This window comes from Labeo rohita, chromosome 10 (genome assembly GCF_022985175.1).
Source record: "Labeo rohita strain BAU-BD-2019 chromosome 10, IGBB_LRoh.1.0, whole genome shotgun sequence".
Classification (NCBI taxonomy): domain Eukaryota; kingdom Metazoa; phylum Chordata; class Actinopteri; order Cypriniformes; family Cyprinidae; genus Labeo; species Labeo rohita.
In genome coordinates this window covers 12,471,525-12,543,613 of record NC_066878.1, presented here as the reverse complement: position 1 = coordinate 12,543,613, position 72,089 = coordinate 12,471,525, and the positions used below count along the sequence as shown (strand labels likewise).

At 36.3% G+C, this 72,089-nt stretch overlaps 2 protein-coding genes across 7 annotated transcripts in view; both read left to right on the top strand.

Annotated features, from left to right (window-relative positions):
* The first annotated feature begins 25,808 nt into the window (after positions 1-25,808).
* On the top strand, positions 25,809-61,934 carry kdm6bb (lysine (K)-specific demethylase 6B, b). Of its 6 annotated transcripts, XM_051121086.1 has the most exons (22): positions 25,809-26,023; positions 26,451-26,628; positions 45,517-45,599; positions 45,703-45,826; positions 45,930-46,010; positions 47,017-47,212; positions 47,299-47,511; positions 48,423-48,557; positions 48,790-49,146; positions 49,718-52,221; positions 54,329-54,455; positions 56,238-56,343; positions 56,418-56,623; positions 56,940-57,046; positions 57,172-57,240; positions 57,379-57,527; positions 59,538-59,652; positions 59,748-59,935; positions 60,022-60,163; positions 60,244-60,370; positions 60,456-60,626; positions 61,798-61,934. In XM_051121086.1, exons 4-22 carry the CDS (start codon positions 45,708-45,710, stop codon positions 61,819-61,821), a joined length of 5,136 nt encoding a protein of 1,711 aa, XP_050977043.1. In that variant the 5' UTR covers positions 25,809-26,023; positions 26,451-26,628; positions 45,517-45,599; positions 45,703-45,707; the 3' UTR covers positions 61,822-61,934. The 6 variants fall into 6 exon arrangements, with proteins under 6 accessions (XP_050977043.1, XP_050977041.1, XP_050977046.1 ...); XM_051121084.1 differs by lacking the exons at positions 25,809-26,023; positions 26,451-26,628 and adding an exon at positions 31,159-31,357; XM_051121088.1 differs by lacking the exons at positions 25,809-26,023; positions 26,451-26,628 and adding an exon at positions 38,123-38,373.
* Positions 61,935-67,253: 5,319 nt separating this feature from the next.
* Positions 67,254-72,089, top strand: part of tmem88a (transmembrane protein 88 a) — a 5,557-nt gene continuing 721 nt past the window's right edge. The window contains exons 1-2 of the mRNA XM_051121095.1: positions 67,254-67,601; positions 69,847-70,256. Coding sequence (XP_050977052.1) covers positions 69,879-70,256 — 378 coding nt within the window. The 5' untranslated portion in view covers positions 67,254-67,601; positions 69,847-69,878. The remainder of the gene's footprint in view (positions 67,602-69,846; positions 70,257-72,089) is intronic.

The following is a 72,089-nucleotide window of genomic DNA, read 5'->3' as shown; positions in this document are numbered from 1 at the left end:
TTATACATTGCTATTTTACATTTGATTATTCTGTCTCTGTACCTGGACACTTACAAACTCAAATGTGAACATTGTTTGATTTGCATCTTTGTTCTATTTATTTATTTGTGCTATTTACACAGTTTCAAACAGGGCCCACGGGTACAACCTTTACCGGGGCCCCACAAACTCCAACTACGGCCCTGTGCAGTAAGCACACTATACTTTTTAGCTTCCACACTCTGCACAGGCACTTCAATAGTGCACATTTTACTAGGTTAACATTAGATTGAGCAGCCATAAAAAGTTGCTACTACTACGGAGAAGGTTAAAATAAATGATTAAAATAAATTACAAAAATAATTTCGCAATGCAATGCACAGTGCTCCTAAAATAGGTTTAATTTACAGAAATGAAAAATATAAATTCTCATATACTTCTTTTGAGGTTAGGGTGGAATATGACTTGGACATGACCCGAGCAGGTGAGAATTACCCATAAAGGACAAATAATAACATATCATACCAAGGAGGATGGTTTTCTTTGCTAGACAGACATCTTGTGTGTTCCTCTCTCCAGTATCCCATTCCTTCGGTCTTGTCTTGAAGCGCAGCAGATGGTTCATTCTTCATGGATATCAGGTCACATGTGCGACATCCCTCCTCCAATAGTCTCTTCTTCCAAAATGACTATTGTAAACCCATTATGACTAAAGAGCCTGCAGTTGGCAGATTAAAGGGGCACCTGCTCGCCCTCCGAGCGCCGCAGCGGGGGGACGCTGAGCCGTGCCCTCTGAGCGCACTGTGCCCGGATGGCGGCGGAGAGACAAGGACTTGACCTTCTGCTGAACAATGAGAGAAATTCGTTAGGAAAAAAAAAGACCTGAGAAATAATTATACCGGCTCTCACGGCCAGCCAAAGTGAAAATTGAAAAGATGGTTGAGTTCGTCTCCTGACAAATCCTGTAGAGCAAAAGGAAAACGAGAGAGAAAATTGGCCAAGTTCACATAATGGAGCAGATCGGAAAAGATATTACAGTAGATTTGTTTCATTTTGGTGTTCTACTTTTCACATTCGCTAATCACCCTGATGTGTCTGCAGTGATTTAAATCAGTCCAGAAAGAAGAAACGAGGGAAATTTTCCAAATATAACCGTCTAATAAACATATTTTCCCTCTCGTCCTCTGTTTACTTCCCCCGTGACAGGCAGTCATCAAGATTACTAATTAAATTGCTACATGACTGAAAGACAATGTTGTCACAGAGAGCCATTATGAGGGTGTTATATATCCATCCCACAGCTGGCTTTTGAACGAAAGAAGGTCGTGAAAACATCCTGCTGTAAATGCATTTGACTAAAGGCGCCAGATCGATATGATCTCTGTAAAGTCCTGTAATTGATGAAGTTACACGTTGTGAGGTTGGGTGGTAGAGATCAGCTGTTTTTAATCAGCTAACCGGCTTGTCGGTCTCAATCAACGGTCTCAGCTGCCTCATGATTACTAAAATCGCTTTCTGTCCTTCCTGCGCAGTCATGGGAGGGCTCTCCAGCAGCACAGTTGTTTTATCGCCTGGTTTGTGACAGTAAAAACACACACAAAGGTACTGTGAAGCGTTAGTCCATAGAGTATTCGTTAGAGCTCCTCAACAGCTGGATAAAAGAGCCTTTGCAGCTGCATTGGAGAGATTTGGGACATTGCAGCTCTATAAACTAAAAAATGTATCAGATAATATGTTCTAGTGAACTTGAAACTTACAAGGTTGCGAAGCCTGACAAGGCAAGGTCATGAAAACCATCTCTGATGTTCTGAATGCATGATTTCTGACTCAACAGCCGACCTCCACTTGATAATTGGATAACATGTCTTGGCAAAAACAGCATGTCCATGTGTGGCGAATTGAGTGAGATTCAGAATTGAATTGGCGTCAATTGGCTGTAATAGATGAGCTAGTGTCATGTGTTATAGGCGGTCCATTTATTTATACGTAGACTTTAGGGACCCAGAAATCTAATATCAAAATTTTCTTAAAATACTTTTTCTCACTGACTTGAGTTTGGGTCTGAAAGCAAACATACAAGCAAACAAACAGTAATCACTGTGGCTCCATGGTGATTTAAAAACATTTTTTCCGTCCAACATGTTTTGGCTCATCCAATAGCGTGAGTTTGGGGAGGGGCTACCTTTTGTGGGGTGGGGCTGTAATAGTATTTGGAAATCTGTTAAATCTGTAAATAATCATTAGTGGCACCGTCCACATGGAGATGCGTTTAGCTTAGGGGTGTAACAATACATGTATTCGTACCGAACCATCACGGTATGGGCATCTCGTTTCGGTGTGTGAGGTTTTACAACGAATACAGGCAATTCACCCTCAATCCAGAAGGGGCGCCGGCAGTAATGCAAATCTGTTTGATAACCGCCGGCAGAAGAACAGCTAATGCCAGAAGTTGCACACTTGAAAACAAAGACCACTAGACAGTGACCATGTGCTGATTCTGAACGCGTCTATGTGCTTGCATATCCTACCTCAACCGCAAAAATCCAAATATTCCATAATATTTCCATATTTGTGATGCATCCAAATGCTAAACTGTTATTTATTTTGCAAATTGTAAACGTTGTACTTCAGTCATGTTCTAATGGTGACACAGTGAGGCGGGCGCGCTGATGTTTGGTTCACTGTGTTTTATTTTGATAAAGTACCAATTGCGCTGTCAAGTTAGCAATGCTAGAAGCCTGGAACTGATATGTTTTGTGTTTGTGTGTGCCGGTGCATTTAACTTTTCTCATACCAGCAAAATTAACTTAAACAAAAAACAAATAGAATGTCACTTTCTGCCATTTGAGTTTCCTTTCTGTCACAAAACGGAACTGAAACTCAGCAAATACAGGCTATGTTATGTGTCGCACAATTTTTTCCCTTGTCTATCAGTTAACTAAATTAAATATATTTCAAGTATTTATTCCTTGTATGTATATATGTACTGCAGATTTTGTAGTCCATATATGACATTAATTTGATATAATATTTAATCTTTTCACATGTAGGTGAAATTTTTTTTTATTATTTGTACTACTGTCTGTTTAAAACAAAAGAAAAGAAACCTAGCATAGTAGATTTTTTTTTTTTTTTTCTGTTGTACCGAAATCGTATCGAACCAAGGTACGTACCGAACCTTGACATTTGTGTACCATTACACCCCTAGTTTAGCTGTATATGTAAAAATGTTCGTATTGGCGTTTCGTCCAAACCACTATTTTTGAAACCGGCCCCAGAGTGGAAAATTCTGAAAACAACATCTTTGTATTTTCGTGTGTACAGCTAATCCATATATTTTGTGAAACTATGATATCATCATCCTACGTCTCGACGGTCAGACACCGCTATGTCACTTAACAGCAGCAACTACATGAACAAACAATGAACGACTGTATTTTTATTATCTAACATTAACACATTTTAATAAATGGTGTAATAAATGTATTGTTCCATGTTTACCTTCTTGTTATTGTGTTGGATTTGTACCCAGATAGCACATGTACGTCTGCAAGATGTCTGTGAAAGATCACCTGATCTGGAAAGCATCTCCTGTGTACAAACATCTGGCAGACGCCTGTAAGATGTTAGTTTTGCATACATTCTAAATCCTAAACGTCTATATGACATCTGATAGGAAACATCTTATAGACGTATTGCAGATGAGCAAACACTCTAAAAAAAATATGTCTTGCAGATGTAAATGCAGACGTCAAATAGACATCTCCAAGATGTACTGTATGTGTGCTATCAGGGCATACAGCGTGCAAGGTTTATGCGCATGCTCCAAGTCTACTTTTCCATTTTTTGTATATCTCTGTGGCAGAATTACAGTGCCATACCCTGGTCTGGCATACTACATCATTTAGAGTCAGTTTCAGTGGTTTCATGTGTATGCAGATATTTTTGAGACGACGCCGTGTTTATGCAAAGCTCTGGCTTCATGTGGATTAGCCCAAAGTGATATCTATGGACCAGACTATCATAGACTAGATGTTTTTTATTGCATATAGTGCATAGTTTTTCCTCATTTTTAGATGTTCTATTTAATAATGTGTAGGTTCAATTTATAAAAAATGCATTTTATTTTTGATTAGTCCTTTTTTATTGTTTTCCATTTTAGTTTTAGCTTAACTCTCTTCAAAGACTATGATATTACATTTTCACAGTTATTAAAATCGTAACTCTAGCAAAGTTTTTTTATGTTTATATGTTATATAATACTATAATACCTGATTATATAGTGTAAAAATAATCCTGTTGCTGAAGTCTTTCTAATAAAACAGCTGAGGGAGTGACAGGAAATTAAACTTCTTTCTCTCTTCTGACTAATTTAATTAATCTCTCTACATTTTTGTAAGATCAGCAAATGGGAGCACAAAAATGATATTGGTTGTAGTTTCCGTTCACCACTATAGAAGCTTACCTAACAATGACTATGGCTTTCATTTCAGAACCCAGAAATTTGAAAAGGGTCCTTAGCTTTAATATTTTACAACTGCTTTAATATTTTACAAGTTACTGTTAAATTAAACTGGTGCAATTATACTAAACTAGTATGATTAAAATAATAATAATAAAAATGATTGAACAATTAAATTTCTCAGCACAATCTAGTGTTATTACCAACTTGATCTCATGATGAAAATGTACCTGTGGGAACTTTTTCGCAAGATGTGAAATACGTACCGCCATTTACGTTTCATGACATATTCAATGTGAAATGTTCACTGAGTGGTGCTAAAAGAGTGTTTTTTTTCCTCTGAAACAGATGAACGTACATATGGGACGTTGTATGTGGCGATGGTTTTGTATGTGTCACCGCAGTTCTGACTTGCAATGTCCGTTAAGTGGCGCTATAACGCTAATGCTCTGTGACTTTTAAAATAACATTCCATCTGCACTTATATGCGAATAATATGAACAAAAGAGAATGTTACGTAAAAACGCAATAGCAAGCATGCCGTTTTAGTTTGTTTTTAAATCTCTCACCTTTTAGCTCTTTCATCGTGAGTCATGTTTTTAACAGGATTCGTACCCAAGATTCCACAACCTAAGTCCAATTCCATGCCGGCTGAGCTACCGAGCAAGTTTGTTATGTCTGGAAAGTGAAACATATGGAACTGTAATCATAACTGTGTATGAAAACAATTACAAGTGCTCGCTGTTTTACCACCTCTAGTGTTCATTTCTGTTGGAAACTGCAGTGATATGTACTTATTGGTAAGTATTTTGGCAAAAACATTCACACAAGTACATTTTTGTCAGGAGATCGGGTTGGCAGAAACTTGCAATGAACTAATTAACAGGTTTTTACTGTAGTGTTTTTACAGTCTTTTATTGTTAAAATCACACTCATTTTTTTCACACTCATTCAGTGTTCTGGCTCAACCAATAGCGTGAGTTTGGGGTGTAGCTGTATTAGTATTTGAAAACCTGAAATAATCATTATTGGTGCATCTGTGGACCAGACTGTCATAGATCAGTTTTTTATGCATATTTTTAGTGCAGCGTTTTCCCTAGGGCGGGGCGATAATTTGATAACAATAATTATTGCGATATAATATTCCTCGATAAAACAATATGAAGAGTTCGATAAATGTTCGATATAATTTCAATGTGCCAAAAGCGGAAGGAAACAGTGCGACTCGTTTGAATCCGCTCGACCAAAGTTCAAACTGCCGTGCTCGCGCAAGCTCACTAGAGAAGATGCATTTATTATCTTGATGCGGAGCGGACGAAAACCGAGCGCGCCGCGAGCACGTTGCTTCCATTATGAGCGCAGCTGCCGCGTACCTGCATTTGAAATAATGAACTTGACGGGATATGTGAACGGTCATGCGAGCATTAAACAGCACTGTGAGATCCAGTGTGAAACACTTTAATTTAGAGATGAACACAAATGACTGAGGTTGCTACAATTTTTACAGATGTTACGGATTGATGAACAAAAATTTACCTCTGCATCCTCAAGCTACTATCAAATGTGCATTTCTAAGAGACAAAAAAAAATGATATTATTATTATTTATTATTATTGTTATCATTATCATTATCATTATCAGACAACCCAAACCTGTTTCTTGATTTGAAACAGTATAACTCATAAGAACATGCAGAAATTATTTTTTCTATTTAGATATTTATTTTGTTAAGGAAAATTAATGGTCTGGTTTCTACAACTTCCACTTTGGATCAAAAAAATCTGACTTTAAACTTGAGATAAATAAAGATTTGACATTTATTGTGATAATTATCAATATCAACTGATATAAAAAAAATATATTGTGATCATTTTTTTTGCCCATATCGCCCAGCCCTAATTTTCCCTCATTTTTAGATGTTCTAATTAATAATGTGTAGGATAAATGTATAAAATATTGTTTTTATTTTTGGTTATTTTAGTTTTAGCTTTATTATGGACTCTTTTCACAGACTATGATGACACATTTCCACAGTTATTAAAATCATATCTCTAGCAAAGCTTTTCATCATTATATTTTTAAATAATACTATACTTTGTGTCATGTTACCTAATTATATTGCAGAAAACTACTTAAAACAGTTAAGGGAGTGGCAGCAATTTTAACATCTTTTTCTATTCGGACTAATGTAATTAATCTGTGTATGTTTTAATCTCTTTTATTTATCTTTTTAATTATTTATTTACTTATACCCCTTTTATAAGGTGAGAAAATAAGAGCAAAAAATACTAACCTAACTAAGCTTCCACTTTTGAGAACCCAGAAATGTGAATTGGGTCCTTCCCTTTAATATTATACAATTGCCACAGTTACTGTTAAACTAAACTTTTACAATTATACTAAACTAGTATAATTAAATAAATAATTGAACAATTTAAGTTCTGAGTGTTATTGCTATCTAGTGATATTTTAGTTTAATGCAGACTGTAAAAGTTTCAAGTTTTAAAATATGCCATGCATTAAAAACTAAAATGAGATGATAATTTTTAATGAAATATTAGTTCTGCAGTCATTATTTATTTTAGATTAGCTTCAGTTTTTTTGCAGTCTTTCTTTTTATTTGAGTTAATAAAATGTTCATTTAGTTGTCATGGGATAGTTCACCCAAAAATGAAAATTCTGTCATGAATTACTCACCCTAATGTCATTCCAAACCCGTAAGGTCTTTGTTCATCCTCGAAAACACAAATTACGATAGGGCCTTGAACATGTCAGTTGTGTATCTGTCTTTGTATGGTCAGAAAGCTCTCGGATTTTATCCAAAATATAATTTCTGTTCCGAAGATGAACAAAAGTCTTACAGGTTTGTAACGAGGTGAGGGTGAGTAATTCATGACAGAATTTTCATTTATCCCTTTAAAGATATCACTGACCCCAGCAGTACGGGGGCAACGTTTGCATTGTCAACACAGTCATACTTTCTTTAGAAAATTGTAAAAGTCTAGTTATTTTGGTGCCGCTGGTGGTGCAAAAATGACTTAAAGAGTGGAGCAGCAGTCTAAATTTTCCAGTACAAATCACACTTCAGCAACTCAACACTTTCTTGATGTTTGGGCTTGGGGTCCTAAGAGACCGTATACTGCTGGAGGACCGCAGGCTGCTCGCACAGCTCCTGTCGTCGGCTCCTCCGAGCTGAGGACACACGTGATGATGGAAGTAAACCGCTTCTTCCTCTCGCAGGCCTCTCAGTTTTGCACAGGAACAACTGTGAGGGTGTGTTGAGAGAGGTGACCCAAATTTTTCTGGTGTGATAGAATTAGCTTGTAAACAAAAATGTTCTCTAATTATGTGTGATTATCTCTGAGTCTAGAGGTAGGAATTTTGATGAGTGCAATTTTTTTGGCATGCGGTTTTTAAAAGAAAACAGTTTATGTGAATGTCTGTCATAACCTATAATTATGTGGTTAGATAAGGATGAACACCGTTTATAAAGTGTTTTCATTTCTTTTCAAGTTCCTTTCTTTATTTGATCATTTCATTATTGCGCTGTCATGCTGTACTAAGCAAAGATTAAATCAACGTTTTCTCTAAATCAAATTTACATTAGTAAAATGGGAAGTAAAAAGCCAATTGTTTGGACCTTCCCGCACTTAATTTGTGCTATAATTTGATGACGGGCGTTGTCTTGCTTTAAACTACAAACTTGTCCTTGTTTTACCATACAGATAAGCCTCACTCGTCTTTCAGATGCCCTACATCTACTATTCTTTTTTTTTTTTTTGTAAGAGTCTGCTATCATTCGTTCTTTTATTTTGTTAAGCAAGACAGATGATGCACCTGTTGACCTTTTTTATCGACCGTTTTATAGACATTGAAGGTCTCTGCTGCTAAATATGTCAGTTTTCTCTTTATTTGTACTTGATACATCATCTCTAGCTATTTCTTTCTCCTCTTCTTTTACTCAGTCATTTTTGATTTCTCCTACACTGTAAGAACATTTGTAGGCATGATCAATGTCTACTTGACCTGACTTTAAAAAAAAAAAAAAAAAAAAAAAAAGTTTTTTTTTGATTGACTTGATATGAGTGGTGAAACTAGCTATTCCGCTATTTACTAATAAACAAAGTAACAGGATTCTTTCTTACGTCATGACAAGTATGAGAGCTAACAATTTCAGATCTTTCCAGAACTTTTGTATATCAGTTTATACTGTGTGAATCAATGAACTGATTCAAAACATTTTCTTCCCAATAATTTCAGTTCAGTAGTTTTAGCATTTAACTTTACTTCTTTTGTATTTTTATTTTATTTTATTTTTTTGCTAGGCAATATTTTATATTATATTATATTATATTATATTATATTATACAATTTAGCTGTCATCATATCGATTGCATATTTTTTAAAATAATAATTAGAAGTTTTTTCCCCTAGTTTATTATATTATCCAAATAGAGGTACAGAGTCATGAAGCTAGCACAGCTCTCTAAAATAGTTTATTTTATTATTTTATATACATTCAAATTACTTAATATTTTATAAAATTTAGCTGACAATATAATGATTGCAGAATGCAACATTTAAAAAAAAAATATTTTTTTTTGTACTATGCAAATAGAGGTACAGGAGTTATGAATGTAGTACAGCTATGTAAATTATATTATATTATATTATATTATATTATATTATATTATATTTTATATTATAAAATGTAGCTGTCATCATAATAATTGATTAATGATTTTTTTGAATTAATAATTAGTTTTTTCTAGTTTATTAATTATCCAAATAGAGGTACATGAGTCATGAAGCTAGCACAGCTCTGTAAAATACTTATTTTATTTTATTTTATTTTATTTTATTTTATTTTATTTATTGTTTTTTTATACATTCATATTATATAATATTTTATTATACAATTTAGCTGACATTATAATGATTATAATGGTAGCAGATTGCAACATTTTTAAAGATTCATTTTAATTTGTTTTCTTTTTTTATATTGTACAGTGGTACAGGAGTTATGAGTATAAGCTAGTACAGCTATGTAAAATATTGTTTGTTTATTTTATTTTATTATGTTATGTTATGTACATTTATATTACATAATATGTTTATACAATTTAGCTGACATTATAATGATTGCAGAATGCCAGAATTTGTTATTTGTTTTCTATTTTTTTAATATTATGCAAATGTACAGGAGTTATGAAGCTAGTATAGCTATGTAAAAATATATTATATTATATTATATTATATTATATTATATTATATTATATTAGACAATTTGGCAGGTATTAAGAGTACTTAAAATCAGAATGTTGCAATTTTCTGAGATGTTAATAATTATAGTTTATATTTTGTTCTGCAAGAATATATAATTTGCTAAGTGAAAGAAGAGTTATATTTGGAATAGTTATGTAAAATATATGATATTATATATAATAATTTAAAGTAATTTAGATGTTACCACATAATGGATGTTTTTAGGTTACTGATCAATTATTTTTTGGAAGTAAACACATTATATTATATTATATTATATTATATTACATAATATATATATATATATATATATATATTACATAATATTTCATTAAAAAATTAGCTGTCATCATAATGATTGCACAGTTTTTTAATTAATAATTTAATAGTTTTTTTTTTTTCTAGTTTATTATATTATCCAAAGAGGTACAGGAGTCATGAAGCTAGCACGGCTCTGTAACATATTTTTTAATTTTATTTAATTTAATTTTATTTTATTTTATTTATACATTCATAATACATAATATTTTTATACAATTTAGCTGACATTATAATAATTGCACAATGCAACGTTTTTTAAATTAATTAATCTTAAAATTAATATATCATACAATTTGGCAGGTATTACAAGTATTTAAAATCAGAATGTTGCAATTTTCCGAAAAGTTAATAATTATAGTTCATATGTTACACATATCAATACGCATCTCAATATTTATAAACTCTATTTTTTTATATTATGCAAATAGAGGTACAGGAATTATAAAGCTAGCACGGCTATGTAAAATATTATATTATTATATTATATTATATAATATTACACAATTTAGCTATTTTAATGAAAGTATTTGAATTCAGAATGTTGCAATTTTTCTGAAATGTTAATAATTATAGTTTTGTTTTATTATGCAAGAAGATATAATGTGCTGTGATACATAAGTCATTAAATAGTTATGTAAAATATATTATATTATTTACAGGAATAATTGATTTAGATGTTACCACATGACAGACATTTTTAGGTTACTGATAAATATTTTTTTGCAGTGAATACTTTTCTTTTTATGTTTCAAAATTTATAAACCCCTCCACATCAAAAAGCTTTCAGTATTTTACAATGTTTATAAAACCTGATCCTAACAGTGTAGGTGATTCCATGTTTTACTATCCCTGTGGGGACATTTGGTCCGCATAATGTAGGCAAAACCTGACCCCCACATACACTAGGACAGATTAGCACAGTCGTTTTTGCCTTTCAAGCAGGGTGGGGTCAACAGGTGCTTCGGCTGCCATATCTAAGCAAACGGGGCGAGCAGCAAATTTCCCCAAGAGATGACAGCTCAAGAAGATCTCAGATGACAAGCCGCAAGAAACCAACCTCAAGTCACGTACTTCAGTATTCAGACTGTACCGTCGTACACTTAGGCACAATTACACGACGTCAAAATGTTCATATCAACGTCTGAAAATAATCGCACGGCGAAACAAGCCCATGTGCTAATCTGACACAGCCGACTGCGGCGAGACACGACAGGATCCTGCAGCTGTTAGGGAGAGAAAGCTTCTGTCTCCACTGAATCCTATATGAAGAGTCTGACTCACGACTGCCTCCGAAATTTCCCAGAGTTCCCTGAGAATTTGATTCTGAGGTGAAAATCAATACTGGTGCCGTCTGTGTGTATAAATCTCCCACCTCCCTCTCTTCATCTCTCAGATTCCTTCGACCGTTTTCTGTTTATCTCTGTGTTTGTTTGCTACATCTCAGCATGTCTGCCTGCGAGATCCTTCGAAGACGACCATCGTCTCAGACAACACTCCTAGTCCCTCTCATCTTCCTCTTTTCAGCGAGAGGGTTTAGATTTGCTGAGCTTTCAATAATACGGATTTGTCAGACTCCTTGAAGACAGCGTTTCAAAGGCAACGGCCACACACACATACGCAGGGATCTATCAGACATTCCCTGTGCGTAACAGGTCTTCTCTGAAATCTTCAGGCCTGTATTTAAGAGGGATTAAATCAGTCAGTCAGATCCAAATGGCTCCTCTCTGTGTGGAATGCAGACAAATGAGCACCTCAAATAGTTGTAGAAAGAACTCGGCGCACAACCGCAGGGACGACTACTGCTCAAACTGCTGAGCCAGACAGCAGCCGGACACACTAAAAGGGCGATGCGGTTTTGGAGGGACAGAGAAATTGGCTGAGGGACCGCGCCGTGCGACATGCTGTGGTTATTTGGCCTCTAATGAGGAGTGATGGTTGACATATCGCTTTCTGCTTCCCTCAAGCGTGTGCTTTAAAAAACACAACTCTCAAGGTTGGAGACTCGGAGTGGCAGGTTGCAGATGACCTGTGTGATGCACCAAGTGTAACGTCTAATCTTCTGCGTATCTGTCAGTGGAATTGCTAGTTATCATCATCGATCTTCGTGATACTGTAGCTGTGGGACCATCATGGGATAATGACAGGTTTATATAAGATCACTAGACCCAGACAGAATCTGTATCTGAAGTTTGTAGCCATTTGGCTTAATAACAAATATGGATCAGAGAAGATGAAAGGCAGAAATCTACTTTAAAATGAAAACTCTAAATGAAAACTCTAGTTTAAAATGTAAGTTATATATATATATAACCTTTCAGTTCAGGTTAGTTTTGTATTTTTGTTTTCACTGTTAAGCCTGATATATAATAAAAACACCTGCAAATTAAGAAAAGAAGAAATTAAGAAATCTTTATCAGTTTGACAACACACATGCTGCAAATGCTCACAATACGACAAAATACAGAAATGCACTGCAAATAGGCCTACTCGCAACACAACCAAATACAGAAACACACTGCAAAAAAAAAAAAAAACAGAATTGCATTGCAGATACTTACAACACAACCAAATACAGAAACGCACTGCAAAAAACAGAAACGCATTGCAAATGCTCACAATGCAACCAAATACCGAAATGAGCTGCAAATACTCACAACACAAACAAATACAGAAACTTGCTGCAAATACTCAAAACACAACCAAATACAGAAATATGTTCCAAATCTTCACAACACAAATACAGAAACGCGCTGCAAATACTCACAACACAAAAAATACAGAAACGCACTGCAAATACTCACAACACAAACACAGAAACGCGCTGCAAATACTCACAACACAACCAAATACAGAAACTCACTGCAAACACTCACAACACTTGCTGCAAATACTCAAAACACAACCAAATACAGAAATATGTTGCAAATCCTCACAACACAAATACATAAACGCGCTGCAATTACTCACAACACAAATACAGAAACTTGCTGCAAATACTCACAACCAAATACAGAAATACATTGCAAATCCTCACAACACAAATACATAAACTCGCTGCAAATACTCACAACACAAACAAATACAGAAATGTGCTGCAAATACTCATGCTGCAAATACTCGCAACACAAGCAAATACAGAAACTCACTGCAAATACTCACAACATGTGCTGCAAATACTCACAACACAACCAAATACAGAAACGTGCTGCAAATACTCAAAACACAACCAAATACAGAAACTCACTGGAAATACTCACAACATGCGCTGCAAATACTCGCAACACAACCAAATACAGAAACACGCTGCAAATACTCGCAACACAACCAAATACAGAAACACGCTGCAAATACACAACTAAATACAGAAACACACTGAAAATACTGACAACTAAATACAGAAACGTGCTGCAAATACTCACAACACAACCAAATACAAAAACACGCTGCAAATACTCACAACACAACCAAATACAGAAACACGCTGCAAATACTCACAACACAACCAAATACAGAAACATGCTGCAAATACACAACCAAATACAGAAACACGCTGCAAATACTCGCAACACAACCAAATACAGAAACACGCTGCAAATACTCAACCAAAAACAGAAACTCACTGCAAATACTCACAACATGCGCTGCAAATACTCACGGTGCAAATACTCACAACACAACCAAATACAGAAACACGCTGCAAATACTCACAACACAACCAAATACAGAAACACGCTGCAAATACTCGCAACACAACCAAATACAGAAACGCGCTGCAAATACTCAACCAAATACAGAAACACGCTGCAAATACTAACAACACAACAAATACAGAAACAAAAACCAAACAGAAACATGCTGCAAATACTCACAACACAACCAAATACAGAAACACGCTGCAAATACAGCAACACAACCAAAACAGAAACCAACAACAAAAAGAAACGCTGCAAAACTCGCAACAAACCAAATACAGAAACACGCTGCAAATACTCACAACACAACCAAATACAGAAACAGCTGCTGCAAATACACAACACAAACAAACACACTGCAAACAACCAAATACAGAAACACGCTGCAAATACTCACAACACAACCAAATACAGAAACACGCTGCAAATACTGCAACACAACCAAAATACAGCTGCAAAACGCTGCAAACACGCAACCAAAACAACACAACCAAAACAGAAACACACTGCAAATACTGACAACTAAATACAGAAACGTGCTGCAAATACTCACAACACAACCAAATACAAAAACACGCTGCAAATACTCACAACACAACCAAATACAAAAACACGCTGCAAATACTCTGCAAAACACACAAATACAGAAAATGCTGCAAATACAAACAAATACAGAAAACACTGCAAATACTCACAACCAAATACAGAAAATACGCTGCAAATACAGAAAAACAAATACTCACAACACAACACAAACACGCTGCAAATACTCACAACACAACCAAATACAGAAACACGCTGCAAATACTCACAACACAACCAAATACAGAAACACGCTGCAAATACTCACAACAACTAAATACAGAAACACGCTGCAAATACTGCACAACCAAATACAGAAACACGCTGCAAATACTCGCAACACAACCAAATACAGAAACACGCTGCAAATACTCACAACACAACCAAATACAGAAACACGCTGCAAATACTCACAACTAAATACAGAAACACGCTACAAATACTCACAACACAACCAAATACAGAAACACGCTGCAAATACTCACAACCAAATACAGAAACACGCTGCAAATACTGCAACACAAACAAATACAAAACATGCTGCAAAAAAAACGCAACAAATACAGAAACACGCTGCAAATACTCACAACACAACCAAATACAGAAACACGCTGCAAATACTCAAACACAACAGAAAACCAAATACAGAAACACGCTGCAAAATACAGAAACACGCTGCAAATACACAACACAACCAAATACAGAAACACGCTGCAAAATACACAACAAAACCAAACTGCTGCAAATACTCACAACAGAACCAAATACAGAAACACGCTGCAAATACTCACAACACAACCAAATACAGAAACACGCTGCAAATACTCACAACACAACCAAATACAGAAACACGCTGCAAATACTTGCAACACAACCAAATACAGAAACATGCTGCAAATACTCACAACAACCAAATACAGAAACACGCTGGAAATACTCACAACAGAACCAAATACAGAAACACGCTGCAAATACTCACAACTAAATACAGAAACACGCTGCAAATACTCACAACACAACCAAATACAGAAATGTGCTGCAAATACAGAAACGGGCTGCAAATACAGAAACAGAAACGCTGCAAATACTCACAACACAACCAAATACAGAAACACGCTGCAAATACTCACAACAACAAATACAAAAACAGCAACAAAACAGAAACACTGCAAATACTCACAACAACTGCAAATACAGAAACACGCTGCAAATACTCACAACACAACCAAATACAAAAACACGCTGCAAATACTCACAACTAAATACAGAAACATCTGCAAATACTCACAACTAAATACAGAAACACGCTGCAAATACTGACAACTAAATACAAAAACACGCTGCAAATACTCACAACAAAACCAAATACAGAAAATACTCACACAAATACAGAAACACGCTGCAAATACTCACAACAAATACAGAAACGCTGCAAAACACAACACAACAAAACAGAAACACGCTGCAAATACTCGCAACACAACCAAATACAGAAACACGCTGCAAATACTCACAACACAACCAAATACAAAAACATGCTGCAAAAACAGAAACGCGCTGCAAATACTCGCAACACAACCAAATACAGAAACACGCTGCAAATACTAGCAACACAACCAAATACAGAAACACGCTGCAAATACTTGCAACACAACCAAATATAAAAACATGCTGCAAAACTCAAAACGCTGCAAATACAGAAACACGCTGCAAATACTCACAACTAAATACAGAAACACGCTGCAAATACTCACAACACAACCAAATACAGAAACACGCTGCAAATACTCACAACACAACCAAATACAGAAACACGCTGCAAAAACACAACAACACAACTACAAAACAGCAAAAACACGCTGCAAATACTCACAACACGCTGCAAATACAGAAACACGCTGCAAATACTCACAAACAACCAAATACACGCTGCAAATACAACACAACAAACACAGAAAAATGCTGCAAAACACAACTAAATACAGAAACACGCTGCAAATACTCACAACACAACCAAATACAGAAACACGCTGCAAATACTCACAACACAACCAAAACAGAAACACGCTGCAAATACTCACAACAACCAAATACAGAAACACGCTGCAAATGCAAATGCAACACAACAACAACCAAATACAAAGAAACACGCTGCAAATACTCACAACACAACCAAATACAGAAACACGCTGCAAATACTCACAACACAACCAAATACAGAAACATGCTGCAAATACTGACAACTAAATACAGAAACACGCTGCAAATACTCACAACACAACCAAATACAGAAACACGCTGCAAAAATACAACACAACCAAATACAGAAACACGCTGCAAATACTTGCAACACAACCAAATACAAAACATGCTGCAAAACTCACAACCAAACACAAAAATACTGCAAAAATGCTGCAAAAACAGAAACGCGCTGCAAATACTGCAACACAACCAAATACAAAAACATGCTGCAAAAACAGAAACGCTGCAAATACTCACAACACAACCAAATACAGAAACACGCTGCAAATACTTGCAACACAACCAAATAAAGAAACACGCTGCAAATACTCACAACAACAACCAAATACAGAAACACGCTGCAAAAAAACAAACCAAAACACAAAACACGCTGCAAAACAGAAACACGCTGCAAATACACAAAACAACTGCAAATACACAACACAACCAAATACAGAAACACGCTGCAAATACACAACACAACCAAATACAGAAACATGCTGCAAATACTCTGCAACAAATACAAATACAACAACACTGCAAATACAGAAACACGCTGCAAATACAACACAACAAATACAGACAACACGCTGCAAATACAACCAAATACAGAAACACGCTGCAAATACTCACAACACAACCAAATACAGAAAACTGCAAATGCAACAACACAAACCAAATACAAAAACACGCTGCAAATACTCACAACACAACCAAATACAGAAACACGCTGCAAATACTCACAACACAACCAAATACAGAAACACGCTGCAAATACTCACAACACAACCAAATACAAAAACACGCTGCAAAAACAAAACGCTGCAAATACTCTGCAAAACACAACCAAATACAGAAACACGCTGCAAATACTGCAACACAACCAAATACAGAAACACACGCTGCAAATACTGCAACACAACCAAATACAAAACATGCTGCAAATACAGAAACTCAACTGCAAATACACAACACAACCAACACTGCAAACATCACAACTGCAAATACAGAAACACAACCAAATACAGAAACGCGCTACAAATACTCACGGTGCAAATACTCGCATCACAACCAAATACAAAAACTGTATTTGGTTGTGTTGTGAGTTTTTGCAACATGTGCTGTAAAACTGATGAAGATGTTTCCTTAATTTGTTGGTGCTTTTTCTATTTTCATGTGTTTTCTTAAGTTGCAGCGCACTGAGCTTTCTCAGCCACCGTACAAAAAGTCACATAGAAACACATAGATATTTATATAGCAGACTACTTACATAAAATGCACATAAATATCAGTCACTTTATTTCTCCCAAAAATATGTCTTAGTAAGATGATATTTAAAACATATAATGGAATGCAATGCAGTGATTGAATGAATTAGGTAGAAGTTTTGATACATTTTGACATGAATTTTCTAACAAAAAAACCCCCAACATAATCAAGAAATATTGAAATACTGCTAACAATATGGCATTTAAAAAGTTATTCTCTTGTTTACTTCAGACCGTTTTAGATTGTGTACAACAGGATTTTCATTAAAGTTTTGATCATGGCGATAATTTAGCGGCCTTAGCAATGAATATGTAAAATATGGTACAGTAGGCTTAATAGGGTTAGCTTAATAGATCTGAAAAAGGACTTTCATGTCATTGACCCATTTTTGTGCAGATTTTGTGGAAAATCTGTGGAATGGATTTAAACATAATGCTTTATATAGCTAAGAGTATGCTCCTATTAGTAGGTCAGAGTTTTGTTAAATTAATTTCAACTATTTAATAATCACATAAAGTAGGAAGCACCAAATGTGCATAATTTTATGATTGACAGGTTCTCAAATTGAGCTTGAAGTAAATCTGTGAGTTCTGTGGGTGCAGATGCGTGTGGGCCTAGCGAGCACTGTCCAATAATGCTGCTGCAGAAACTGCTGGAAACAAGCGATGCAGTATTGCCACATCTTGCCACATATTCCCCTCAAATCACGACCCTCGGATGTCAGTAAGATGTCTCGTTTGGCTCACATCTAGTCAGGCTCAGAAACTTTCTGTCAGCATGTTGCAGAACAAGGAGAGAGTTTGACCTCAGCCAGCTGTGTCCAAAAAGCTGATGTGAGCCATATGACCAGCGGCAGAAAAAAGCGAAGCTGATGTGCTTTCATAACGGCTTCATAATTAACAAACATATGGCGCGCCTGTCAAACATTTAGAAATAGAGCGTGTTCTGTTTTTTCATGTTCTATCATGCGACTCAGGCTCAGATATTTTCAGCCATTCATTGTGACAGGCTTGTTTATTTTTATAGCGGCTAAGTGTGTTTACTGAGATTTTAATTAGGGTAATAAATTACGCTTTTAATAACAAATTGTGACAATGAAGTTAATTAAAAATTAATTAAAAAGTTAAATTCTAAACAATGCACTATATGTTATCACTGTTATATAGCTATTATATGTTATGACGATATGATATGAGATATGTATGTAAAGCTGACGTGAAATTTATAAAAGTCACTATAAATACAATAAAAGTTATGTGTGCGCCGATAGCCTTGTAGGCAGCGCGCAGACATACAGCGCCCTTGCGTTACGCGCGTCCCGTGTTCAAATCCCTACACGAGGACCTTTCCTGGTCCCTCTCCCTATCTCTGTCCCACTTCACCTCCTGTTAGTTCAGATCTGTCCTTTCTAAATAAAAGGCAAAAATGCCAAAAAATTAAATCTAAAAAAAAAAATAATAAACTAAAAATTCTAAAAGCAAAATTATTTAAACAAATGTTATTGTATATTAAAGTAAAATAAAACTGAATATGAATAAAAAATTATAGTAACACCAATATGATATGAAACATCACTATCTCATCACAGTATGGCCTGAATTTGCTTTATGACAACAACTGACTTTCTGTTATTGATATATTTCCTATTTAAATAGGAAGTTGGAGAGAGATGTGTCTCAGGTCCCATTGGCCTTTTTTATTTATTCTTGGTAGCAGGTGATATCTATGGAAGCCCGTTTCCACCACTGAATTAAAAAAATGTTCTCAGAATTGCGAGTTTATATCTCACAATTCTGACTCAATAACTCGCAATTGCGTGTTGCAATTCTGAGGGAAAAAAGGTCACAATTGCGAGATACAAACTCGAAATTCTGAGAAAAAAAAGTCTGAATTGTGAGTTTATGTCTCGCAATTCTGACTTTATTTCTCAGAATTGTGACTTTATATATGATAGCAGGCGATATCTATGGAAGCCCATATCAGCCTCTGAATATTTATTTATTTATTTATTTTTTAAAAAGGTTATTGTGACTTTTTATCTCAATTCTGACTTTTCTTCTCAGAATTGTGACATATAAACTCGCATTTGCTAGGTCTAAAGTTAGAATTGCGTGATATAACTCACAATTCAGTTTTTTTTTCATAATTGCTTGACATAAACTCAACTGAAAGAAAAAAAAGTCATAATTGCATGATAAAGACTCGCAATTCTGACTTTTTTTTTTTTTTTTTCTCATTTTCTGAATTTTTTTTCTCGCAATTCTGACTTTTCTTAAATTCAATCTGGCTGAAAAAACTGTTCTCAGAATTGCGAGTTTATCTCACCGTTTTGACTTAACTCAAAATTGATTCTGAATTGTCTGAAAGGTCTGAATTGTGAGTTTAAATCTCGCAATTCTGACTTTATTTCTCAGAATTGTGACTTTATTTGACGTCTATGGAAGCCAGTTTCCAACAATGTATAAACAATTTAAAAAGGTTATTGAGACTTTTTATTTCACAATATAAACTCACAATTCTGACTTTTTTTTCAGAATTGCATGATATTAACTCACAACTGCAACAACTCAAAAATGCCAGTTTATATTTCTAACTTTTTTTCTCGCAATTGTGAGTTTATAACACGCAATTCTGACAATTTTTTCTTACAAATGTGTTTATATCTCGCAATTTTGACATTTTTTTCTCGCAATTGTGAATTTATATCACGCAGTTGTGACGAGTTAAGTCAGAATTGTGAGATATGTACTCGCAATTCTGAGAACATAGTTTTTTTTCCCCACAGATTGGACTTTATAACTCAAAATTATAGTTTATATTGCAATTCTGTTTTTTTTTTTCTGTTCTTCACGCAATTCTGACCTTTTTTTCTCAGAATTGAGATATAAACTCGCAATTGTGAGTTATAAAGTCCAATCCGTGTTCTCAGAATTGTGAGTTCTGACCTAACTCGCAATTGCATTTCGCAATTCTGAGGGAAATAAGTCACAGTTGCGAGATATAAAATTGAAATTCTGAGAAAAAAAAGTCAGAATTGTGAGTGTATATCTCACAAGTCTGACTTTATTTCTCAGAACTGCCAGTTCATTTTTCAGAATTGTGAGTTTATGTCTCGCAGTTCTGACTTTTTAACTCAATTGTGAGTTTATATTAGTATTGTCAAAAATATAGATATTTCGATAAATATTGATAACGGTAGGTAATAAAAAGACAACGGATCATGTTAGCTCTGGTCCAATGAAAAAATATTAACAGATAGAACTTTGGATTTTAATTAGTTCATGTATTAGTAAATGTTAGTTTAAATTAACTTTTAACTAAGATTAATAAATGTTTTGGAAGTATTTTTCATTGTTTATTCATGTTAACTAATGTTAACAAATATCTATTACCATTAGCTTAAGTTCTAAGATTAGTTAGATAGTTCAGTTCATTTTAAAAGTGTGGTCTAAAATCAAAACAAAACAAAACAAAAAAAAAGTTTATTAAAGTTTGGCACCAGAAAGAAGATAAGGCTCGACCTGCAACAAAAACAACACGCTCACAACCTACACTACCAGCTGTATTTGAACAGCAAAGAAAGTATGAAGCAAACTCAAATGAAGCTAAGAAGCTGAACAGGGCTGTGGCAGTGTAGTACCTCAAAACATTTTTGTTCATGTAAAATATACCTCATTGTCATGTTCTAGATTTGTTATATTTATCTTTAAATGAAAAAAAAGTACCCCCTTAATATTGTGGCAGTTTTCGTGGTATCGAAAATGGTGTCGAATATCGATATTTTTCAAGGTATCGTATCGAAGTTAGAAATTCCAGAATCGTGACAACACTAGTTTATATCACGCATTTCACGCAAAAAAAAAAAAATAGAACTGCAAGTTTATATCACGCAATTCTGATTTTATTTCTGAGAACTTCGAGTTTATGTCTCATAATTCTGACTTTATAACTCTGAAAAAAGTCAGAATTGCGAGTTGTAAACTCGCAGTTGCAAAAAAGTCTGAGAGTACTGAAACGGGCTTTTACAGGTATCATTATTGGGTGGGACATTCTCATTCTAGAGAGCACTTGATTGGATAAAAATTTATAAAGCGCAGGATGAGTCACCAATATTTTTGCTAATTTTCCTGGAAGAGAAAGACTGTACATTTTAAATGCGTATACATGAAAAGTGAATCAGAAAGCATTGGGACATTAAATGGCTGTTATATAATACAGTGGCTCTCAGAGAATCTATAATAAAGTTATTACAAAATACATAATGAACAGTAATAAATTTGCAATAAAGCCATAATGAAACATTAATGCAGGGCTATGGGTGACGCCCAGTGAAATAACCGTAACCTCACTGGTCTGTTCTCATTTTCAGCCTATAACTGACTTTAGATTTGATTGATGGATGGCATTACATTGGGTCTAAGTGAACTATAATGAGTGTGTATTTCCTGTTGACGCCAGTAATTGGTGATTTGGGGCCGGGCTGTAAACACGAAGTGTTCGGTTATCCTCTCAGTATGCTTTCAAACAATCAAAACCCATTTCTGATTTATTTTAATGTACATTAGTCTAAAGTTGATAAGCTGAAAACATAGCCAAATATTTTGATGCGAGTCTGCATTTTGGACATTTTGAATTCAAACAAACCAAAATAAATAACCAATTTGCAACCACAGCGGGGTCAGAGCAAACTGAAATGTGTTCTACAATTTTATTTGTAGAAGTGGAATTAGCTTTTAGTGCAATTAAATGGAAGACGCTGATAGACAGACTCTAACCAGCAAAGAGTCATAGCACCCCCTAGTGGCCGATGTGTTCACTGAACGTATTTAAAACTCATTTGGAGATTCTCTATGTGGAAATAATCCCAACCTATAGCCGTTTTTCACAAGATTGCATATTAACTATATTCAAATAACTAAACAGCCTTGCAAACTTGCGTTTAAACACTGGATTCATTGTTTAAACGCAGCTGAATGTAGTTTCTGGCCTCAACATGTTCTGTTGAGTACAGTAGACTAATGTACAGTACATGACTTGAATGGTGTAGCAAGCGCAAGGCATTGAATCAAGTGTGTGATTCATTACTAGGGCTGTTGTTTTGTTAGTTGACGTTTGTGTATATGTGAGTGTGATCGTTCTTATTGGTTCTGAAGGTCAAGGGCTTGCATGTCTTTTGAAGAGGTTCTTTCTCATTTCGTGAAGCGCTTGTACTTCTCATCTTCATGCACTACCATGACAACAGCATCTCAACAAGGAGTGAGGAAAACTCCTAGTGGCCTGAATGTACTGTCGTGATTTCCCTACATTACAAATGTTTACTTTATTGTATAGTTTACATTTTATTTAATAATTGGATATCATTTTGTATATTTTATATTTTATTAATAAATGATGACAATTTATACATCTATCTAAATAGTAACAGTGGTAATAACTTTTATACTCTTCAATAAAACTGTAAGGAAAAGTACTCTCTCCGTGTTTATGTATATGTGGAAAACAGAAGCCAGCTTGTCTAAGTACTCTTTGAAGTGTACATATTGCACACACACATACATGTTACTTTAACACTTACTAGTGAGCCTTCCTCCACGATTGACTGCCTGCCCACCAACGTAAGGTTGACTTGTTGCCATAGTTACCTAGTGGGTGGTCTGCATCCGACTTTTTTTTTCTGCTTCCTTTGGTCACTACACTGGATTGCACTGTGGAGGATAAAAATATAAATATTTTTTGAAGTGGTTTAGGACAAGCACAAGAACAGGGAATAATTACTGAAACATTTCAACAAGAAAACATTACTATGATGTAAACCTCTACATATAGCCGACAATATTGACTTGACTAAAACTTTAAAGGAGAACAACTCCACTCCAGAACAACAATTTACAAATAATTTAATCACCCCCTTGTCATCCAAGATGTTCATGTCTTTCTTTCTGCAGTCATAAAGAAATTATGTTGGGTTTTTTTTTTTTTTGAGGAAAACATTTCATCATTTTTCTTCATATAATGGACTGATATGGTGCCCTGATTTTGAACTTTCAAAAGGCAGTTTAAATGCAGCTTAAAACGATCCCAAATGTGGTTGTAAACTATCCCAGCCGAGGAAGAAGGGTCTTATCCAGCGGTTATTTTCATTTGAAAAAAATACAGTTTATATACTTTGAAATTGTCCTATATCGCTGTTTTGCCTTTTTTGTTAAGGGTGTTTGATTGTTTCTTTGCATGTTCACTTTGCAAAGACTGGGTCAGAACTTCTGCAGTGATGTAGGATGATTTTTGAAGTCGAGGGAGAAAATATGATTGGAGTTTTTCGACTGTCTTGAGTCAGAATAGACAGAGGAGATAAAGGTAAGACGAGCGTTTGACATTAAAAAGTATTTAAATTGTATTTTTTAAATGAAAATAACCAATCGTTTCGCTAGATAAGACCCTTCTTCCTCAGCTGGGATCGTTTACAACCACGTTTGGGATTGTTTGAAGCCGCATTTAAACTGCATTTTGGAAGTTCAAAATCAGGGCACCATATCAGTGCATTATATGGAGAAAAATGCTGAAATGTTTTCCTCAAAAAAACATAATTTCTTTGCAACTGAAGAAAGAAAGACATGAACATCTTGGATGACAAGGGGGTGAGTACATTATATGTGAATTTTTGTTTTGGAAGTGGACTTCTCCTTTAACCTGTGCTGACAGTTCTCTTGCTGCACTTTTTTTTTTTTTAACTGATTCGATCTTTTTTCCATATAGTGGACAATTAAAAATATTTACATTTATACTATACTATATACTATTTATACTATACTATCCAACTAATCGTCTTTTTTTTTTTGTATGTTTGTTTGGTTTTTGTACAAGGCAGTAAAAAAAATTATCTGATTTAGCATTACATCACTTGCTTCTCTGCAGCGAATGGGTGCTGTCAAAGTGAGAGTCCAAACAGTTGATAAAAACATCACAATAATCCACAAGTAATCCTCAAAACTCTGCTGCATTTCTCTAAATAAAATCTAGGTTTGTTTGAATTTGGAGAGAAAATTCTCAGCTCAAGCACCATTTACAAAGCAAAAACAGTCCAAACGGTTCTAAACAAATATGATGGTGGATGTTAATGTAATCCTTTTTACTGAGAAAGCATTATTATGGATTATGGACTCAATAATGGATTTGTTTCTTACAAACATGCATCTTCACAAGACGTTAATTGATGGACTGGAGTTTTGTGCATTACTTGTTAATTTTTGTGATGTTTACATTGAATTTGAACTCTGATGTAACATTATAAATGTCTTTTCATCACTTTTGATCAATTTAAAGCATCCTTGCAAAATAAAAGCATGCTGATCTTCGGATCTTTCTATTCATCAAAGAATCCTGAGAAAAAAGATAGTACTCATCTGTTTTAAATATTGATGATAATATTAATAATAAAACATGTTTCTTAAACAACAAATCAGCATATTAGAATGATTTCGGAAGGATCGTGTGACACTGGAAGCTGAGTAATAATGCTGAAAATGTACCTTTGATCACAGGAATAAATTACATTTTAAATACATTCAAATAGAAAACACATTTTAAATAGCAAAAATATTTCAAAATGTTACTGGCTTTGCTGTACTTCGGATCAAAACAGAACATACTTTTCAAAAACATTAAAAATCTTCCTGTCCAAAAACTTTTGACTAGTAGTGTAGATTGTTTTCTGGAATTTATTTAGGGTTTAGGATACTTGCGTCAGTTTTCCCACTTATCTCAATAGGAAAAAATGTCCCAATTATCCTGAATTCACCCTATTTATTTATTACTAAATAAATAAAAAGCGTGTTGCAGTGAAGTTTAAGTGCACAAGTAAACATAAAATAATCTGCTAACAATAAATAAATAAAAAACGTTCTATGTAGTACTGTTTAAGAAGAGATGCTCGAGCTCGTGAGCCCAAGTGACACTCCAGCGCGTGGGATGAATCGCACTGACGTCACTTAGTGACTCAACCGTTCATCCTTAGTAAAAGTAAGGCGGCTGTGAGTAACAACCCCTCTAGTCTTGGCTCAGCAGTAATTAAGCTCTGACGGAGGGTACATGTACAGATGGCGGTGCTACAGGTGCAGGAAGGCTCTGTGGAGCATTCTTAAAGGAATTTAAACTGCGCAATTCTTCCTCATTACCTCGTAAACCCGAAAAGATCGGTTTTCAGCTCATATCGCAGGTAAGGTGGTGAATGTATGTAAATATAGCTGGGTTGCGAACTATAAGTTATGTTACTTTTTAGATATTACAACGAGTTTGCTTTACACTCACTAAATTGTGTTTTAAAGATGTTCGTCACTTGTGCGTTTCTTTTCTAGTTATGAAACACACCACTAGATGGCGCTATTTGAATACAGAAATGTTCACACGGGTTGTTTATTATTTGTTAACGTTCTTTAAATGTTTATTTGTATATATATTTACGTATAGTGTTTCTTGATCTTTATGCTGGCTTAAAATATATAATACATTTTATTGCTAGAAATCTAACATTCCTCATGACATGCAGTCAGCTTTACAGAAACAAAACATTAGGAAAACTTTTTTTATCTCTCTCTCTCTTATACTATGTACTATTTACTTTCTCTCTCTTGTCATCTGCACAGCTGTCCAGCAGCTGGGATTCTTCCTTCATCCCTGCAATGGGATGGAAAATGATGTCAGTGATGCTGATGCATCTGCAGCCAGTAGAAAAGTGCTATTGGTACCAGTTTATGAAGAGCTTTTCTCTGATTGAGCTCAGGGAGATGAACAGCTGGGAGAGCCAATCATCATGGAGAAGAGGTGGGTCTTTTAACTCTCCCCTGACCAATAATCATGGCTTCATCGGGGTTAAAAGATGATCACACTGACTGAGCATCATATTTCATGTGTGTAGCATGTTCAGACAAAGCTGTTCCCAAGCAGAGCTGGTTCACGTTTATGGATTTTCACCTAGTTTTTTAATCTAATGTTTGATTTATGATGCTAACACGAATTGTTAGAATGTAACATATTTCTTATAAGATACGGGGTGCATGAAATTGATTATTATTTATCTAATATTGATTGTTTTTGCATTGTCCTATCCGAATAAAAATATATCTCTAGTTTGATGTTGTTAGGGATCTGACCAAACCTATAACTTGTATTAAAGTTAATTTTGTGCTATGGACATTGATGACACTGAAATAAAAACATTACATTGGACTTGAGCCATGTTTAGAGACCAAACCTCCCTGTAACATAGCGGCGTCAACTTTTACACATGCATAATCTAGTTGGAATTATAATTCAGAGCCACAGATATAAAGCACACCACGCCGCCACTCAAAACTAGATGCATCTTTTATGGCTCTGTCGCACCAGAGGAATTCCAATAAGCTAGTTCATGCATCACTGTTCTGGTGAGTCTGTCTTCTGTATGTCCTTATGCTACCGCGAACACATAAACAGTGTTGATTTATGGCATCTTCTGGTTTTTCTCTTTGCTTGGAATCAGCGGTCACATGTGGTTCATGGATGTCAGAACTCCATGTTTGACTGACTCAAGTGTGTAGTTCTGTTACCATGGTGAGCATGGAATCCGGCTCAGCCAGACAGAGCGTCTGATTGGCTGGCATGCCGACATTGGTATATCATGCAGCCGGCTGACTCGCCCAATGGAGACGGTGCAGCACTGGAGCTGTTGCTATGGGCAGTCAGACAGGAATCTGTCTCATTTCTTATGGTCTGTGTGTTTTTTGTGATGCACCGTCTCTGCGTGTCCATCAAATTTTGGGTTGTGCTCACCCCAAACACTGTCATCTCTCCTTGTTTGATAGGATGGGGATAGGGCAGATGGGGTATGTGGGTGCTATGCACAGAAAGTCACGTAGGCAAGACCCCCTCCTCCTTTCACCCACCGCCTCACTGCCTCAATAGCTCAGTCTAAGTGTCTCAGTCTCAGTCAGAAGCTGTGGGTCTACCCAGCTGTGACCAGACACTGCCAGGAATGCACAAGCATTTCGAGTTCTCCTCGAGTTCTTCTATGTCCTGTCCTGTCCTATGCCCAGCATTTTTCATCTATTCTCAAATCTCACCATCATATTTTTTCTATCATATAATCTATTCTTAATATATCCAGTCCATCCATTTCCAACTTTCCAATCAGAATTTATTGTCATATCTTACAATCATCTATTCTCTTATATTATCTATTCATTTCTCCTTTCCTGTTCCCATTCTTTTTCCTATCCTCATTCTTTCCTAGTAATTGGATACTATCCTATCTCAACAACATCTATTTTTATTCTATTCTATTATATCTTATGGTATCCTTTCCTGTTCTTTCATATTTTGACCTGCCTTGTCGTATTCTTTTCTCTTTTCTTTTCTTTTCTTTTCTTTTCTTTTATGTCCTGTTCTGTCTTATTCTGATTAAGTCATATTCTATTCTATTCTATTCTATTCTATTCTATTCTATTCTATTCTATTCTATTCTATCTTTCCTGTTCTTTCATATCTTGACCTGCCTTGTCCTATTCTTTTCTTTTTTCTTTTCTTTTTTCTTTTCTTTTTTTCATGTCCTGTTCTGTCTTATTCTGATTAAGTCCTATTCTATTCTATTCTATTCTACTCTATTCTATTCTATTCTATTCCTGTTCATATAATATATCTATCCCATTTCATTTCTATTCTATTCTATTCTATTCTATTTTATCCTATTCTATTCTATAATGTTCTTTTCTTTCCTATCAGATCTTATACTGTGCTTTCCTATTCTTTTTCAATTCTGTTCTATTTCTATTTGTTCTGTTCTATTCTATCCTATGCTTTTCATGTTCTTGTCACTATCTTATCTTATCCTATTCACACTCTTTCCCATCCTATTCTATTCTATTCTATTCTGTTCTGTTCTATTCTATTGTTTTTTTCAGAACGTATTCTGTCTAAACCTATGCTTTCATATTCTGTCTTTTTCAATTCTATTCCATTAATATTCTATTTGTATTCTGTTTTGTTCTGTTCTATTCTGCCGGATTCTGTTTTGTTGTTCTATGCTTTTCATATTCTTGTCGCTATGCTCCTATCTTATCCTTTTCATATTCTTTCCTATCCTACCTTACTCTATCCTATTCTATTCTGTTCTATTCTATTCTATTGTTTTTCCTTATCAGATCTTATCCTGTCTTATCCTATGTTTTCCTACCCTGTCTTTTTCCAATTATATTCCATTCCTGTTCTATTCCATCCTACCTTCTTCTATTCTGTTCTATTCTATTCTGTTGTGTTGTCCTATGCTTATCGCTATCATATCATATCATATTCATACTCTTTTCCATCTTGCCCTGTTCTACTCTATTCTATTCTGTTCTGTTCTGTTGGTTTTCCCTATCAGATCTATACCAATCCCATCCCATTCCTATTCTTTCTTATGCTGTCCTGCCCTATTCTATTCTATTCTATTCTATCCTATTCTATTCTATTCTATTCTATTCTGTTGTTTTTCCTTATCAGATCTTATCATGTCTTATTGTATGCTTTACTAACCTGTCTTTTCTATTCTATACTGTGTTCTATACTTATCCCATTCATATTCTTTCTTATTCTATCCTGCCCTATTCTATTCTATTCTATTCTATTCTATTCTATTCTGTCTTATCCTATGTTTTCCCTATCCTGTCTTTTCCTTTTCTATTTACTCCCTGTTTTTTTCCATCATTTCCTGGTATGTCTTATCCTATCATTTAATATCTTTCCTATTTCTATTCTATTCTATTCTATTCTATTCTATTCTATTCTATTGTTTTTCCTTATCAGATCTTATCATGTCGTATCCTATGCTTTCCTACCCTGTCTTTTTCCAATTATATTCCATTCCTATTATATTCTATCCTACCTTCTTCTGTTCTATTCTGTTCTGTTCTGTTCTGTTCTGTTCTATTCTATTCTATTCTATTCTGTTCTGTTCTGTTCTGTTCTGTTCTATTCTATTCTATTGTGTTGTCCTACACTTTTCATTTTCTTGTTGCTATCCTATCATATCCGATTCATATTTTTTCCCATCTTGTCCTATTCTACTCTGTTCTATTCTGTTCTATTCTATTCTATCAGATCTATACCTATCCCATCCCATTCCCATTCTTTCTTATGCTATCCTGCCCTATTCTATTCTATTCTATTCTACTCTATTCTATTCTGTCTTATCCTGTTTTCCTTATCCTGTCTCTTATTCTATTTACTCCCTTTTTTTTTTTCATCATATCCTGGTATATCTTATCCTATCCTTTAATATCTTGCCTATTTCTATTCTACTCTATTCTATTCTATTCTATTCTTTGCTATTCTATTCTATTATATTTCTATTGATATCCTATATTCATTCTATCCTATTCATATTATTTTCGCTGGTCTTCTCAAATCCTTTGCATTTCCTATTCTAGTTCCTAATGCTGTTCTGTTCTCTCCTGACATGCTATCCCTATTCTGGCCTATCCTATCCTACTATATACTGTTCTTTCCTTTCCTATTGCTTTTTTGCCTTTTGTCTCTTACTTATCACTAGCATCTATTAGTGCTTATCGTATCCTATCACCACTAATCTCCTGCTGAAATCTACTCTCTGCGTGTCAGACAAGATGTTGTTTTTTTTTATTTCAAGTCAAACTTATGATTCTCATGCCACAGACTGACACTGACAAGCAACCTATTCAGACTTGTGGGATGAGCTTTCTTGATTTGGGTTGGCAAGGAAACACCAACAACACCCAAAACAACTACCTTAACACCCAAAGAGGAACACCCTGGTGTGGTTATATGCATCACTATAATCTAGCTAAGCTCAGAATTGTTAATATGGTTTCAGCGCAGCTTTTAGTCCATTAAAAACTCTGTAGCAACTGTAGTGACCACATCCACCGCTACATGGAGAGACGTTTACATCAAAATACCGTTACAGAATATAATTGTTCCATGATGAATTACACAATTCCATATTTCTTCAATCAAAACAGATTTAATTGAGCATACAGATATTCCCGAGGCTTTGAAATATACCCGATTCTTTTAGAAAATGGAGTCTTTTGCCACCCTACAGTGAGGTTTAAAAATAGCACATAGTGTGTTGGCCTTGTTCCAAAACACACACACATACACGGCAGACACACTCTCTCTCTTCCACTTTTTTTTTCACACATTTCCCACCTCCAGGGCTCATATTCGCTGATATCCCTTGACGGACACAGGCTGCTTTCTTCTGATTGGCTGAAGTGAGATGATTGACAACTGAGCAGAGTGCAGGAGCAGCAAGCAGTGGCTCCGCCCCCAGGTTGTGCACGTGGATGAGTCCGCTGCGAACATCTAAGAATCAGAGAGAGGAAAGGAGAGGAGAGGGGAAAGAGGGAGGAGAGAAGTGGGGAACAGAGGCGACAGGATTGACTTGGGAAGGAGAGGAAGGGAGAGGAAAGGTTTGGATTTGCTTTGAAGGAAAAAGAAGGAGGAAAAAAGGGAGAAAAAGGGGAGAGAAAGAGGAGGTGAAAGAAGAGGAGAGGAGGTAAGATGAACATTTTTTAGGAAAGACCATCTTTTTATTCAGAACATCTTATAATAGAGTTACATGCGTGGGTTTTTTATATGCAAATTAGCATAGGCATTTGTTTTTATAAAGGTAAATGTCGTGTATGCGTGCATTACGTGCACACTGATCAGCACTAAAGCAGTCATTCATTATTCTGACAGCAGTGTACGTGTGTGTGTGTATGTGTGTGTAGTAGCATTACAGATGCATTGCCTCACATCATCGCCGGCAACTGTAGTTACTGGTATCGCTTACACCGGCTCTCTAGTTCCGTGTGATTAAATAAATGCCATCATGAGATTACAATCCCTAAGGCATTCTAGTTTTCATATTGTAAGATGAATGTCATGCAAACGTTGCTTCAAAATGCACTGGTTTTTAGAAAATGGCATCATCTGGTATGCATGTCAGCTCATAGAGGAAGTATGGTTCTGAAAATTACTGTGTTTACTTAAAAGCAATCCAGTGTGTACTGTAAATGTTTCCAGGAGAAAAAAAAGCATTGGACGGCTATTGTTTGCACAGGCCTGCAGGGGGCTTAATGGCACACGTGCTGTGGTTATCTCCACATACTGACCTACATTCACCGGAGCTTTACCACAAGCAGACAACCGTGAGCTGCTAAAATATCCTTCTAAAAATAGAAGCTTAACCCAAGTCATTTGGTGGAGCTGTAATGAATGAAACCGTGATGTCAGTTAAATGAGATCAGTTGTGCCTTGTAGACTGAAATGAACCTTCCTGAGTTGAAACCCAGAACAGAGTTCAAACACAGAAACAGGAAGTCGGTAATTGCAGAATTAATCGCTTGTGAGGACAGCTTAGATACTTGAGTCAGCTGTGTTTTTGGAGACCCAAGTTTGTATGTGCTGAAGCTCAACCTTATTTGTTTCTCCTCGTATAGTTACAAAGTGTTTGCTAAACCTTTGAGTTACTATAATTCTTGAAGAGCGTAGTCTAGTGTTGAATCTGAGCAGAAACACCCTAAATATATAAATACAGCACTCTGAAAACGTAACCATCCTTTTAAATTTCTCATGCATACTGTGCACCTTTTACAGCTCAGCGGTAAATTAAAACATTATGCCTGGTTCTGGTATGGGCCACGGTGGTCCAGCTGTGTGAGTCGCAGTGGTGGTGGTTATGGTTTGGGAGTGAAGGAAACTTGGTTTTGGAAACATCCTAAAGTTTTGCCAATCCAAGCACTTCACAACCTCATATGGGAATCTGTGGTTCTGAGGGAACTGTCATTACTGGACCACCATCGTTTTGGAGCTCGTTAGATAGTTCTGTACAGTAGTTCCACCTTGTGTCGTATCTGCTTCATATCTGCCTGAACTAGTTTACTGTCAGGCTGCCAAATAACTCCCGGATTAGACTATAGTATGATCTCAACAGCCTGAAAACAAACTTTGGATCTGGGTCTTCTTTCAGTAGTCTGATCTCAAATTTATGATCTCTTTTGTGTAAGTGTCTAAATGATGTCAAATCTCCATCAGTCTGATATCAAGCTTGTGATCTCAGTCATCTGATTTAAACACTCGAATCTCCCCAGTCTGAGCTCAAACTTCTGATCTCGTCTAATTGCAAGAGTCAATTTCAGGAACCTGATTTTAATCCTCTGATTTTAAGTCCGATATCAAATGTCTGATCTCAAACTTCTGATCTTGTCTAACTGGTATAGTTTGTTTTCAGACTTCTGATCTCAAACCTATAAATTGACAATCTGATATCAAATGTCTGATCTCAAACTTATGATTTAAACGCTCTAATCTCATCAGTCTGATCTTAAACTTCTGATTTCTTCTAACTCCAACAGTCTGATTTCAGAACTTTGAACTTTCAGAACCTGGTTTTAACAGTCTGATATCAAACGTTTTATCTCAAACTTCTTATTTTAACACTAATCTCAAATCTCTGATCTTAAACTTTGGATCTCGTCTTACTGCTTTAGCTTTGTTTTAGATGTCTGCTCTCAAACCTTTGATTTTAATAGTCTGATATCAAATGTCTGATCTCAAACTTCTGATTTTAACACTAATCTCAAATGTCTGATCACGACTTACCGCTGTAGTTTGGTTGTAGACGTCTGATCTCAAACCTCTGATTTTAACAATTTGATATCAAATTTCCGATCTCAAACTTCTGATTTAAACACTCTAATCTCACCATTCTGATTTCAAACTTCTGATTTTTAACACTAATCTCAAAACTCTGATCTTAATTGTCTGATCTCTTTTTACTGCTATAGCTAGTTTTTAGATGTCTGATCTCAAACTTCTGATTTTAACAATTTCATATCAAACATCTGATCTCAAACTTCTGATTTTAACAATAATCCCAAAATTCTGATCTTGAACCTCTGATCTCGTTTTACTGCTAGTTTGTTTTTAGATGTCTGATCTCAAACCTCTGATTAACAGTCTGGTGTCAAATGTCTGATCTCAAACTTCTGATTTTAGTACTAATCTCAAACATCTAATCTTGAACTTCGGATCTCGTCTTACTACTATAGCTTCTATTTAGACATCTGATCTCAAACGTCTGATTTTAACAATATGATATCAAACGTCTGATCTCAAACTTCTGATTTTAACAATAATCCCAAAATTCTGATCCTGAACTTCTGATCTCATGTTACTGCTAGTTTGTTTTCCCTTAAAACCTATTAACAAAGCTGGGCCTGTATTCACAAAACATCTTAAGGCTAAATGTAGCTCATAACTCGCCAATTTAGGAGAAGATCTTAAAAATAATGTGCGAGTCAGTCCTAAATTTAGGACTCCTACATTTTTGATTTAGAAGTATTTCACAAAGCGTTTTAGCAATAAAACTAGCTCCTAAGTCTGTGAAACATTAGGAGTAGTAAAGAGGACTCCAAAGGCACTAAGACCAAGCCACAAACTATCCTAAAATGGCTGTTGCCGTCTATCTGTCTCACACCATCGGAAATTTGAATATAAGTATTACAAAACGTTAGAATTAGACACTTTGACAATATGCCAACGATAACCGTAAAAAGAAAAGAACGATCCAACCACATGTCGGCTCATATCAAGAAGCGTCCGGACGCAAAACGCGTTCACACAGAATGCGCTTTTGTGTTGACAAAGATGCGTCGCGGCCAGTGGAATAGGAAAAACATAAAAGGAGTGCTGGATTTGTAATGCCGTTTCATGCATGAGACCCTGCAGGAAACGCGAGTGCAACAGCCAAACAGGTCCATGTTTACAATCGGGATTTTAATTTTTTGCCATATTGCCCAGCCCTACTGTCAACCATGATTATTCTACTCTGTTAAGTAAAAGGCTGTTTATGCATATTCAATAATTGTTTATGCAAAGCATACATGTAAGAGTCTGACATTTAGACTGAACATAGAGTTGTTTAATTAGTGACACTTAGCCTGTATTTTCAAATCTTTATTTGAATGTGGAAACATTTTTTTATTTTTAAATCTTTATTTGAATATGGCAATATAATATCGCACTCAAACAATATTCCTATAATTAGGCCTAAATCTCTGACAGAGACCCCTCCCCTATCAGCCAATCGCTGTGTGCATAGTTAGTAATCATGCCAACATCATCCATAGCAACAAGGTCAGTGCCTCCCTTACTCCTAGCTTAAGACTTATCTTTATTACTCAGTAAAAGTTTGTCTCAGCAGCTTTGTGAATACGTTTTAAGAGAGAACTCTTAGCTAAAAATTATGTTTTTTGAGGAAAGCATTTCAGGATTTTTCTCCATATAATGGAAAATGTAGTTTAAATGCAACTTCAAAGGGCTCTAAATGATCCCAGCCGAGGAAGAAGGGTCTTATCTAGCGAAACGATCTTTTTTTTTTTCCGGAAAATAAAAATTTGTTTACTTTTTAAGCACAAAAGCTTGTGTAGCACAGGCTCTGGGATGCACGTTCACGTACTATTGAATCACCTCGGAAGGTCACGTGGATGGATCTACAGACCCAGTGTTTGCAAAGCGAACGCACAAAGACTAAGAAAGTGCAAGTCAAATGCTGTTTACAAACAAAAAGGTACAACGATGTCGGACGATTCTGAAGTTGTAGGAGAAAATAACATGGAGTTTTTTGACATACTCTAACTTTCTGAGTCAGAGTACACAGACGATGAACTTGTGGTGATTCGAAGACGTGATTCCTAGTAGTGATGGAAAGATTGGATCATTTTACCGACTCGGACCTTTGAGTCTCGTTCAGCAAAATGAACAAATCTTTTTTCGAGTCATTTCGTTCATTTTAGCAAAATCAGCATTGCGTGACAGCCCCATAAGATAAACGAACGGCTCGAAAAACCCGAAGACTCGAAACAGGTGACCTAATTCCAGTACAGAAGCTAATAGGATGTTGTGCATGCGCGACTGAATGAATCACTCCCTGAAACGGCTCGTTCTTCCCGAGTCACATTAAAGATTTGTTCAAAATGAACAAATCGTTGAAGAGCACGCATCCCAGAGCCTGTGCTACACGAGCTTTTGTGCTTAAAAAGTATACAAATTTTTATTTTTCGAAAACAATGACCGATCGTTTTGCTAGATAAGACCCTTCTTCCTCAGCTGGGATCGTTTAGAGCCCTTTGAAGCTGCATTTAAACTACATTTTGGAAGTTCAAATTCAGGGCACCAATGAAGTCCATTATATGCAGAAAAATCCTGAAATGTTTTCCTCAAAAACCATAATTTCTTTACGACTGAAGACAGAAAGACATGAACATCTTGGATGACAAGGGAGTGAGTAAATTATTTGTAAATTGTTGTTTCTGGAAGTGGACTTCTCCTTTAAGCTAAGAGTAAGGGCGGGGTTGACCTTGTTGCTATGGACGATGTCAGCATGCCTACTAACTATGCACACAGTGATTGGCTGATAGGGGAGGAGTCTCTGTCAAAGATTTGTTCACAGAAATATTGTAGAGTGCAGTATTATTTTGCCATATTCAATATTAATTATAATATTAAGACATGCAAACGTAAAAGAAAACCAAATGCGACGCAAGAACAGCTGTTACTTCTTGCCCAATGTGTTAATGACAACAAGGATATAATCAAAGGAGTTGGTATAACCTCCAAAACCAAAAAAGTTGCGTGGGAAAACGTGTGCAGATAAATACAGAGTGTTTCTAAAACGTTTAAGTTCAAAGGCAGATTGCTAACAACAGCCATTTTGGGATAGTTGGGATTTGGTCTTAATGACTTAGGAGTGCTCTTCACTACTCCAAACATTTCACAGATTCAGGAGCTAGTTTTAGTGCTAAAACGCTTTGTGAAATACTCTTAGAGCAAACATTTGGGACTGACATGCCCATTATTTTTAAGATTTTCTCCTAAATGGGCAAGTTATGAGCTACTTTTAGCCTTAAGATGTTTTGTGAATATGGGCCCTGATCTCAAATCTCTGATTTAAACACTCTGATCTCAACATTGTTAAATTTAAAACGTTAACATTAAAACATGACGTCAAACAAGGTGAATTGTAACAAATTATTCTAACTGACAATTTAGAGAAAAAAATGGTAAGTTACAAGAACTTGGCTGGGAATTTGCTTACTTCTGCAAAGTACTCAATTGCAGAAACCAATGCTTGGCAATCCACTGCAAGTGTACAGTTCCTTAATGTGTTTTTATACTTGTACTGAAGGAGTTACCCTCAAATGTTTGTGCCATTAAACTGGATTTTATTTAGCTAGCTTGACACTACAGCAAATTATAAACTTACTTGCTCAGCAAGATTCTCTTAAAACGGCTTAGCCATAAGAAAAGACTGACTGTAGAGATGTTTTTTAACAGTGATGTGAATTCTTCTGAAACATTTCGGAATGCAAACATTTTTAAAGGGATAGTTCACCCAAAAATGAAAATTCTGTCATTAATTATTCACCCTCATGTCGTTCCAAACCTGTAAGACTTTTTATTAATCTTCAGAACACAAATTAAGGTATTTTTGATTAAATCCAGGTTCCACGTCAGAACGCAAATACTGTACATCGTGGTTCTCTCGTAAACGTGTGTCGAAGACTGACACGGAAGAGAATAAATTGCTGAATACAGTCGTTATTTTTGTTTTCTTTGCTCACAAAAAGTATTCTTGTAGCTTCATTAAATTACAGTTGAACCAGTGATGTCACATGGACTGTTTTAACAATTTTCTTACTATATTTCTTAATAATAATAATAATCTTTTGTTACCAGTTAGTCAACTGTAATTTCTTCCAGGTGGACAAAAATTTACTCTGCAAGGTTTGCACGTGGTACATTCAGAAGAGGGAAAGAAAGATCTAAACAACATGCACACCCTCACATCTGAAGTCACTAAACAAATAACAAAATAAATCAGACAATGTGGTCCAGACAGATAAATCTACATAAGCAACCATGCAAATTTCTCAATTGCACATGATCTCCCTCAGGGACTCCTGTGCACACGTTTGCATGTGTTTTTCTTCTCAGGTGAGGTCGTTGTTTTGCGCTCAGAATGTCTTCTGTAGCATTGAGCTGATGTGCAGCGAGCAGAGTTTATGATTGGTTGCCTTGGAAACACATACTGTACTCTTTAGGTGCGAAGCGAGAGAGAAAGAGAGAGCAAGAGAGAGAGAAAATGAGGATGGAGTGAAGGAGAGGGAGGTTATGGAGAGTGGGGGAGGGGCTGTACAGGGAAAAGCAAAAAAAAGGAAAAGAAATGAAAGCAGACTGGCTGGTAGAAGGGGGTTGGGCTATCTTCTCTCAACACCACTCTCTATACCTCCTTCACTGTCTCTCCCTCTATTTCTCTCTCTCTCTTTCTGCTTTCTCGTACCATTCCTTCCCTTTCTTTGTCTGCTGAAGGAGAAGGCAGGAGAGGAGGGTGCAAATGTGAGAGTACGCGAGACAGTGTTTTGAGAGAGAGAGAGAGGGGGGGTAAGAAAGGACAGGACAGAATGGACTAGGCACACTCGCCTTTTTGACAATAGAAGCTCACTTCCTGTCTGTCAGTGGCGTTCCGTGAGTAAGTCCTCTCACTCTTTTTGTGTGAGTGTGTGTGCATGAGACAGAGCGCGTGCACGATTTGTCAGAGCTGTCATCCGGTACTTTTAAAGGTAAAGGTGAAACATTTTAAAGGTACATTGCGCTCGAGGAGTGGGCAAACAGGAAGCAGTGCCCATCTTTTCCTCTCTGACCTGCAAGGTAAGAAAGCTTGTGCATCTCAGGAGAGGAACACTCATCTCTCCTCTCCATGCCACTTAAATACCGGCCCCTCCGGCTTACTTTTACTTTTTCTTACTGTCTTTGTGCTCCATGTGCTTTCTTTCTTTTCTTTGTGCGGTAAACGTGATTGACTGTGAATGTTTTGCAATAAATCCCGTGCAAGTCTCTACAACTCAAAGTGATTTGTGAAGTTAGCTGCAGAGGAGATCCTTCTGTACATAATGCAATTGTGTGTGTATGTGTAATGTAATAGCAAGCCGGTCTCTACTGAATACTTTTGTACAGGAAGTATGGGTTATTATAGCTGGCGATCTTGATCTCTGCCATTACATCTTAGCACAGATCTAATAAAAGACACTGCCTCGGTGTGTGTGTGTCTGCAGTGAACTTTTCTTAGACAACCTCCCCATGAGCACTATCACCCATAACTCTCTCTGCACGAGAGAGATTTCCTCAGTTTGTTATCTGGGATAGAACACCCACATGCATGCATTACGTTACCCTCCAGTGGGGCCCCACGGTCACCTGTCGTCCCTGTTGGCCCAATTCATTAGCAGCACCTGCAAATGAAGATAGAATGATGAGAGAAAAGAAACGGGAGAATTGGCATATCCCCAGCCGTTGTAAAAGTATTTTGAATAGTTGAATGAGTAATGTAAATATCTGCTGAACTTTAAGATCTCCTGCAAACTTCAACTGTGTTACAGGGAGTTTTGGATTTAAAGGGATAGTGCACCCAAAATGAAAATTTGGCCATAATTAACTGGAAATTTAATGGTTTTTAGTTCTCTCTGGAACACAAAAGAACGTGAAGATGCACATATCTAAAAAGTATCTAAAGTAAAAGTAAAAAGTCTAAAGTCTAAAAATTCCTGAAAATGAAATTTGAGATCTACAACAGTGAATAACGACTTGTGTTCTTCTCACCAAATCACAGAAGACTATTATGTTGTTTCAGGAGACTTGTAAAAAGCCGTATGCAAAACTTCATGATCTCACTTGCACTTGTGCATATTTAAACTTGTCAGTGGCAAAATGACTCGATAGCGCCACCTATAAAATTTCAACGAAGTGCCCTTTGAGCTATGTTTCACAAACATACAGACATGTAACTCGCCAATGCCTACAAAAAAAGTCCCCTGGTATGAAGTTTGAAACCCAAAAGGAAGTTTGTTATTTTGAATTTTCACGGCAGGTTTTGTGCTGTTTTTGCCATTTTCAGGCGTATTTAAACTGACTCCTCCTACATATTTAAACAGATCAACACCAAATTTGGTCAGTGTAATCTAAAGCTCTTTGTGACGTTAAATTGCGAAGATCTCGAGTTTTCGTTGAAGGGCGTGTACGTAACGGCCTGACAAACTTTGATGTTTTGCCGTGAAAAAGGAAGTTGCTATAATTCAGGCATACAATGACCGATTTGCCCCAAACTTAACATGTTTGATAAGAATCCTGTCCTGAACACATGCCATATTCAGTTAGAGCCATAGCGCCACCTGCTGGCAACAGGAAGTGGCATGTTTTACATTGTAACAAACTCCTCATAGAGATTTAATTACATCAACATTATATTTGATTAGTCTAATCTAAAGGCCTTTGCAATGTTAAATTGCGAATTTTCACTAAAGGGCGTGTCTGTAACGGCCTGACAAAGTGCAACGTTTCACCATTGGAATAAAAGGTGTTGTAGCTCAGACATACAATGTCCGATCTGCCCCAAACTTCACATGTTCAGTAAGAATCCTGGCCTAAACACATCTAAAAGCCAGTATTCTATTATAACCATAGCACCACCTGCAGGCAACAGGAAATGACTTTTTTACATTAACTTAAACATGCAATGTCCAATCTGCACCATAATTCACTTTGTGGCTTGACGACATCTAAAGGCTAATATTCAGTTATAATCATAGTGCCACCTGTTGGCAATAGGATAAGTCATGCTTTGCACTAACTCAGACATGTTCAGTCTGCACCAAACTTCACTTGTTTGATAAAAGTGCTGACCTGAAGACATCTACATGCCAATATCCATTTATAGTCATAGCGCTATCACCTGGTAGCAGGAAGTTGGCACATATAAATGACTTTGACATGTTCCTTCTATATTTACCACTTTAAAATCATATTGCCCACCATTCGCTGTTTTCCTAAAGCCACCGGGGTGCTGGTGAGCCCGAGTGTAAGGGCCTTTTCAACGCTGCTTGCAGCTTTAATAATTTTTGGATCCACTTTCCCTTTAACAGGCAGGAGAAGAGAGTGTATGTGTGTGTGTGCACGTGTGAGCGTGTTTGACTTCTATGGGAGTCTTTATTTTCTCACACATCAAAATAGTTTGTCCTTGCTGCTCTATGTTTAATGACCTAAATCCGCCACCAAATGCGTCCGGCCTGTTACAACACTCACTGTTGATCTGATATAAATCTCATGTACGAGAGTAAGTCTTTGTCTCTGTTTATTTAGAGTAATATGAGATATGTGTACATGTCAATATCTGCCTCTCAGATTGGATATCAACTCATAAACCCAGCGACTGTGACTCCAACAGCTGCAACAGCACGTCAAGTTTTTAACAACTTCTAAGCATTAGTGGCACCCCAACATTAGCGCTGGATGTGAGAACAAGACGTAGAGATAGAAATCCTGTGAGAATTACTCTCTCAGAAAATATGGCTGATTATACGACGGCGTAGTAGAGAATCACGTTCATGCGGTTACACAGAGGGTCCCACATCAGCAAACATCATCAGTTTTACAAGACCGTTTTCTCCACAACAAAGTCCTGCTTGACGTGAAATACGCCAATATAAGACATCTTGATGATTCGGGTTTCGAAAGTGGATGTTCTTCTGCGTCTGAAACTGAAACTGTTCATCTAAACCTCAAATTCTCATACATGATCACCATTTTAGATGTTGTCTATATTTGTGTCTACAACACCATCTGCATTTTGCTTTCGATAAAGAGACACACAACTTATCTAATTTTGTTGTTTAAACAGGAAGCCCCTCGCAGTTCAGGCTAGCGGCTTTTGTTTATGTCTGCAGTGTGTGTGTTTTTTCTCTGAATATTGAGTCTGAATTTCTCTCATATCAGTCAGTAACACAATCTCACTGCTCCCGACAGCAGTGGCGCCCCTATCTTTCCCTTCCCACTCTTCCTCTCTCTTTCCGGCTGTTTGATTCCTGCTGTGGTTCCCCCCCTGTTCTCATGAGATATCTGTTTCAGATGGACAGTCACCGTAGACTCTTTGTTTTCGACTGGATTCCTGGCCTTACTGTTGAGTTTTGTGAAGAGTTCAATGTAATAAATCTATATTCTATAAGGCGTGGCTTTCTAGAGAGTTTAAAATAGGTCATATCAATTTTAGGGAACTTTAAAAGGTGACATATCATGAAAGTTTAGACTTTTTCTGCATTTAAGTGCTATAATCGGGTCCCCAGTGCATCTACGAACCTAGAAAACGTGAAAATGAACGACCCAGTAACTTTGTTAATAAGCCTTCTCTGCAAGCTTGTGCAAAAAAAAACAAGCTGCTCAAATCTCGGTCCCCCGCGACTTAGAAAGGGGATTTTATTATAATATTACCGCCCCTTAATCAGCACGTTTCCACCCACAGCTCCACCACTGTGTGTTAGCAAGTGACAACGGTGTACAAGTTCTAACGCCATGGTGAAAGTTCAAGCAAAGCATGACAACTGTTCTGTCTTTGGCTGCACACATGAGCACAAAACACGATTTAATGTCCCAGCCTTAGAGGAGACAAGAGAGCAGTGGATTTATTGATTTATGTACTGTGTATTACGCTGCTGCCTTCACAAACATAACCGCTGTTTTTGTAACTCATGTGTTTTTAACATAAACTTGAGTGTATTTGACAGTTTAAGCGCAATAAGACATGAAAGAGAACTTAGTTTAGTACTCACAAGCTGCTTTCTGGGTGCGTACTTAGAAAGTGTACACTCAGAAAAACCCTACATCAGAAATGCAAACTAATATGGTTTAAAACGCATGATTTCAGCACGATAGACATGATAATCAAAACAAAACTGATGTTTTTTAGCAGAGTATCTGAGGTATGAGCTGTAAAGGCACAGCTCTATTCTGGAAAAGGGGGCGGGGAGCAGCAGCTCATTAGCATTTAAAGAGACATGCATGAAAACAGCATGTTTCTGCTAACACTCAAAATAGGAATTTTCAAAATTATGTAATAAATGATCTGTGGGGTATTTTGAGCTTAAAAGGGGGCATAATAGGTCCCCTTTAAACAGTTAATGCGGAAAATTCAGTATCTCTACACGTTTAGTATCTGTCACAATGTAATGCAGGCTTTTATTAAGAAACAGGGAAGCGCTAACTAAATTACACACCACCACATACCTGCTATTACTCGTTTTATATGCAAAAAGTCAGTTTACTTTGAGTCTTAAAGGCACAGCAGCTAAAATGGGCTGTTTACGTAAGATGCAAAGTAGAACATTGACTAAAATTGATGCAAAAAAAACTGATTAACATTATAAGTATGCCTCAAAGAAAAACAATATGATATGACCCCTGTAACCCCTGCAGAACTATATTACAAAAGAAGATATACTGTGGTTCCTAAATGGACTTGATTAAATTAAGGAGAGCAAGATATGGGAGAAAAAGAAATTTAAGACAAACAGTGCCTGGACAGCCTTAGGCCCATTATTTTCTAATGTAATTCCTTCTTAATCTACAGTAAGTGCATGTGTGTGAAACTGGAGAGACTCATAAAAGCTTATAGTAGGAGGAAGATGCATAAGTGAAAGCTGTTTGAATGATTCTCCAACTGTCCATCTGCATCGCACCTCATTTGAATGTAATGCAAAGAAGCTGTTCATGAGATGCGAGACGCTTCACTCATGCATCCCATAAAGCCTGATAACAACCACAATCACAACTGAACCACTTGAAAAAATTCATGTAGGGATAAAGTTTCAGACGTGTTTGTCAAAGTGAGATATTTTTCAGCAGTATGTGTATGAGGTCACGACCACAAGTGCACAACAGTGTCACGTTTTTACAGGAAGTTAGAACCACTTCCTTTTCAACGGAACAGTTCGCTGAGTTTCTATGGCTACCTACATTAGCAGCATGTCATGAAGATGTTGGCATGCACAACCCACTTGTGCACGTCAGTCTTGCATCATTGTGTTTTGTAAGCTTGCTTTAAAATGCTGTGAGAGGCTGGTTTGGACTGAACAGGTGTGATATACCTGGATAGGTTTGTGTAATCTGATACAACTCAACCTGTTTGACGGTGTATTGTTGGTCTGCTTTAAAATTTGATTACAATAGGACAGGACGCTCACATGAACGTTGGTGAATAATAAGGAAATTTCACAGAGGTGCTTTTCAAAGCTCAGGAGACTTAAAGGGTTCACCCATGTTGTTCCAAAGCTGTAAGAGCTTCGATCATCTTCAGAACACAAGATATTTTAGATTAAATCCGAGAGCTTTCTGACCCTGCATAGACAACAATGCAACGTCCAAGGCCCAGAAAGGTAGTAGGACAGGTAGTAAGCTTCATAAATTCGCATTTGAAACACTGATGTCACACGGACAATGTCCTGTTTTAACGATGTCCTTACTACCTTTCTGGGCCTTGAACGTGGTAGTTGCGTTGCTCTCTATGCAAGGTCAGAAAGCTCTCGGATTTCATCAAAAATATCTTCAATTGTGTTCTGAAGATGAACAAAGGCCTTACGGGTTTGGAACAACATGAGGGTGAGTAATTAATGACAAAATATACATTTTCATTGAACTATCCCTTTGAAATACATGGATTGAAACATGCCAATTGTTCAGAGACAAACGTCTCCGTGTGATCTCCATTTAATCTCTTTGCTGTTTATGAGAAACAAGAGCTCTCAACATAATAGATGTTGTTTTTTTATGTGCTATGGCAATGTGTGTGTGTGCATGTGTGAAAAAGAAACATAGAAATGCTTACCACGTATTATACATCTAGCAAATGTGTCAAAGTTCAAGTGTGTGTTATGTGTTAAATGTACTTTTATGAGATGCAGATGAAAGGTGAAACAGTCTTTAACAAACACAAAGAGCCCATGGTTGCAGTGTCCTGATCTGACCAGAATGCAAAACTGGAGTTTTACAGTATGAGAACTGAGCTATTCATGGACCAAAATGAGCACAAATGCCCTGCTTTAACCTCGCACACGCTCGCACACTTGTTGCACTTCTTCCGATGATAAAGGACAGTTGGTGTGGGTGGGGTGGAGCGTGGGGGGCAGAGATAAGTCGAACAGGAGCCTGTGGATTGCTGCAGATGCTTCAGGTTGAACTTGTTCCAGCGTTGCACGTTTGATCTGGTGCCTCAGTCAAATCTAGAGGAAGCGTCAGTCAGGTGCTAGAAAATCTTCAAAGGTGTGTGGGCGACGTGAAGATCACAATGAGATTTATTTCTTTGACAGTTAAGGGCATTGTGTTGTGTTATGCAGCGCAATATACATGGAGTTAGCATGCTTGCGGCGACTATGTAGCCATGTTGACGTTTTTCTCCGGAAGCTGATATTGACCATCATTTACAAGAGCACATCCTGAAGATTTCCTTTCTGCTGTCCCCTCCCTCACTCAGTTTCCGTCTGTCTTTATGTCTCTAACTTCCTGTGTACTAAGTCAGACATGACTCTTGCTATAGCTTATACTGAAGGGTTGTCATATCCCTAACCCTAAGTATTATAATTAAACCAGTAGCTCGTCCTGGATCATCCTGAATGAGACCTGACAATTATACAGGGTGGAAAATCCCATAGATTTACATTGAAGGAGGATCCACACTACTAATGTTCTAAAAATGTCACCAAACAAGGCTTTACTGTTACCATGTGATTTTATGAAAGAATGCTTACAGCTTTATTCATCTTTGCTATGTCTTTTCTCTCTTTCATTCAGAAAAGCTCAAATTGAAAGCGAGGGAAAGTCTAGTGATCTCTGTTGAGATCTGCAGTGGAGGGTTTCTCAGACTCATCAGTGTGGTGAGTATTCACAGGATGCTTTCTTCTCTTCAGAACAAGGTACATCACGAGTGAACAGCTACAGTAATTGCTTTTGTATGTCTATGTGTTTGTCTCGCCTCAGGCTGAATGTATCACATAGCAGAGCAGTATTCTGGACGAAACTCGTGGGACTCCTTCCCCTCTTCTGGGCCGAATCGAGCACCATGGGCCCCAGGCAGCAACCGGCACTGGGCCCCTCCATCCAGGTCATTCATCCTCCACACACATTTAAAAGCATAGCATCTGTTGATCAAAAGCTTTTTTGTGTATACCTTACAGTTTTTAAATCATTAGCTCTTCTGATGTCAGGTGCAGTGGAGGGAACTATCAATCCCCATCCCAAAACTACACAGCAGGAAGAAGCTACCCAAATAAAGCTTATAACAACAGGTCAGTCTTTCTTTTCCGCTCCCAATCATAAAATCCCAACTTGCATCCTACATACAGTGCCTTGCAGAGATCCTGTCTCTAAACTCTACAGGCAGTTCTTTTGACCTCAGGGCTTGGTTTTTGCTCTGATATGCATTTTCAGCTGTTAGACATTTAGAGAGGTGCGTGCCTTTCCAAATCATACTCATTCAAATAATTTTGCCACAGGTTAACTTCACTCGAAGTGTACCCAGCTGAAAAAAATAATAGAAACCATCACAGAAATTCTAATGGTTTACACTACAAATACCATTAAAACATTACAAACCATAAACTTTTAACCATTAAAACCATTAAAAATGGTTTTCTGTAGTGTGTTTTGGGACACATTCCATTAGGATTTAGTTGTTTTAAACAGCGACCAATAGAAGGCAACCAATTACCACTAGAAACCCACAGGGTCCACTGCAGTTTCTATTAAAAGCAATACAAGTCCCATTATAACCAATAAAACCATTATAAATTTTGTGATGGTGTCTATTGTTTTTTTTTTCAGCAGGGTATTAACATCTACAAGCGAAATGAATGCTCTTGAGCTATATTTTAAGTGTCTCAGAAAAGGGTATGAATACTTATGAAATGTACTTATTTCAGTGTTTTATTTTTAATAAATTCACAAAGTTGTCACAAATCTGTGTTATGCATTGCCATTATAGTGTATGGGGTGTAGATTTAAAGGAGTTTAACTTAAAGCTACAACATAACAAAACATGAAAAAAATGAAGGGGTATGAATACTTTTGCAAGGCACTGTATGTTCTGCTTTGGTCAACACAGTATATATCAGTGTTTTTATACCTCTGGTTTGTGTTACTAATTACATTCTAGAATGTTACTGGCATGCCATCCAGGTGTTTTAATGTATGTTTTCAATGTAGTGTGTTTTGTCATGCTGAGTCTTGCATGCTATATGGCACAAATAATATGCAAATAATTCATTGATAGTATTCCTCTTTATTTACAAACAGACCTCCAGGTTTCAGCAGGGACAGGCCCCACACGCACCCCAGAGACAGAGGAAATGGAAAGGAGCAGAGGGTCCCCAGGGTCTGCGGACCAACACAGAGCCAGCACCACAATCCAGAACGCCCCGCCCTAAACTACAGCTCAGGGTGTGGAGGACATCTCTCTAGCAGCAACAATCACAGCAGCCAGCCACACAGGGTGAGGACATCCAAATGTACAGAGTTACAGTGCTATCAAAGATCAGCAAAACACAAAATAACTTGTTTTCTTATTTCCTGTTTCAGTATGGGGGTCCGCATCAGCAGCAGCGTTCCACTGGGCGTCCCCAACAGACCCAGGGAGAAAAATGGACACAGTCGACTCAGTCCAGGACATTCCAAGGGCCCTCTCTCAAACGTCCAGGACCTCCTCACAATATGTCACCACCACCCCGGGATCCATCCCCTCCACGAGACGACTGTCCCACCAAGAGGAGCAGGAGCAACAGCTCGCATCAGGTGAGTCATGTTCTTTTTCCTTGTTAACGATTTAGTTAACTCTAGAATTAAACACTTCTGATAATTTACTCACCACTATGCCATCCAAGATGTTCATGTTTTTCTTTCTTCGGTCAAAAAGAAATGGTTTTTCAGGAAAACATTCCAGGATTTTTCTCCATTTAGTGGACTTTAATGGTGGCCAACAGGGTTAAAAATCTAAATTGCAGTTCCAATGCAGCTTCAATACGCTCTACAGGATCCCAGTCAAGGAATAACGGTCTTATCTAGCAAACCAATTGGTAATTTTCTAAAAAAAAAAAAAAAAAAAACCATTCATATACTATTTAATCACAAATGCTCATCTTGTGTGATGTAGGCAGAAGTACCAACCCAAGTGTTTACAAAGCAAATGTGCAAAGAAAGTCAACCACTCTTTACAAAAAAAACAACAATGTCGGAAAATTTGAAGTTGGAGGAGAAAAGCAGCCTACCCCACATTTTTAAATTGAAGTATACAGGCGAAGAACTAACCATGCGTGACCTTTCCAACGTGATTACGTAATGCGTTAAGTCATAGATGCGCATCGCAGAGCTAGTGCAAGACGAGCATTTGAAAATTACCTATAGTTTTGCTAGATAAGACCCTTATTCTTTGGCTGGGATTGTGTAGTAGTCCTGGAATGGTTTTGGCGTAAAGTAAATTATCAGGAAATTTTAATTCAGGAGTGAACTGATCTTTCAAAATTAATGTGCGAAGACAACAATTATTTACATTCATAATTTTGAATTAATATATTTTTCTTTTAGTTTTTGGCTATAAAGTGCTATGTCAATCGAAACGTTTTGGTTATAAAGAGACATTAGTCTTTAAACACCACCTGCTGGTCAGAATGAGAACGTCCTTAAGTGACTTTTAATCAATTCTGTAGAATTTCCACCCGAGAGAGAAATATTTCATCAACCGTCCACCCCCCTCACATCCACCTCGGCCATGGAGCCCAGGATACAAAAGCTCAATGCCCTGGAGCCTGTCTGAGAAGAGGTCCTCCCCCTCTCGCTTTCAGGTAGACCAGTGGTCTCAGCTGTATTTTTTGTGCAGCTGATTTTTTTATATAAGCCTGGAAGGCAGCAGCAGTTTTAGGAAGGTTTATAACTTTATACACATACACGTGAATTGAGATTATCAGTTTAACACATTAACAGCCCTAATCACATACTTCTTTGATTTAAAATCGATAATTTACAATTATATATTTTGTACTGCTCATTCTAATCCTTGTTTCTCTTATTTAAAAGGAGTCCAGTCATTCAGTCATGAGAGATCACACCTATAGACCGTATTCCCACCCATCACCACCCAGCAGTGCCCCAAGCCAGGGCCTCCACAGCAAGAAACCCACCAAACAGGGGCAACCTCATCATCCAGTCCGAGATCATCCAGGCCCCCATCCCCGTGGGGCCAAAGGGGGCTGGGATTGCCCATCACCAGCAAACCTCACCAGTGTGCCTTACAGTCAGCAGCACCAGCTCCCTCCACCACAGAGGCACACCGGCCCCTCCAGCAGCCCAGCCACCTCAGTACCTCAGTCCAGATTCAACACAGCACAACCTGACTGGAAAACACAGAGTCGCTCGGGAAAACACGGCAGCAGTGTAAGTAAATGAAGGAGGAATGTTAATTTCTGGGTCAACTATTCCTTTCAAATTTTTGCCCAGTTTTCAAAGAACTAGTCTCAGCCTCAGACAACACACCACTGACTGTGCAAGTGGGCGTTCTTGGCCAGAACAAGCTCCAAGATTTAATATCAGTAGTTAAAAGTCTGGCAACGCAAGACTATAAAATATATAGAGTCTGTATTAATTATCAGTAAAAGCTGAAAAGATCCCTGTTGCAAAAAAAAAATATGCTGGTTAGATATATTTTGAAGCATGGCAGCTGGTTTGAGCTGGTTTAAGCTGGTACTTAGCTGGTCATGTGCTGGTCATGAGCTGGTGTAAGATGGTCATGTGCTGGTCGTAAGCTGGTCCTGAGCAGGAGCTAGTTGCTTAGGACCAGCTTAAACCAGCTAAGGACCATCTTAAACCAGCAGCCATGCTTCAAAACATACCTAACCATGCCTTTTTTCAACAGGGATTACATTTCAGAAAGAAATTCACTTCTATTGAGCTGCTCTTTTGTATTAGTATAGATTTCTGAAAAGTTTGGCCATTTGTTTCTCTACAGGAGACAGGGCGTACCACCTCTGGCCTGGAATCTCAAGAGTCTGTGGGTGGGGAGAGAAAACGGCCAAGTGCATCTAAACATATTAGCCGCCAACGAAGTCCCATCCAGTCATATAGCAGTGCAGAGGGCAGAGTCACAGATTGTTCAGAATGGAGGAGCCCAGAGACTGGGTTAAAGAAACACAATCAGAGAGACTCTGACTCCCCTTCTGAAACCAGCACTCAAACCTCAGACAGAGGTCAGAGGGCACAGAAGTCAGAATTGAAGAAGAGCAGACACTCTAAACACCAGACTGGATTCAAATCCACTCACAAGAGCTCCCTCAGCAAGCTGGACTCTGAACTCTTGAAGCATATTCAGGCCAAGAGGAGGCACAAGGAGCGTTTAAGGAGGAAGGAGAAAAAGAAGGAAGGAGAGCTGTTAGATACAAGAGAACGGATGGAGAAAAAAATGGAGGACAGGAAAAAGAAAAAGATGAAGGACGGAAGAAAGGGGCATGATAAGAAGAACATACATCAAAATGGCCGAAAGTTGGGACAGATAACAAGAAGAGCAAAGGAGGAGAGGAAAAAAGAAATGCATGAAGACAGGAAGAGTGAGACGCCCACCTCAAAATCAGCATCTCCCAATTTAGGAACGTTGTATCCCAGTGATTCTGAACCTCTCCTGGATGACCCACTTTCTGAGCCACTTCATCTCAATCAAAGAGAGGAAGAGTTCTCTCGACATACCTCAGGGTTCACCCCACCATCTACGTCCTCTTCTGTCAATATTAATCATTGTTCTCCATGCCAATTAACCTATGAAGCCAATACTAAAGCCTTAGAGGTTGACGACCAATCAGACTTTTCTGAGCCTGACCATGTAGACACTAGCGATGATGACAGCATAGAGGACCATGATTTTGGTGGGTCCAAACTTACTCTTCCCAATAAGCAGAAGGTTTGTGAAGAAGAACCCATCAGAAGCAAAGAGGGTGTTCTAGGGTTGCATACTGCCCCAGACCTCCTCCCGGCTCACTGCACCTATAGCGAGGAGCTCCTAAGGCTGGACCCACCAACAAGCCCACCTGTTCTGAGCTGGCAGGGCTCTCCAGTGTCAGACTTAGGTGAAGATGAGGAAGGGAAAGAGGGAGATTTGATTAGAGTTCTGAGGAGGCCAGTGCTACAACCTAGTCCAACACACTCATCTCCACTAAGAGACCAAGTGGAGATCAACACCGGAGTCGACTATTGCCACAGTGACCTGGCCAGGTTGTACGGCCTTCCAGAGTCCTCTAAAGCAATAGACACTGAGGAAGAAGATGAAGAAAAGAGAGAAGAAGAGCAGAAAGATAGTAGTCCTGATGCACCAAGCTGCTCCGAGCCCAACAAACCGCACTTGCACCAACTGGACACATTTGAATCAGCAACCTCAGCGATAGGCAGCCATAGATATACTTACAGGGGTGGACCGTTTGGTCGGCCACCCCCTAGTGCTTTAGTTGGGGTGAAATACTCATCATCCTTGTCCTTGGGTCCTGAGATCCACCCTCCAGACCAGCATAGTCCACCTGCCACATCTCCAACTACAGAAATCCCAGATCAGGCCACACCACCATTTGTCCAACTCGCAGAAAAGGACAAAGAGGGTGAAACAGAGGAAGAAAGAATGGAAACCAATGCAAACGAAGATGAAATAGAAGAAGAAAAGGAGGAAGCTGAGGTGCAGAAGATGGATGAACAAATGGAGATCAAAGTAGCTGAATCAGCTGAAGACCCAACCTGCACTTCACTGGAGGAAAAAGAACCTCTGTCTCCTGCCGCCTTGCAGGCTAAACTAGTACAAAGCTGCGAACTACTGCTCAATCAAAACTCCAGCCCTGTTTCAAAGGAAATGAAAGTCAGTGGGTCCACATCTACTGAGAGAGAACAGGAACATGACCGAGCCAGACAGAAAGATCAAGTGAGGTCTCCAAGAAAAGCTGGTAGTGGCATGAAAGGAGAAGACCCTGAAAAGAGTAATGGAGGAGAGGACAAAAAGGATACGGCGAAGGATGAGACAGAGATAAAAGATTCATCCTCTGAAGGTTTAGGTGAGCACTTGGTGGAAATCAAGAACGAACAGCTTGTCCCAGAAAACCAAAAAATTGACTTGAATGATGGAGAAACAGAATCTAAAGAAACTGAAAAAGTAAAAGAGACAGATGTTAAAAAAGAGACCAAGCAAGAAGACACAGTAAAGTCTGGTACATCTGCCACAGCTTCATCTACACCTGCCACAACCAACACACAAACCTCTGTTACTGTGACACCCTCCAGTAGACCTCTGCTCCTGGAGCGGGTCAATCTCCTTAATCTGCAGGAGTTGTCTAAAATTCCCTTGAAAGAACTGAAGATCCGTTTGGTCAAGGTTGAGAGCAAAGGTCGGCAGACTTTCATCGCCTCAGAGATCGAGCAGAAGACCATGCCACTCAATGCCATCAACATCAAAAATAGCGCAGCCGAGGTCATACAAGCCTGCAAGTAAGTTCACATCTGATTTAGACCTCAGATTATTCTGACTCACTTAATAGTTATTAGTGCTTGCTAAGGCTAAATGGCTATAAAGCTAAAGGCTAGATTTCATGGACTGACAGTGAAGGCACCTGGGCCATTTCCAAAAACAGAACATAATAGAGTTAGGGTTGGGCTCGTTTAACTTTGGCCCATAATCAACCACCTAGCAACCACCTTAAGGCTGGATTACACTACATGATTTTTGCCCACGTTTCCCCCACAGTCTAAACAAGTTGATGCTAGTTGCTGGAAGTCATAGCCAGTCTACAGATTAGGGTTGACAGATTCCATAGAAAATTGCGTAGTGTATGATGGTCACAGACTCCAAATTTTCAGCTTCAGACTATGATTCCATCCATCCATCCAGTTGATATTTTCAGCCCATTTTAGAACAACATGGTGCATGTTTCTGAGTGAGTTTGTTGTGATTGGAACAACTTGAAAGTCTGGTAGTGTATGATCCCTCAGTTGTGTAGTGTATGATGCCCAGTTTTCCTTTTTGACTATTTACAATGCCAGTAAGTGTATGATGCCTGGTGTTTTAAAGGGGTGCTATTATGCTTTTTCACTTCTTGAATTTTAGTCAATGTGTGGTGTGTATCTTTGGGCATAAAAAAGATCTACAAAGTTACAAATTTCAAAGTCTACTCCAAAGGGAGATATTTAATTTGTAAAAAATCTCTTTCCAAGAATGAACAGCTCCTTTGGACTACAGCGTTTGTTTTCCGCATCCAATGATGTCACAACACGGTCCATTAGAATATCATTAAATTAAATCCTGCCTACGGAAATTCAAATTGTTGGAGGAAGGGTAGGGACGAGGTGGGGGATTAGCCATACTTTAGCGATGCAGCGTGGAGAGCCGCTTCAACATGCCGCAGAGCGGCGGAGATAAACACAGGCATAAACTAGAGTGGCCACTTCAGAGCAGTAACGCGTCACAGACGTGTGCAGTACAGGGGGTCGAAACACATGCCGAAGATCTACTCCGGTTGCCGTGTCGGAGCCGTAACGCACTGCAGACGTGTGCAGTGTGTGGTAAGAGATTTATTCATCATACAGTGTAGATAACTTCACTTACAACGCGAGTGTTTTTTAAAATGCATAAACTTGCACTAGAATACACTAGGCTGATCATCGATGATGTTTTTTGATAATGTTAGGCTGCTTTTAGCCTTATGCTGGAGCTGGTTTCGGGCAATGAGTCTAAGTATGTAAAATAATCAAATAAATTAGCATGATAATATAATGTATCGGCGATCTCTCTGGCAGAGAATAGGACTCAACACTACTGTGGCGTATTAATTACTCACCCTCCATGCATCCTAGGTGTATATGACTTCCTTCTTTCAGACGAATGCAATCAGAGTCTAATAAAGTGCATCCATCCATAATAAAAAGTGCCTCACACAGCTCCCAGGCATCTCCTGTAGCGAATCAATGCGTTTTTGTAAGAAAAATATCCATATTTAAAACATAAGATTCACTATTAATCTGGCTTGCGCTAACTGCTTTGAAAAGGGGCGTGGCAGTTCTGAAACACCGTCTAAGCTGTTCGCCAATCGCAACACACTGGGATAGCTAACCGATCATGACACATTTCCTTTTTCTGGAAGGCGGGCCTTCATTAAACCCGGAACTAATCGAGCTATTTGTCTCAGGCTGAGGAGAAAGGTATTGTAATAATGTAAATTATGTGAAAAACAATGTGTTTTTCAAACCACCAAGCATAAAAGCACATTCTAGTACATCCCCCAAAGCAAAATCAAGACTTTGAAAAAGAGCATAATAGGACCCCTTTAAAAATCGGTTCAGATTTTAGTCATGTAGTGTGACTTTTAAATGTCATGTAGTTCCAGCTTTTAGTAATGCATACCAGTGTGCCAAAAGAACTACTCAGCAGCCACACTTCTCCACCCTAGTACCTTTTTACGGCATCCTAGCGTCATACCATTGTTTAATAGTCTAAACTTATTATTATTCTGACTTTAATGGGGAATATGAACCACATGAAGTTTTATCTGTTCTTTCTTTCTTTGCATTTACACATATACCCTTTCTGTTTCTGTGACAGAGGGGCAAACATCAAGAGCAAGTTTCGGGAGTCATACCTGCTTCCAGCATTTTCAGTGAAACCTGACCTGTCCACCGAGATTCCTATTCCCAGAGAGAAACTGAACCCTCCAACACCGAGCATTTATGTGAGTTAAAGCCAATCAGTTCATAAGGCATAAAGTTTATTAAAGGAAAAGTTCAATTGCAGAACAAAAATTGACACATAATTTACTCACCCCCTTGTCATCTAAGATGTCTGTGTCTTTCTTCAGTCGTAAAGAAATTGTTTTTTGAGGAAAACATTTCAGGATATCTCTCCATATAGTGGACTTCAACGGTGCCCCTGAGTTTGAACTTCCAAAATGCAGCTTTAAAGGGCTCTAAATGATCCCAGCTGAGGAAGAAGGGTTTTATCTAGCAAAACGATTGGTCATTTTCTAAACAATGTGACAATATATATACTTTTTAAGCTCAAATGCTCGTCCTGTCTAGCTCGGCGTGAACTCTGTGTATTCCAGTTCAAGACAGTTAGGGTATGTTGAAAAGCTTTTTCTTCTCCAACTTCAAAATCGTTCTACATCTTCTTTGCATGTTCACTTTGTAAACACTGGATTGGTACTTCTGCAGTGATGTAGGACAATTTTGATGTTGGAGGAGAATATGAGATGGGAGTTTTTCGACATACCATAACTGTATTGAACCAGAATACACAGAGTTCACGCAGAGCTAGACAAGACAAGCATTTGAGGTTAAAAAGTATCACTTTGTTAGACCCTTCTTCCTCGTCGAAGCTGCATTTAAACTGCATTTTGGAAGTTCAAACTCACGGGCACCATAGAAGTCCACTATATGGAGAGAAATCCTGAAATCATTTTTTATCGACTGAAGAAAGACACGAACATCTTGGATGACAAGGGGTGAGTAAATTATCTGTTAACTTTAATGGTGACCTATTATGCCCCTTTTTACAAGATGTAAAATAGGTCTCTGATATCACCAGTGTGTGTATGTGAAGTTTTAGCTCAAAATACCTGACAGAAAATTTTTATAGCTTTTTAAAATTGTTACTTTTAGGGTATGAGTCAAAACGTGCCGTTTTTTGTTTGTCCCTTTAAATGCAAATGAGCTGGTGTTCCCGGTCCCCGTTTTCAGAAGAGGGCGGAGCTTCATGAGCCGACAAAACCAAAACAGGACAATTTCGTGCACTGAAAAAGTCAGAAAGTTGGAATCGGTTCAAAATTGATTCCAGGTTGATTGTACTGTGCATAATATTTGTGCATTTATGAATTACATAGACAGGGAGCACGGCACAGTAAAAATAACAACATAGCTGGGCTCATGGTGTCTTTGCGTGCTATCACAAACTTTTTAAGTCCCACTTGTGATTATGAGCTCAACAAATTCAAGTGGTCAACTTTACATTTATAATTTATTATACAGTATACTCTATCAGACATTAGTTTATATGGATATATTACACTGTAAAAAACAATTTGTTGAGTCAAAATAATTTGTAACCTGGCTGCCTTAAAATTTTAAGTTCAGTCAAGTCAAAAACAGTTTATTCAACTTGAAATGTTAAATTATACTAAGTGACAACTTAGATATTTGAGTTGAATCAACTTAAAATTTTAAGGCAGCTGGGTTACTTACCCATCTGTTAAGTTTAGCAAACACAAATATCTAAGTTGTTGCCTAGTACAACTTAACATTTCAAGTTGACTAAACTTATTTTATTTGACTGAGATTAAAATTTTAAGGCAGCAGTGTAACAAATTATTTTAAGCTGACTCAACAAATTGTGTTTTTTTTTTTTTTACAGTGTGGAGGTCTTTATGGTTGTTGTACCAGAGACAACAACCATTAAAGTTGTCTGATTGTGTCATAGTCTGTTATTCTAACTTTGTTTTTGTGTTTTTGTATTTTAGCTAGAGAGTAAAAGAGATGCTTTTTCTCCGGTACTGCTGCAATTCTGCACAGACTCTAAAAATGCTGTTACTGTCATCAGAGGATTGGCTGGATCCCTCCGTCTCAGTGAGAAAATATATCACACACACAGTATGTCTACATTAATCCCAGAACATTTGAAAACAATGTTTTTCTGGTAGATCTGGGTCTGTTTTCCACTAAATCCCTGGTGGAGGCCAACTCTGAGCATGCAGTGGAAGTGAGGACTCAGGTGCAGCAACCTGCGGATGAGAACTGGAACCATTCAGGATCCGCCCAGACCTGGCCCTGCGAAAGCAGCAGATCTCACACCACCATTGCTAAATATGCACAGTACCAAGCGTCCAGTTTCCAGGAGAGCTTACAGGTAAACGTCGTTACCATGAGGGCCTCAGTGGCATCAGAAAACAACACCGTCTCACACTCAGCTGGAGTTGCAGATCCTAAGTCTCAACGGGAAACATACTGGTGATGGCGTAACAGTCTCACCCAGTAAAGTCATAATCAATGAAATGACAAATGATTACGTGAAATGTCCCTTGTCCTCCTTCTCAGGGGAAGGGTATTGCAGTTTGATGGTGATCAGGGTCCAGGCAATCGCCTGGAAGTGCTAGGTACACAGAGACACACATACACTCTAAGTGAAATATAAGATAAAAGTGAAAGTTGTCCTTTTTTTTTAGGAAGAGAAAGACAGTGAAGATGAGGATGAAGAAGCCAAATCAGAGAATAAAACTGTGACAAAATCCAACTCCCAAGGAAATGCTGCGACTTCTATCACCACATCCAGGTAAAGACAACGTTTAATGGTTCATCTGTCATATAACAATACATATAGATTGTTATTATGACGACCAGATTGAATTTTATTTATTTTTTTAAATGCTGTCTCTAAAAAGTTTATTTTTTTAACAGTTCAGAGCAGAAAGCCATTGGAAAAATCATTAAATTTGGAACCAACATTGACCTATCAGACCCAAAACGGTGAGAGATTTTCTCTTTGATATAACTGTGACATTAGTTTGTCATTTATAAAATAATGTTGTTAGATCACTGTGGTTTTACGAGTGTCGTTATTACTTGCACTGGTGTGAGTACAGGACTGTGGGTTCTTGTTTTCAGGTGGAAGCTGCAGCTGCAGGAGCTGTTGAAGTTGCCTGCGTTCATGCGTGTTTCCTCCAGCGCGAACATGCTGAGTCATGTTGGCCACACTATACTGGGCATGAACACAGTCCAGCTTTATATGAAGGTCCCTGGCAGCCGCACACCAGGTCAGTGTATACACACGAGGTATTTGTGCATTTGAGAGTTCTGTAACCCTCACTAACTTCCTTAGATTTGAAATGAAGACATTATTGAATTCATTTATCAAGTTGTTTTCCTTGTGGAGTTTCTTGACAGGTTTTACCATATTTCAGAAGTTTTTTTTTCCCTCTCCATAGAGATACATGTTTCATTTAATTTTATTTTTTAAAAATTATTATCATGCAAAATTTAGTTTATGATGTTCTGTGAAATATGACCTGGATGTTTAAAATAAAACAAAACAAAACAAAACAATACATGGTCACAAACCTATAGTCTGTGTATGTATTCATTTCAGTATGCAAAACAAAAATTATATTTTTGTGACCTGAACACACATTTGATTACTTATATTTGTTTAAAAAACAATAGGCCTTATTTTCCATTATGCTAAATAGAATTTACAATATTTATAATAGTTTTTGTGAAATTTGACCTGGACATACTAAAAAAATAAAAAAATAAAATAAATAAAATAAAATAAAATAAAAATATATAGATCATTTTATTTTATTTGTATAAATTCATTCTGTGTGCTCTGTATGCAAAATAGAAATGTTGATATTTTTGTGACCTGGACGTTAAAAAAATGACTGGAATGACTGTTATAGTTATATATATATTTACCTTTGAGTACTTATTATTTTCCATTATGCTAAATATAATTTATAATTATTTCTATATTTTTATAATAATAAATATAATTATAAATATAATTATATAATATATTTTTGTGAAATGTGACTTGGACATGTTAAAAATAAAATAAATAAACTAAAATAAAATTTAAAAGGCCTTATTTTCTATTACGCTAAATAGAATTTATAATTATTTATAATAGTTTTTGTTAAATGTGACCTAGACATGTTAAAAAAAATCTGGAATAATTTTCTTTTTTTTTTTTTTTTTTTTTTTTTTAACTTTTGACTACTTATATTTGTTATATTTTCCATTATGCTAAATAAAATGTATAATTATTTATAATATTTTTGTGAAATGTGACCTGGACATGTTAAAAATAATAAAATAAAATAAAACCTTGATAAAAATCTGAAATTATTTTATTTTATTATTTTTTTAACCTTTGATTACTTCTATTTGTTTTTTTTAAAAAGTCTTATTTTCTATTATGCTAAATAGAATTTATAATTATTTATAATGTTAAATGTGATCTGGACATTTTAAAAATAAAATAAAATAAAATAAAAATATCAGATCACACATATTTTATTTTATTGTGACCTAGACATGTTAAAAATAAAATAAAATAAAATAAAAATATCAGATCATACATATTTAATTTTATTTTTATCAATTCATTCTTCATTTTCTGTATGCAAAATAGAAATTTTGATATTTTTGTGACCTTGACAAAAATTTTTTTTTTTTACCTTTAATTACTTCTATTTGTTTTTTAAAAGGGCCTTATTTTCTATTATGCTAAATAGAATTTATAATTATTTATAATATTAAATGTGACCCAGACATGTGAAAAATAAAATAATATAAAAATATCAGATCATACATATTTTATTTTATTTTCATAAATTCATTCTTCATTTTCTGTATGCAAAATAGAAATTATAATATTAAATAATATAATATTAAAATATTGTGAATCTTATTAAAAATATGGAATCATTCTATTTTTTCCCCCTTACGATTACTTGTAATCGTTTTAAAAATATGCCTCATTTTTCATTATGCTAAAAAGAATGTATAATTACTTAATAATATTTTTGTCACTTGGACACGTTAAAAATTAAAACAAATTAAAATAAAAATCATATCACGTGACCGTGTTTAAAATAAAATTAAAATATCACTATCAGAGTTGATTTTATTTTTATTTTAACCAAAATAAGCCTTATTTTTATTACATTACATAGACTTTGTTAAAATCTGACTTCAACATGTTTAAAATAAAACAACACAAAACCTTTTTAAAAACCGAAAGTCTGATTTCCTCTCTCTAGGACATCAGGAAAATAATAACTTCTGTTCAGTGAACATCAATATTGGCCCTGGAGACTGTGAGTGGTTTGCCGTCCATGAACACTACTGGAAAGCCATCAGTGACATATGCGAAAAGTAAGTTTTGGATCACACACGTCAGTTATTTTTATGACTTAGCGATGACATAGCGATGTGATTAAACATAAAGCAATATGTCTTCTGCATGTAAGGCACGGCGTGGACTATCTGACAGGCTCGTGGTGGCCGGTTTTGGAGGATCTGTACCGTTCAAACATCCCAGTGTACCGCTTCATTCAGAGACCCGGTGACCTGGTGTGGATCAACGCTGGCACTGTGCACTGGGTCCAGGCCGTGGGCTGGTGCAACAACATTGCCTGGAACGTGGGTCCTTTAAACGGTGAGTCAATAGGGGGCGCCAAAGACAAACGTCAGACATTTACTGTAAATGTATTTGGCATTGCTTCATGCCTCATGTCTTCCCAGCCTATCAATACCAGCTGGCTCTTGAACGCTTTGAGTGGAACGAGATCAAGAAAGTCAAATCAATCGTCCCCATGATTCACGTGTCCTGGAACGTCGCCCGCACACTCAAGATCACAGACCCAAACACATTCAAGATGATCAAGTGAGTGCGGCGCTGAGAGATTCTGACATTGAGACCTAGTTTCAATGATTTTATAGTTCCATCTCCGTCTTGTCTTGCAGACATTGTCTCCTTCAGTCCATCAAACACATTCAGATTTTGAGGGACCAGCTGGTGTCGGCAGGGAAGAAGATCTCTTATCAGAGCAGGGTGAAGGATGAGCCGGCGTACTACTGCAACGAGTGCGACGTGAGGACCGCCCAATATGGCAAATAATATTCCGTCATGAGATATTGCGTCTTGTTGATGTACATGATTGTGTGTGTGTGAACAGGTGGAGGTGTTTAACCTGCTGTTTGTGACCAGTGAAAACAGCAGTAGGAAGACGTATGTGGTTCACTGTGAGGACTGCGCTCGGGAGCGGAGCCCCAGTCTGAGCGGGGTGGTGGTGCTGGAGCAGTATCGCATCAATGAGCTCATGAACACATATGATAATTTCACCCTGGTAAGACAAACACTCTCTTACACACTAATGTGAAAATGTAAATGTAGTAATATTTTATTTTATTTATTGTTTTTATTTAAAAAACAAAACAGCTTTACTTTTGGTATGCTAGAATTGTTTCGTTAAATGTGACTGGACCATGTTCAAAATAAAAATTAAATAAAAAAAAAAGAATAAAATAAAATGTAATTATATTTTATTATTTAATTGTATTATTATTTAATATTAAAATTTTGTATTTAAAAAAAAATAAAAATAAAAATGGTCAATGGACATATGTCCCGAGATCGAATCCTGCCTCGTGGACCTTTCCTGATCCCACCACCCCAACCCCCTCCCCCACCCCCTCTCTCCAACTCACTTCCTGTCGTACCCCTTAATTTTCATTATGCTAAATAAAATTGGTTATTTTATTTCATTATTATTATTATTATTATTTAATATTTTAAATAGGCTTGATTTTCATTACGCTAAACAGAATTTGTGAATTGTGACAACACATTTAAAATAAAATATAATAATAGAAAATATATATTTTTATTTAAAAATAGGCTTAATTTTCATTATGCAATTATTATTATTTAATATTTTAAATAGGCTTGATTTTTATTATGGTAAACAGAATTTGTGAACTGTGACCATGGCAAGTTTAAAATAAAATAAAATAAAATAATAATAAAATCAATGATTTTATTTGAAGTATATCAATATGTAATGCTATTTTTTATTTTATTTTATTTTTTTAATTTTTAGAAAACAGCCTTCATTTTCAGTGTGCATAATATAATTTAAAATATGAAATGTGAGCTAGGCATGTTTAAAACAAATTATGTAATTAAAAAAAAATTTAACAGGCTTGATTTTCATTTTGTTAAACAGAATTTGTCAGAGTTTGGCTGTGAAAATGAAATAAAAATTAGATATTATTTTATTGTAAAAAACAAAAATAGGCTGCTCAATTTTCATTACGCAAAATTGATTTATTTTATTTTTTATATTTTATTATTTTTGTGAAATGTTTCCTGGACATACAAAATGTAAAAAATAAATAAAATGAAATAATCCATCAATGACATCGTCATTGACCACTATGATCTTATATGTCCATTTTAAACCTGTAAACTGAAATTATTTTCACAGCAATTATAATGCATGAGTTTTCTCTTCGCAGGCTCCAGTCCCGTGCTGTAGGTGAACTTGATGTCTAAAACTACACAGCCATAACCAAATCTCCCACCCTCCTGCCCCAAAACAGCGGCACAAACATTATGTTCTCCTTTTTTCATTCTTTTTTTTTTTTTTTTTTTTTTTTTAACAAAACCACTACTGCAAACTTACAGAACAGCCACTCAAATCGCTGTGTACTTCACATTGTTTACAATACTATAAGCAGATGTCTCTCCAGCGCAGTCGTCTTCCCCTCAGCCAGCTACTGACGGGACATCTGATAGTTCGTGTGCTCCTGATTACAGAACGACTATAGAGTGGTGCTACATCATTGGACTTGAACAATAACGTGGAACTTGGCGATCAGGTCACTCATCCACAATGGATAACTGCTGTGATTCCTTTTAAAAAAAAAAAAAAAAAAAAAAGGTCAACTTGCCGAACATGTGCATTAATTCAGGTACTGATGTAGTTTACTTTTTTATGCAAATGGAAGACGATTTCACCGGTCCAGTTATTCCGTGTCTCTGGTTTTATCTGAGTAAGTGGTGCTTTGATACAAACAGCAGGGGATTCATTTCTCTTGGAGCTGAAGACCATTGCAGTGGCATTAATTTTAGTTTTTTTTCCGTCGTTTCGGTCGTGTCATATTTACTACAAGTCTGATCTTTGTAAATGGTATTTGCATATTTGACTGGGTGCTATTTTTTTAAGTTGTCAAAGGTTTTCGGAAAGAAAAAAAACTTTTTTAACAGTCTAGACTAACACCATTTGGGCCTTGTGGTATGCATTTAGACAAAAGGTGATTTCATGGTATTTGAATTTAAATAAAGACATTTTCTTAGAGCATTAAAATATCACGTGAGGTACAGTATATGTAACAGTTATTCCAAAAAATACGGGTTTAATCTAAAATTATTTGATTGCATTTGTCTGGAAAACCTTGTGTGTGTTACGTGAATCTTTTTTGTACAACTCAAAAAAAAAAAAAAAAAAACCCACAAAAAAAAAAGTCATTCCTGCGAACTTGTGGCTTTTGATGCATTTCTTATTCTGATTGACTTCTTTTTTCTTCATTTTTAATCATGATTGAATTATCCTTTCTCAGTTTAGTTTTTTATTTATTTACTTGTCTTTTCCTTTTGTATTTATTGATTGTTCGTGATGCTTCTCTTTTCTGAGACATTCGTATTTTGTAAATCTTTCTGTTGTGCTGATGTGGTGAGGCTTACGGGGGAACGTCTGATTCAAAATGGTGCTGATCCCCCTTCCTCCCGGGTCTCTTTCTCTCTCTCTCTGTCTATATAAATGATCTGTAGGTTTGAAAACATGAATTTAATCTCACAAGTTGGTGCTTAGAACAGAGTCAGTACACTTTTATGAACTGAATGTCTTTGTACTGTATATTTAAGACATGAAATTTGTTTGCTTTACATGAGGTACAGGATATTGTGACACGTGTATGATTCCAGTCATCCTAGCTGTTATGATAATTATGACCTTTCTGATTTGTATCATTATTGCAGATTACTGAGAGTTTTCAGATTTGCGTTCCATCGATACCTCTCGGAGTTTGTTTTCAGGTTTGTTGCCATTTCTTTTGTTTTACTGTATTAAAAAAATAATAATAATAATAAAATGAAAAAAAAGAAAAGGAAAACATTAAGGAACTGAGCCAGACTTGTCTAAAACATTTTGTGATTTTTGTGTGTTATACCTGATATAATTCTAACTATAAAAAATAAAACATTCTGATAAATTCATGCGTGTTTACGTGTAAGTTATTTCTGGATTGTGTGTGGAAGTGTATTAAAGGAAGGTTACAGATTCGCAGTCTCCTGTCTGTCTGCGAGTGGAAGCGGAGGCCTGCAGAGGTCATGGGACAGGAGTAATGTTTCGCTGACACCTCAGCGCTCTCTGCGGACTTTACTGCGGAAATCCTGGCTCCAAGGACAGGAAGACAGGTTTTCCTCTTTTATGACTGTCAGGATATATCTTGTTTTTCACCATCCCTCTACACTTAACTTGTATGTTTCACCAGCACCCTTTTATCACTCTTTCCATATCGCCACTGCTGTGAATAAATAAACAACTTTCAATGGTTTATTTATTCACAGATAAAGTCACCCCTGTTAACTCAATATATTATCCAGTTCACTCTATCACAGCTGTTCGTGACTCGAAAATGTTTTGAAGCTTATCTGTTCTGATAAAAATCACAGACAGTTGAGAACAAAATTATAATTATATTGTTATATATATATATATATATATATATATATATATATATATATATATAACAGTTCTGTCTGGTCCTTGAATCTGATTGGCTGAGAGGAGTGTGATATTCTAGTGATAACCGAACCGTTTCACCATTTGTATCACTCTGCTTGTGGTTTTCCCACAGTGTGTGTCATGGCGGACACTATACACTAAAATCCACTGTAGTTTAAAGAGTTTTTAGGTGACAATGGTCATGTTTAGACTTTGCTTCAATGTTTTCGGCGATGTGAGCTCTAGGGCATCAACAGCTGTTCAGCACTCATGAACCCACCAAGAGCAGCATTACTTTGGCCAGATCTTTCAGGAGTTTGCTGCTATCTCCATAGTGGTTAAACATGAGATATAATTTGTTTTGGGTAAATCTAACAGGCAGTCTTTGGTCTCATTAAACTATTTTTTTGTTTTAGCTGAGGGCACTGTGATTACTTATGGAAATGTGTTATGGTATGTTATGTTATGTTACATTATATTATATTTAATTATATTTATATCTGTTTAATATCTCTCAGGACATGTCAGAGCTGTTAAGGCAATTATTTATATTATATTATATATATTACCTATGGAAATCACAGCCGTGCCAATATACAGCCATATCCCACGTCTACGAGTGTGATATCATATTATATTATATTATATTATATTATATTATATTATATTATATTATATTATATTATATTATGTTATGTTATGTTATATTATATGTCTGTTTAATATCTCTCAGGACATGTCAGAGCTGTTAAGGCAATTATTTATATTATATATTATATTATATTATATTATATTATATTATATTATATATATTACCTATGGAAATCACAGCCGTGCCAATATACAGCCATATCCCACGTCTACGAGTGTTATGTTATGTTATGTTATGTTATGTTATGTCTGTTTAATATCTCTCAGGACATGTCAGAGCTGTTAAGGCAATTATTTATATTATATTATATTATATATATTACCTATGGAAATCACAGCCCTGCCAATATACAGCCATATCCCACGTCTACGAGTGTGATATTATATTATATTATGTTATGTTATGTTATATTATATGTCTGTTTAATATCTCTCAAGACATGTCAGAGCTGTTAAGGCAAATTATATTATATTATATTATATTATATTATATTATATATATATTACCTATGGAAATCACAGCCGTGCCAATATACAGCCATATCTCACGTCTACGAGTGTGATATTATATTATGTCATGTTATGTTATGTTATGTTATATGTTATGTTATATTATATTATATTATATATCTGATTAATATCTCTCAGGACATGTCAGAGCTGTTAAGGCAAATTATTTATATTTTTTGGATTTCACTTTTTACTGCAGTAGCCGACAAATGCCCTTGTTGTTTGTGAACAGAAGCCGAAAAGTCCATTTTAGCGAATCACTGTATTCAGGTCAGGTGACAAGCCTGCCAGTCAAAATGTGAAATAACGTGCTAAATGAAAGGAATTTCATGAGATGAGATGGATTATTTCAATGAACTTGATAAACCCGTGATATCTTCTTCAGGGCGTAAAAGGAAAATCAAAGCTGAAACTTTTTCACAGAACCTTGCAAAAACAGCACGTTTCAGTGGTGAGGGAAACCTGCATGTAATCACAACCATACAATCTATAATCACAACAATAACATTTGCCAGGCGTCCACATTGTCATCTGATGAGATTACAAACATAAAACAAGTGGGTTTTTTTTAACCCTGAAACATGAAATGTGGAGTTATCTGCTTTTGCCAAAAAAACAACTGTTGGAGTCATCTGCTTTTGCTATAAAACAAACAATTAATATATAAAAAAACATACTTTTAATGAACTGTAATTTTGTAAGTTACCTGAATTTGTTTAAGTTATTATTACTTAATCAAAACAACCCAACTGCAGTCTGATTGATATTACTTGTAATACACAATAAAAAAAATAAATAAAAAAAAAACATGATTTCTGAAAATAAATAAAAATGGAGTTATCTGTTATTGCAAATAAACTCTTCATATTATATTATATTATATTATATTAAAAATAATGTCCATATGGTAGTTATTAAGATATAAGCAGCCAAAAATAATTCAGTTATGTGGTTGACAATATAATATAATATAATATAATATAATACAAAATAAATCATTTGACAATACATTTACATTTTTTATTTTAATGAAATTTTTTGCAACAATTTCAGCATTTTTGGGTCCTGAAGCAAAAACTTCCAGTATTTCATTCAAAAACATCCGATCTACATCCCGTCCGCTGAAATCTCCTAAAAACATCCCTACAGCCCCCGTGCCCTGACAGCTCTGACACGTCCTGAGAGATATTAAACAGGCATCAACTCCCCCCTCTGTAGTTGCAGCTGAGCTAAAGGGAACCATCATACAAAGAGCCAAATGTTTTTAAAGAGCCCTCAGTGATTCAGACATACATTGAAGCCTTTACTACACAGTTTTTCATATTTTTGTAACTCAAGAGAGAAAGCCTTCTTGATCTCTTTCTGTGCCACTGGGAGTTTCCCCAATCTCTTTCAAATTTCACAGTTTTTTGACACGCCACTTAATCGGGTTATATATTTTCCTCAGGACATCTGAGTCCTTCTATTGTGCTTGAGATGTCTGATTTTAAACCAGAGGGTCTGGTTCTTTTCTAAGACTGATGAAAATACAGAGGTTGTGATGTAAGAACCAGGGTTATGTAACGGGCAATGTTTTTCTTTTGAAAGTGAATCAATTCAATCATTCAAGCTGTCCGTTTACTCACTAACCAGTTATCAAATTAATTATATAAGAACTTTTGTAGTTCAACTATGAAATGTCTTTGTTTTGTGTGATGTTATGTAAAGATCTTTTCACAAAATAAAAATGCAATTGCATCAGAAAAACTGACTGTCACAGCATATGCTGTAAAAAAAACATTTGCAAAATATATTTAATTCTTTCCATTTTATAAGATTCAATATGATGAAAATTACTAATTTTGAGTGAAAATTGTTTCAAAGTAAATCCTACGCCAAATTTGGTCAGTGTAATGTGCAAAACACTCTTTTGCGGATTGTGTAGCTCAAAAGGGAGTCCAGGTCGTCCATCTTATTGGGCAAAAAAAAAAATCTCCTGGATAAGACTACGCCCCCATACCCAACACCCCACGATCCTAAATGCCCCAGCCAGAGCAGTGTGAGGCCAGAAAGAGAAGTGGGAGCGGAGAGATAAAACTGAGCTACCAAGGCAGGACATCTTCGTCAAAGGAAGGAAAGAGCGGAGCAGGAAAGGAGGAAAAGAAAGGGTTGAAATAGAGGAGTGACCGTTCCACAGAGTTCAGTTTCACACAGAGGCAGCGGAGATCCCACAGGTGGACATGAAAACTAGATGAATAAAACGTAAAATAAAAATTATTGACTAAATCATCTCAGCCAGTGGGGAAAGGAAATTATATAACAAGTAAAGGAAATTTTTCCGCAGGAGGAAAGGTGGTGTTGGAGAGAACGGACAACCTACCGTATTACTCTAATGTAAGTATAGAAGATTTCAGACTTTGGATTGTGTTTGTGCATTTGCAAATAACCCTGTTTTATATAAATTCATTTTTACATGAAAAAAGTTTTTACTTTATATCACAATGTCTTTAAAAAATGTCAGTAATATTTGATTCCTATACAGATCATGTTAGAATTATTTCTGAAGGATCATGTCATACCGATGATACTGAAAATTCAGCTTTGCATCACAGGAATAAATTACATTTTAAAATAAACTTTAAAAAATCTATATTTTTTAATAGTAATAATATTTCGCAATACTGTATCTGTGATTAAATAAATCCAGTCTTGGTGAACGTAAGACATTTTTTCTAAACGTTGTAAAAATCGTAATTATTCAAAACTTTTCACGAGAAGTGTATGGAATACATTTTCATGCATTTATATTTAAATGCACACATATAAACTAATTGAGGTAATTTAGGCTTTAAGTATGAAGCATTAAGGCCTGGTACATAGGACCCATATTAAGAATATTATTTTAAAAAATGTAAATAATTTAATATTTAATATGTTTGTGCTCTGTTCTGCCATATATACTGACCTTAATTCCCTAAAGACTGTCTATGTCCTGTCAAAACCCCCTTTATTTATTTATACATTTTGTGGAATTTCCTGATATTCTGAACCTTGAATTAGAATCTAAGATTAGTCATGGTGATTTAATCTTTGCGAATGTACATGTTTACACTACTCACACTGATGAAACATAAGAACACTTTAAATAAAATAATATTTATAATAGTGGTATAATAATTTAATTTTATATTAATTTAATATTTAATATCAATATTATTAATATTTCTATATCTAAATGAATACATAATCAAATAAAATGAGTCTTTTGTCAATTATTGTCACATAAATAAACTCTTAAGTGATACAGGCCATCGAAAGCTTCCTCAAGGTCACAGCAAATTGCTCCTAGAAGAGTTTAAAAGGTGATTGTGTGGGAAAGGTTTTTAAATCAAGGTCTTGATAACATCTGAACTATTAATGGAAGCGTGATATCATACTTGTATTCACTAAAAATTGGGCCCACTCCAAATAAACAAGATTAAGCAGAGGACTTATTCCTAGAAAGAATAAGTAAGCATGTGACCTCTGTGCTCTGAAGTTACAATCTAAAACATGTAGATTGACATAGAACATGATGATCTGATCATTTATCAAAGTATTGATCAAAAAGACTGCATAAATCAAAGGAAAATTGATATTTTCCTGACATTCACTTACTTAAATGATTACTGTGAATCTGTAACAAGCTGTTAAAGACTATTTATGACTGTTTCTTTTGGATGTTGCTCTTTTGGGATTCCGCTGTTTTATAGTATTTGCAGTTTGGTCAGTATTCAGGGTTTCCTGATGAGCCATTCCAACGTTATTGTTCTGTATTTTTTAGTCATCCTGGAGATCAGGGTGGGGTCAGCAGCTTCATTTCCTGATCTTCAGTTTTAGTTATCAATGTCTGCTTTCTCTACATTTTACCAGACCTTTTTTAGAGAAATATAGTCTACACTTTGTAGTTTCCACCAACAATGGTTTCTCCTTTAAAGGTATTCTTGGTTTAATGGAAGCTAAGCTCAATCAACAGCATCTGTGGCATAATAATGATTAACACAAAAATTATTTTGCATTTGTCCCTCTTTTTCTTCAGTTCCAGTGACGCACTTACAATAGAAGTGAACTGGGCTAATTTTTAAACACTAAAGCACCAGTTGTTTCTAGTATGGCCACAAGATGTGCTAACATTTTAGTGTTAAAAAATCACTTACTAACACATTATATCCAATTGTACAACTTCATCGTCATAACAAAGCAACTATAAACGCCAAGCAACTGTAAACGTAATTTAAACAGCTTTACAGCTTAAATAATACACAGGTTTTAACACAGGAATTTTTATCAAATTAAACGCTTCACTTTTAAATCCTTCAAAAATGGGCCCCATTTACTTGTGTCAAGTCAAGTCAAGTCACCTTTATTTATATATTATTGTGTCTCAATCTTTAGCTTTTTTCTTAAACTTCTTTGTGGTAATTAACATTATGTCAGAAACAGCAGCTGTCAATTGCTCTTAACTTCTTCTGAACCTCGAATATTCATTGGCTAGTCAGTTTGATGCTGTTAGCACGACTTAAAATGCTATTTATCCCTGTGTTTGGGCAGCTTACAGTAGCCAGTTCATTAGTTTGATTATTTGTTTACTTTTTGCCAGCTGAAAACTAGACTCCCATACCTGAAAGACTGATGAACGGCAGGATGAGTCTTTCCCGTAATGGTACATTGGAGAAACGCGCGTCCTTGTTGACCGCCACGGACCGAGGGGAGCTCGAATCACCTCACCCGCGCCTCCATCACACCGGCTCCATCTCCTCGAGTACTCCAGCGAACGCGTCCAGCTCAGGTGTGGTGGTTCCTCCTCCGTACTCGATAGCAGGCAGTGCGGTGAACGACTCTCCCCTGGAGCTGAGGGGCTCTCTGGACTGTTGGGCCTGTTCTGTTCTGGTTACAGCACAGAATCTGATCATCGCCGCGCTCAATGTGGGTCTGGCTGCGTTTATCTTCGGCCTCATCCTCATGCCTTCGCTCGTCATGGTTGTTTTTGGCTTCCTCTGCCATTCAACGGTAAGTGAGGTTACTATGTTACTACGTAACGAATAAGTAACGTTGTCTTGAAATTAATATTCAATCCAGATTGACCAAATCTACTTTTTAATGCCGATTTCTACTCAACTTGTACATTACTGCATGTTAATTGATTAATAAAAAATGAGATTTGAGCAAAGAGGCTACACTATTTTAGTAGTGCATACCATATAATATACCACATTGATATATATCACATAAAATTATCATATTTTAAGTAAATGTTTTATTTCAAGGGTTTGGCTGACATTGAAATCCATTTTCTGATTACAGATTGCATGATGAAAACTGTAGTTAGTAATGTAATCTAGATTACTAATTTTGTATTCTGAGTACTTTTTAGATTACTTTAAGATTACTTTTTTAAACAGACATGTTTTAAACTTACCATAAATTTACCACATTGATATATATATCAACTAAAACTAGGATAATTTAAGAAATATTTCATTTTAAGGGTTTGGCTAATATTGTAGTCCATTTTCTGATTACTGAGTACTTTTTAGATTACTTTAAGATTACTTTTTTTATCAGCCATGTTTTAAACTTACAATAAATGTACCACATTGATATATATCACATAAAATGATGATATTTCAAGTAAATATTTTATTTTACGGGTCTGGCTGACATTGTAGTCCATTGTCTGATTAAGAATACATGATGAAAACTAGTTAGTAACGTAATCTAGGTTACTTATTTTAGCTAATGCATTCTGAGTACTTTTTAGATTACTTTAAGATTACTTTTTTAATCAGACATGTTTTAAACTTACAATAAATGTACCACATTGATATATATCACATAAAATGATCATATTTTAAGTAAATATTTTACGTTAAGGGTTTGGCTGACAGTGTATTCCATTTTCTAATGCCAGATTACATTATGAAAATGTAGTTAGTAACTTAATCTAGGTTACTTATTTTAGGTAATTAGTACTTTTTAGATTCAAATTTTAATTCAATGCAGTATTTTTTTATCAGACATGTTTTAAACTTACCAAAAATGTACCACATGCAAAAAAAAAAAGTTGCATTGTTATTTGTTTCATACATGGTCTAATTGCTTTAGAGATACTATATTCCCTCAAATTAAAGTTTCCAAAATTTATTTACACAACATTTGTGAATATAATCAAAGTTATGATAGAAAGATTCTAGAAAGGATAATTTAAAAGAGAAAATCATGAAATCATACAGTCCATAAAAATGTAAATGTAATCTGATTATGTGCTATTTTAAAATGTAATATACTCCAATTAAGTACTAATTTTTGGAATCTGATTACGTATTTCAGATTACATGTAATCAGTTACTACCCATCACTGACAGTTACAGTGTGAAATTTTGTTACAATGTAAAGGAGTTGTTTTCTATTTTAATATATTTAAAATGTATATAATTTTGTGATGGAAAAGCTGAATTTTCAGGATCATTGTCACGTTTTTCAATGTCACATTATACTCATTCTATTAATATAAAATCATTCTATTATTAATCTCTCTCTCTAATCATCTCTCTCCCTCCAAAATAAATTAAAAAGCTCAGGTTGCTTTAGTGTCATTGCAGTTCATATCAACTAACACAAAACACCTGGGTGAGCAGAAGAAATAAACTCTGTCACATGATCCTCTCTTTATCTTTTCCTTGTGACAGTGATCAGTTAACCGTCTCCAACTGAGCTGCCTCAGTCAACTCCCATTGCTTTACCATATGTGGATGTTTTTATTAATTTTCTTATCGCTGGTCAGTGTAATCATGCTCTTATCTGATCTGACAATATATATCAGGCACAGTTTTTACAGTACTT

Bases quoted from the DNA above. Each gene is read 5' to 3' on its own strand.
- kdm6bb (XM_051121086.1), top strand. From the start codon at position 45,708: ATGTATCACATAGCAGAGCAGTATTCTGGACGAAACTCGTGGGACTCC. The intron at 47,213-47,298 runs GTGAGGACATCC...TTCCTGTTTCAG, and splicing joins ACAGCAGCCAGCCACACAGG to TATGGGGGTCCGCATCAGCA. The intron at 52,222-54,328 runs GTAAGTTCACAT...TTTCTGTGACAG, and splicing joins GAGGTCATACAAGCCTGCAA to AGGGGCAAACATCAAGAGCA.